This window comes from Aquila chrysaetos, chromosome 8 (genome assembly GCF_900496995.4).
Source record: "Aquila chrysaetos chrysaetos chromosome 8, bAquChr1.4, whole genome shotgun sequence".
In the NCBI taxonomy this organism is placed as follows: domain Eukaryota; kingdom Metazoa; phylum Chordata; class Aves; order Accipitriformes; family Accipitridae; genus Aquila; species Aquila chrysaetos.
The window spans coordinates 7230406-7302494 of record NC_044011.1 but is presented as its reverse complement, the minus strand read 5'-3'; the positions used below and the strand labels follow the sequence as shown (position 1 = coordinate 7302494).

The 72089-nt window shown below is 41.4% G+C and overlaps 3 protein-coding genes and 1 pseudogene across 3 annotated transcripts; 3 read left to right on the top strand and 1 right to left on the bottom strand.

Moving 5' to 3' along the window:
* The first annotated feature begins 15792 nt into the window (after positions 1-15792).
* Positions 15793-16776, top strand: LOC115344809 (olfactory receptor 1052-like). Its single transcript, XM_030022739.1, has one exon. It carries the CDS (start codon positions 15793-15795, stop codon positions 16774-16776), a length of 984 nt encoding a protein of 327 aa, XP_029878599.1.
* Positions 16777-24698: 7922 nt separating this feature from the next.
* LOC115344808 (olfactory receptor 5V1-like) lies at positions 24699-25807 on the bottom strand. The gene has a single exon (XM_030022738.2). The coding sequence runs from the start codon at positions 25712-25714 to the stop codon at positions 24782-24784; it is 933 nt and encodes a 310-aa protein (XP_029878598.1). The 5' UTR covers positions 25715-25807; the 3' UTR covers positions 24699-24781.
* Positions 25808-37771: 11964 nt separating this feature from the next.
* LOC115344807 lies at positions 37772-38739 on the top strand (annotated as a pseudogene).
* Positions 38740-50132: 11393 nt separating this feature from the next.
* Positions 50133-51071, top strand: LOC115344806 (olfactory receptor 10C1-like). The gene has a single exon (XM_030022737.1). The coding sequence runs from the start codon at positions 50133-50135 to the stop codon at positions 51069-51071; it is 939 nt and encodes a 312-aa protein (XP_029878597.1).
* The last annotated feature ends 21018 nt before the right edge of the window (positions 51072-72089 follow it).

The following is a 72089-nucleotide window of genomic DNA, read 5'->3' as shown; positions in this document are numbered from 1 at the left end:
TAAAATAATCATGCTCAGATTATGCTAAACTGACTTTCTATCATCTCTTAAATCTATATAGATTTAAGGCCCAAAGACATGCTTTTAATCACTTAGTTTAACCTTATAATATAATAATATGATTGTATATTATAACTATATAATAAATAATATATGTCCATTATAAGTTTTACCTTGTTGCTTTCCTCAAACCTAAGGTTTGTGGCTGAACTGAAATTGTGCGAGATTGTTGCCTATTCTCTCCACCAGAACACCCCTTCCTAGAGGGTTTTTGCTGCTTCTTGTCAGTGTAGGAGGAAGAAAGTGAAGAACCTCATTTTCTCTGAAAATAGTTTTCCTCCTTTCAATCTTTAAGTGTTTTTATCTGATCTTAATAGGTTCAGTAATGGTAAGCTTTTACTTTACCACAAAACATTCACTGGCAACTGGGATTGCAATGTCTGGAGGGGCAATAGCTACTCTTGCGCAGAATCAGGTGCAGCTATGCCTCATTGAGGTCTTAGTAATTATGAAGGGCTAGGCTGTGTGCTTCTTGTGCAATTCCAACAACAAGTATTTTTGCTGGTTTTGCTTACAAAACACTCAGAAATATGTTGCTCTTCTGGATTCTTTTAAAATATGGGATTTCATTTTATCACTTCTGGTTTTTTTCCATTACAAAGGCATCAAGTTATTTAACCATTGCTACTTTCTCTAAGGGCATTTATGGACAAATATTTCCTGGTAGAGCAACTTATAAGAAACTTCTTGCCCTGAATATCTTCTTACAAGTCTCACATTCTTAGGTGAGACTTTGTACCTGACTCTGAGTTCTGCTAACATCTATTAGTAGTGTTGTATTCACATGCGTGAGCTGGGCTCTCAGGTTATTGAAAGGTATCATGACTCAGCTGAGGGGCACCAGTGACCTCCCGAAGGGAGGTAACTTTTTAAACCTTAGCAAATATCAAGCTATGCCCCAAAATAATCCCAGAAAATGGTGCAAAATGTAGGAAAGAAGAATGTAAACAACTGGAATAAATCCTGAAGTTTCTTCTCAGTTCTGTACCCCATCTTTAAGTTCTGTAGAAAGCTAGTTGAATCCATTTTGTTGGATTTTCAGAACTTGGGGGTGGCAGTGCACTATTATTTTGCATCAAGAAGTGCTGGTTTGTTACGATCCCAGTTAGAAAGGCACTCAGACTCTGTAAGGTATCATTTAAAATGCTATATTTTATTAGAGCTAACACAGTAAGGAGAGAAGAACATAGAAATAAAACAAGAAATCCCCAGTTGCACATGCAAACAGATCTTTGAAAAATAGCACTGCATTATTTATTATAAAGGTATCTATTTGATACGTTTACAGATGAAAACTGTATATGACTTAGATATTTCAGTAGTTAATGCAAAATATATTACGGCACACATTTACCCTTCTTTGAGGAAGGCGCTGGATTAGACAATCTCCAGAGGTCTCAATGATCAAACTTAACCATCTATTTTATGTCTCTACTGACAGAAATAAGCACGTTGCTTAGCTATCTTCTATTTAGAAAACTATGTAATATGGAGAACACCAACTGTCTTTACATTAACCGGGCACCAGATTTCTCTTAGTAAGTCAGATCCTTTTTAAGATAGTGTTTATTTCTAATGGCTGGTGATGTTTTAGGATCTGAACGTCTGTTGGTTTTACTTTGTGAAAGTACATATTTAGACGATTCTTCTCTGTATTATACTAGTTTTATACTGTTGCAATTCTAAAAATCTGTATCTTCAGTTTGTCACAGGTACTGATTTGCACTTTGTCACTATCTCACTTAGAAGGTTACTGAAATCAAAGGGTCTTTGTCCACTAAATTCAGTCCCTGCTCAGTCTATAAAAGTTAATTTCTGGTCTATATCTGTATATTTTGAATTCACAAAGATATATGATTTAATGATACAGTATAGTTCCACAAGGAGGGAAAATAAGCATGTATAGTGCCACACAAACTGCATTTGTCTTTTCTGAAACACCCTTCTCTGGCTTCCCAGTTGATTGCATTATAGGAGAATATTGAAGGACAATTTCTTATGCATTTCAGAGTCTGGCAGCTAGAAAAATTTGTAATATTCACTAACAATGAAAATGCTCAAAAGACTTAAGTGAAGACCAAGTTTTGATACAGCACAGGTAGAATGAAATTATTGGCAAAGAATATGAAAAAGTTCTGTATTTTGCTGCTCTATTTTATAGTGTGTGATCTCTGATAAGGTAATGGTTATTTGGTTGGGAATGCAGTGAATTAAGGTGAGGGGTTTTTTTATTTGTTTGGCCTTAAAGTAAAAATATGTTTTTGTGTAAAAATTACTCTGAAATACTGCTTCATTGCAGAAATGTTCACAGCAGTTTTATGTAAATTTTAGGCATTCATAACAAAAGCTAAAGTAACTGGTTTTAAGGAAAAAGGGAAGAAAAGGTATAATAAAGGCAAACAAAGGACCCAATCTTGACTGAAGTACAAAATCCAAGTTACAGACATTCTTAGAGCTTTGTAAAGACCTCACGGCAGACTGCAAACTCCACAGCTCTATGAAGGATTCTGCCTGGACACTGTGGTTGTAAAGAGTCTGTGAGCTTTCTGCCACTGCCTTTGATCGTCTGAGGAAAAAATAGGATTTAATGTTAAGGCTATAAAACCAGCTCTTTAGGAAACCTTCTTGACTCCAGTTTCTCTGCTGACTTCTAGCCCACAAGAGAGCTTTTGGGAATGCAGTTACCAGAAATGATTATTCTTCAAAATCTGTTCTCTCCTACGAAGGCAGCTAACATGCCTAGGACACAGGCAAACTGTTGGATGCTCCGGAGTGCCTGATAAAGTCTTGTGTATCTCCAGCAGATAACTGGAGCATACAGGAATCTTGATAGACATGGAGTAGTTCATATCTTTCTTGCCTCAGGATACGAATCAAAGCATCTGAGTGGACTGAAAGGATAGACAAAAGCTACCACATGACAGTGCAGGATATGGGATCTGACAGCTACAAACATACTGGGTAATGTTTTTAGCACATGTTTGTATATGACTCTTCCCATGGACCTTGATATCCCCTAGAACCAAACATCAGAAAAATCTCATGGCGAAAACGCTAAAAGGAAACACCAGCTGGTATAGGATCTGACATAACTGAGACACACTCATATTTACAGGGTTCTGGTTGCAGAGAGGTTTATGCTCCCAGATGTCCACATATTGACTGCCAATATCAAATGCATCTTGTTTGGGTGGGGAAGCTTATCCAGAAGAATTGTGCATGAAAGGAATTTACAGTGAGTCTTTAATATATCTTTACTTAATTAAGAGCCAAAGGCCCAGCTGTCAAGACAATACTGCTCATGGAAATCTGTCTTGCAAGGAAAGTAGGGTTAGTGATAACTGGCAGAAAGTCAGTTTTGTTTGTGTAAGCTGTATCCACATTATTGCTGTTCTAGTCTGTTGTAGTCAGTGTAGCTCCATCAGTGAAGTGCCCTTCTTGTGGACTTTGCTCAAGGTGGGCTGGTAATTCCAGGTGGAAGAGTGGATGTCATGGTATAAACAGACCGAGTCAATTATGTGGTATCACCTAGTGCAGAAATAGAGCAGTGCTCCAATTTAAAAACTATCTGCAAATCATTGTTACTGTCTTGACACGAGTGTGGAGGCTTGGGTGTATTTGGAAACTGTTTGGGCTCTTAATCAGTTTGAGTTTAGTAGCTAGTAGGGTATAAAAAATGCCACTGCTCATTGATTATGAATTTTTGAAATTTCACATTCAATATCATAAAGTGTTGTGAGACACTGATACTACCCTAAGAACCTTTAAGATTACTTCAGAGAGTACATGTTTCTTTTAGGCATAAAACTATTTTCATTGTTACATTTTTAAAAATCATGTGTGCTTGGATTTCAGTCTGTTTGCTCGTTCAGAATAGTGCAAGATTTCCCTCTAGTGGTTAAAACCCGTACAAATTTTCTGAAAGGATTATGTAGTGTCTCTACTACCTAGTTTTTTGTAATTTTACATCGCAAAGGATGGACAGGGACGTCAGACCTTAAATAGATGTTATTACGTTGTAGATGTAATCAAAGCTTCTTTACAGCCTGAATGAACAGAGACATATTACAGAGCACAATGCAGCAACACAGTTTACTTTTTTCCCAAAGTCGGGTCTTTTTTCACTATTGTGGGCTTGAGTTGTCTTTGTGTAGTGGAGAATATCTACCTATTTACATCAGTACACATTAGCAATTACTTCAGCTTACTCTCGCGGGTGGAGGGTATTCTCCGCTTAATAGAAATCTTTTTTTGCTTCATAACAGATACCAGCATCTGCAGAGAATTAAGCTCTGGCCCTTTTTTACTCTACCTGCCAACTTCTCTTCCTCTAAGACACAGCAACAGATAATACAAGGGACAACACATCACATGCCGATTTCAGAATTTCAGGCGTGCTTGCTGGGTGCTTGTATTGGGTTTGTGTGTTGGGGTTTTGGTAGCGGGGCAGGAACACAGGGCCAGCTCCTGTGAGAAGCTGCTAAAAGCTTCCCCGGCTCCAAGTCGGACCCACCTCTGGCCCCAGCCGAGCCCATCAGCAACGGTGGTAGCGCGTCTGGGAGAACAGGTTTAAGAAGGGGAGAGAGAACTGGGAATGGAGTTGAGCAGGGTGATACCAAAAAGCCAGTCAAAGAAATTCTCTAAGACTCGTTTTGGAGTTTTAGAAAGCAGGCATTCTTTATTGCAGCACTGGCTGCACGGGGGATAGTTCCACCTAGTGTGTGTACCACAGCTTTAGCACAAACAGGTTATATAGAATAACTAATTGCATATTAATCAGATTAGTATACATATACATAAAAATGATTGTAACCGATTATCGTAGTACTGCCTACATCTGATCATGTGCAATGAAGGATCCATTTGAGTCGAAGGGCTGCTTTTGCCACCACCGACCCATTTGAAGTTCTTGCTGGCTGTCCTTGAAGTCTTTATTCTTGCCCTTGTTCTTTGATCTTTAAGCTTAATGCAGTTTCAATCAATCACATGTGGTCAGTTTCTACATTGTTCTCATCTAGCGTACAGGAACATCTAGTCATAAGAGCAAAGAACTGCAAAATTTATGAGTAATTACTAGTTAATCACTTGACTACACTTTTGTAATTATCTCCCCGGTTACCCTTGGTCTATTGTTTCAACCATAATGTTAATATATGATCATTTATCAATATGGATGAAGTGGGTATACTCTGTAGGCAGGTGTTGTAACTGGCCAGGCAGTTTATCTAAAGAAATCAAAATTTACCTTTGAATGGAGTTGAACGCCTTTAGATGCAGGGGGATGTCTTTCTTGAGCATGGTTAGCAACTTCAGGTTGTTCCCTGATCGCTCATTTTCCTGTTTGCATTGGGCATTCAACTGGGAAAGCTTCTCCCTGGCGATGTGACCCAAGTTGAATTTCAGCTATTTCAGGAAATAATGTTTTCCCACTGTGGAATACAACCCTCTTGCAGTAATAAAATACGTCAAACCAGGGGTGAGATCACAGTGATTTTGCTATCTACATAGGTTCTGTATTTTCTCTGTCAGCTGAAATTTGTAATCTTCAGTGGCAATGTCTCCCAGCTTTCTCATCCAGCACAGCTCTTTCTCCACTCTGGCCAAGTTCTTCCAGAGCTCACCCTGCAACTGCAGTGTCTCCTGTTTGTCCTTTCCCATATGTGCTATTCCAGAAGTGATCTCTGTGGTCAATTTGCTTCCAGTCTTGACATTTTTCACAATCATTGCCCACCAAGCTCTTCAGATCATCTGCCACCTCGGCCATGCTCTCAATGGTCCCTGTCCTTTGAAAGTGCTGAGTGTGCTCTGATATCAGTTACTAAGTATCTACAACATGTTCCTTCTGGGAGGGATGGCAGCCTTCTTGTCACTAGAGTTCCTCCTCCATCTCCCCAGGTCTTGGAAAGGTAACTGTGTTAAGATTTGTCCAAGTCTTTCTGCCCCTCAAGGGCAGCTCCTGTAGCTCTCCTATGTGCCCTCAAGAAATTTACAGAGTCCTACCCCCACACAGCATACAAGCCATCCCTTGGCAATACTCCCAGATGCGTACAGTGACTTTGCAGATGTCTTTGAAAAGAAGGGAGCAGAAACCCTACCACCCTGTCCCCCATATGACTGCCCTGTTGACCTGATGCCAAGGAAGGAGGTGCCCCTTGGGTGCATGTATGCTGTGTCATTCCCTGAGTTAGCAGCTCTCAAGGTGTACAGCAAGAACAACCTGGTGCGTGGGGGTCATCTGCCCTCCTCCCCCACTGTTGGGTGGCCCTGCATTTTCTTCTGTGAAAAAGAAGGACAGGTGTCTCCAGCACGGTGGAGATAACAGGGTGAACAAGATCACAGTGCAGAATTGACACCCTCTGCCTCTTGTCCCTGGGCTCTTTGAGCATCGACAAGCATCTTGCTGATTTAAGAAGTTGGACCTGCCCAGGCAGCATAATTTGCTCTAAATGCGGAAGGGGAATGAATGGAAAACAGCCTTCCACACCAGAGATGGCCCCTATGAATACGTGGTGATGCCTTTTGGTCTCTGCAATGAACCAGCCACCCTCCAGCATGTCATAAATGACTTTCTGAAAGAATTGCTTGAAAACTGTGTTGTGGCCTATCTGGATGACATTTTAATACTCTTCACCAATGAAGAGGTGTGTCTAGACCACATCTGGGAGGTCTTGAGTTGTTTACATAGCCCCAGCTCTACCCCAAGCTCAAGGGTTGCTCTTTATACCAGCATATGATGGGGTACATGTGATATCTGCTTGGCCTCAATGGTTTGCATATCAATCCCTCAAGGACTGAAGCCATCATGAAGTGGCATGAAAGCTCTCATTGTGGAAGTGTATGCCTCAGACTGAGCCATGGGGGCTATCCACTCTCATGGGCTTGGCCTGACAAGAAGATCCAGTCTGTGCTTTTTCCATTCCCACAGAAAGGAGTAAAGATACAGGAGACAAGCAGCTCTTGGTGATCAAAGCTCCTTAGAGGGGCAGTGTGCCCTCAGAGAGCAAAACTGACAGTGGTGGTCACCTATCACCACAACCTGCATTAATATCAAGGGAGGAAGCATCTCTCTCCCCAGCTTGCCTGCTGGACCACTTGCTTTTCATGCTTCCCCTTCTGGTTGAAGCACAATCTGGGAGTAGCAGAGTGGCTCTGTCACGAAAAGAAGAGACAGATTCGGATGCGCACTTTGTGTGACCACAGTCAAGTGGACTGGTGGGGCTTGGGGACCTTCACACACAGCACCGTACCCAGCACCGGCATACTGTCTAGGCCTGAGGACCGTCGTCCACAGCACCATGCCCAGCACTGGTCTATCGGCAGCTCAGGGACCCTAGCACACAGCAGTTTGCCCATTACCAGGAAACTGGATGGGCTCAAGTGACATTGCATGTATCATAAAGTGTTCAGTCCCAGGGACACCAGCAGGGCTTGTAGACCACCACACACAGGTGCGTGCCCATGCAATGGGACACTGTTGGTGCTTGGTGAACAACACTAACAGCACTGCACCCAGGAGCAGTGTACTGTTGAGGCTTCTGGGCCATTGCCTACAGCACCGAGTCCATTCTCCATGTACCCTTGGGGCTCCGAGACTCTTGCACACGTCAAAGTGCTCAGTCCAAGACATAATGGCAGAGCTTGTAGAACATCACACACACCAGAGTGCTCGGTCCCAGGGTCCTGGCAGGGCTTGGAGATCAAGGAACTGAGCAGCACAAGAGCTGAGTCAAGCACCCCTCTCTCTGGTGCTCCCTCCAGGAGGCCCTTCTTAATTCCAGTGCAAGAGCTGGTGAGAGCAGTATCAGCTTGTCCTTCTCTGACTGTCTTCTCTCCCCCTCCCTCCTCTTACAACTCTTCTTTCCTTCCCTTTAGAATGAGTACTGAAAGCACAACTCCAACTAGGAACATAATACACAGTGTTATGGTACAGTTAATAACTATTTCCATAAAATGGATGGTATTGTCCATTTTTCAGGGCAAAGGGGAAAAGGAGGCACTGTGGAGCAGGTTTCACCATGCTTGTGAGTAGCCAGACAGTTAGAAAGGCAGGTTCAACCCCAGCTTTAGTGGAAGTCATAAAACGGTTTGCTTGTATGTTGTGGTAGGGTGGGGTCTGCAAAAGGTTTTCTGAAAATAAACTCTCCCTGCCTTATTGCTCAGCAACATCCTGCTACTGTGGGGAGCTCTGAAACACCACCCCAGGCAACAGACAGCTACAGCTGGGAATCTAATGAAATAAAGCTCATCACTAAGAGCTGCTGGTAAGGGAAACTGTCCCATGAGGGCCTCCTGCATCATGAGTCCCATTGTTCCAGGCAACCACGCAACAGAACTGCTTCTCTCAACCAAGTTCCACACTGCCACCAGCTGATTTCATGCCACTTTACATGAAAAATTTGCTCCAAACTCAACCAAGCGTTGGGTAGGAACCTTCTAACTTGGCAACAGACGTATCTTCATTCTTTGCACCTGCACACTCTTGGGTCCCCACTTACCAGTTCCTTTCGCTGCGCCTCTTCCATTCTCAGTTATCCCTAGTGGTCTATGGTCCACAATCCAGCATTCATTTCACTAAACTAAACATTCCAACTAATGAGATGACCTTCTCTTCATTAATTGGATCACTGTTCCCCATAACAGCTTAACAGCTCTTCTCCTCATTTATCCTTATTCGACTTGCAAAGAGGTTACGAAGATTCGTACACTGTATTCAAGATGAGATTCTCAGAGATCTTAATACAATTGTGCTAATTCTTTCCATTTTATGGTAAGAGCATCGCCTAGATTCAGTGAGGAACTTGTTCTCAGTTGAGTTCATTGTACTGACTGCATAGACTCCTCCACTTCAGGAGCAAAGATGCTCAAATCCAGCTCGACTCTTTCCCTAAGTTCCTACATTTTCACTGGAAAATTGCATGATGAGAGATGTTCCCACCCCAGTAATTAGTCGGATCACTTGCTTCATTTAGCAGAATTATCTACATTTATGCCTGCAGATCTCCTGCTCAAATAAAGATCTTTCCCATCTCTCTCAGTATATAGCCATATGTAGTGACAGTATCCCTGGCTCAACTAAGTTGCTTTCTTTAAGAGCACAGCTGTCCCAGGCTCCCTACATAGCCAGTGGGCACATTCAGTGGGCAGTATGATGACACCATTTTGTGCTGTGGGACAGGAGGATGTACTGGCTGACATGGTACAGCATGCAAACTGCTTTGTGTTGGATACAGTGGGAGGAAAATAAACAGCCTTCTTTTGTAAGCAGGCAGTACCAGATAATTATTCACGATGGAGGTGATAATGGGCTAGTGGCATGGCACTGATTTCTGCCCATAGTCAAGTTTCCCTGTCCTGAAAATAGTTATCATGGCTCTCCAGCCACAGGGAAAATGCTTATTTAACTCATCTCAGATCAGTAACTTGCCACAATCAATCAGCTTTTTCCACAAGTGACGGAGATTAATGGGACTCCAGGCCTACAGCAGGTTCCACTGTTCTTAGAATTTTTTTTGCATGTTTCAACTCAGTTTCACAGAAAAAAATGTATTGCCAGACCTTCTTTCTATCCCTTGTAGCTATGCCACTTGAAAGATTTCACCTAAGCATCCAGACATTCCTGTGCACTGTATATGCAAGGAATCTCCCTCTGGTCATTTCCCACAGAGGCACAGGTGTCTTGCAATACATTGGTCCAATAACTTCTATTCCTGGCTCTCCGTATCAGAAATAGACCACTACAGAGACTGTTGTCTACTTGGGATGTGCAATGGCATTTTAACAACTATTGGTGAAAAAGCTACTGTTAGGAGGCCTGATGACAGTGCGCTTTGAACTCCTGTGTTGGCAAACCTGGGGAAAAGCAAACAGTAAAATGGCATGCATGCTTATTTTAAGATTTTAACAAGTTGAGGAGGAGAAGGCAGCACACAAACCGGAGCATTAGCATTTGGAATACAATTTCCCAAAGAAACTTGCAATTTTTGCTAACTCATATAAGCAGATACTACAGTATCCACCCAGGTTGATAGTAAAAATGTTATGAAAAGGAAGGGAAAAGGACGGGAAAGGAATAGCCTCGGGGATGTTAACTAATACACTGAACCCTGCTACTCTGCTGCCTTTAACTGGGGAAGGAACTTCACATCATGATGGTGTAGTAACGACACATGAAGCCGAAAAGGCTTGGGAGGATTTAACAGATGTGCTGTTTCTAGACCCTAATCTGGAACTATTTGTAGACGGGTCCTTGTATTACCTGAACGGCAACCGGATTACAGGTTATTCAATAACTCCTGCGAATGAAGTAGTGGAGACTTCACCACTCAGTCTGAAGCTGGGTGCACAAGCAGCAGAATGAATTGTATTAACAATACATAAATTATGAAAATACAATCAGGCGTGGGCACAGCTAATACAACCAGTACCTCTAGGGGGGGCTCTGCACCCTTTCAATCTAGGGAACTGCATTTGGGTAAAAGTAGACAAGAGAAAGGATAACTTATCTCCTTGGTGGGAGGAACCATTTTTGGTATTGCTAACCTTTCTCAACAGTAAAGGTGGAAGAAAAAAATCGACTTTGAGCCATCACTCCCACCTGAAAGCTGTGACTGGTCTAGAATTGGAACCAGGAAACCCTCCTGCCACCGAGGGAACATCCACCACTGCAGAGCCTGATACACCCGCAGCCAGGAGCCTATACAGAGCTAGTGGATCAGCTGTGGACTCGCTAACCTTGCGTAACATTTCAACAACAGGAAAGCACAAAGGAATGTGATGCTTATGACTTGCACATGGACTGAACTATATCCTTACTTAAAACTGAAGTGTCATCAAGAGATAATTGTCTTTGTTACAATATGCCATTCATTTTTTCTTACTAGTAATAGTTTAAAATCCAAGATAACCTCTTGGCTCCCAGACTTAGGTATAGGACTGTGAATTAAAAGAATTTTGATTGTTGTAGTTGCTATCTTATTTTGCTCTGTAATTTTATATGTGTGTTCGCAGTGTTGTATCAGCTTATGCACTCGACTTAGTACTAGAATAATATAATGTGACCCTGGCGGACAAAAGAAAAGGAGGGACTGTTATGAAAATTCCCTTCCCTACCTATTATAACAGACAGTCTTTATAGTATGAAAGTGTATTAACTTTGTTAATAATATATTAGTTCACATGATACACTGCGATGTGATGAGATAGTGAAATTTTCCTGGAGACTTAGGTATTGTTCATGCTGAATATACAAAGAAGAGGCATATACAAAGAAGAGATCTTAAGAGAGAAAGTAGCACATGTGGCATACTACCTATTCATCCATCAGCCTTCTGTTTAAATGAGAAGTCTGTGGCAGTTTAATATTTTGCCAACTCTTGCTATGATTTGTCCACCACAGTGAACAGCTCCAACATACTTCTGTTACAAGAGATCCTGATTTTATACAAGAAGTTAAACTCATTTGTTCCAAGTTTTGTCACTCGTTTATAGCTTCACAAAGCTGCAAGCCATTTCTCCTGCATACTCCGAGAGACAACAGATAAGTTTACACTATTACAGTTCAGGGAGTTGCCTTCAGCCATCAGGGCGGTGCATGAGCCTTCACTGTGAATGCATCTCTCCCACTCATGAGGTCGGCTTGCCTCCAGCCGGGTAGAAATGTATCACTCCAGCCTTCTCCACCCTCACCACTTGGGAGGAGGAATGACTGGAAATCAGCTCCTGAACCCCCAAAATTGATAGCACAAAACAAACCAAACCAAACCAAAAAAAAACCCCAAACCACAAACCAACCAAATCCAACCAACCAAGAAAACCCCCAAACCCCACGACCTTCACTGAAGTAAAACCACCTACACCTTCCATTCCTACCGCACAAACTCATGCTAAAAAAAGCCTGCAGACACCTGCTGGCAAGTTTAAAGCACCTTGTTCCTGACGACAGCATTCAGAGAAAGCCACTTTTTTTTCGTCCTTCAAGCTGGGCTGGTAGCCCGAGAGCAGTGCCCAGCTGCAGCCGGCAGCAGCCTGCAGCCAGCCAAGCCATTACGAGCGTATGGCAACAACACAATGCCGAGATAGGCATCGAGAACCTTGTGCACAACTACATCAAGTTGAGTCTGTTTTGCCCGTGACGGTAATTGGTGAGTGATCTCTCCTGTCCTTATCTCGACCCACGAGCCCTTTGTTATATTTTATCTCCCCTATCCAGCTGAGGAGGGGGGAGTGATAGAATGGCTTTGGTGGGCACCTGGTGTCCAGCCAGGGTCAACCCACCACATTCATGAAGTTCAACAAAGCAAAGTGCTAGGTCTTGCACCTGGGTTGGGGCAGTCCCTGCTTTCAGTACAGACTGGGGGGGTGAATGGATTGAGACCAGCCCTGTGGAGAAAGATGTGGGGATACTTGTGAGTGGCAAATTGGATATGAGCCGGCAATGTGCACTTGCAGCCCAGAAAGCCAACCATAAACTGAGCTGCATCAAAAGAAGCATGGCCAGCAGGTGAAGAGAGGTGGTTCTTCTGCTCTACCCTGCTCTCATGAGACACCCCCCCCGGAGTACTGAGTCCATTTCTGGGGTCCCCAGGACAAGAAAGACATGGACCAAAGAAAGAGCAGGTCCAGAGGAGGGCCACAAAAATGATCTGAGGGCTGGAACATTTATCATATGAAGAAAGACTTGAGAGAGTTCAGCCTGGAGAAGAGTAGGCTCTGGGGAGATCTTATTGCAGCCTTTCAATACTTTAAGGGGGCTTATAAGAAAGATGGAGAGAGACTTTTTACCAAGGGCTGTAGTGACAGGACAAGGGGCAACAGGTTTAAACCGAAAGAGGGTAGATCTAGATTGGATATCAGGAAGAAATTTTTTTACAATGAGGGTGGTGAGACACTGGAAGATGTTGCCCAGAGAAGCTGTGGATGCCCCGTGATTGGAAGTGTTCAAGACTGAGTTAGACGGGGCTTTGAGCAACCTGCTCTAGTGAAAGATGTCCCTGCCCAAGGCAGGGAGGTTGGACTAGATGCTCTTTAAAGGTCTCTTCCAACCCAAACCATTCTATACTTCTGTGATTTTATGAAGAAATGACAGAAGTGCTTTATTTCAGTGTAGTTGTTCTGAGAACTTGAAAACATTGCAGCTTTGATACAACTGGCTAAAAAGCAACATTAATCACTTGGTGTAGTTCTGTAGAACTAGCAAAAACATTTTATTTGGTTACACATAATGATATCCCTTGGTGCATAAGAAAAAGCCTTGACAAACAGGTAATCAGCTTAGCTGAAGTACCTTAGAAGAATATTAATTTCTGGCTTGAATTAAATGAATTTACTGAAGTATTCCACACTCTGAGGGCCCCAGTGCAGAGATTAGAAGTGTTTGAAGTAGCAATTCAAACCTGTGCTTCTTATGTCTTTAGCATGTTTCAGAATAGGTTGAAGGACATGCCTGATGTCAACAACCACCTGAGAAATGGGCTCCTCAGAATTTGAAACTAGACCTAAGCAGCACTTCCCAAGTGATTTAATTTACCCATCCTGGAGCATCAGACCATGACAAGTTGGTGGGGCTGAAATTACTAGTCAGTTTCAGAGAAGTTTGGGGAGAAAAGCCTTCATTCTTGCAGAACAGAAATGACTTCTCATTGCTTGTGGTTCCCTTCCCAACATGGAAAGTGTTTTTATAGTCCATGTTTTTATAGTTCTATAATCCTAGGTTACTAAGTAGCAGAATAAAACAAGAAAAATAATACAAAGGATCACATGGCAAAAAAAAAAAAAAGAAAAAAAGAAAAATGTTCTCTTTAAAACTGAGAGGAATAAAGTCCATTTGTTTAGTTGCAGAAAAAGAGAGGATAGGCTATCTCCACTGGGAGTATAAAGGACATTTTAATTGTCCCGCTGTGCCTTGTCTTGGGTTCAGACTCTGTGGCCCATCAGGAATTCTACACCCAAAAGTATATGAATGTGCATGCTAGCTGCTAAAATACCTACTTGCTGACAAGGTGCGAGAGATTGTCCTCTCTCTGACTCTGCTAGAGATACAGTACCTCCTCCTTTCTGGTTTTAGAAAACAGGAATCACTTCTTATTTGGAGCTAATAGAGAATGTACACCTTGCAGTCAAATCTGCATCAACAGAACGTTTTCCTCTTTCCTATTACTTTTACATTGACAAGAGAAGAAACACTATTGCACCCAGCATGCTAAGATGTGAGTGGTAAGGTAAGAACAGAACTGGAAGTTCTGTGATGATTACGAATGCATATATTGGACATATTTTATACCTTTGCTTTACTGGGGAGGGAGGGAGAATTCCGTCCCCCCACGCCCCCACCCCAGCTTACAGTGTAACAATACAGGTATTCTTGAAAATCTCTGATTTTTTTTTTTTTTTCCCTCAAATTTTGGTACCTGGGTTCACTAGCTTTCTAAGCAGTACTTTCTTATCTTGCTAAGGTTCTGCTTGACATGTTTGCCATTAGAAGAAACTATTTGATTCAAGATAACAATTTACAAAATGAACTAACACCCTACAGGAGATAGTCTAGGGAAAAAAACATTAAAACTGATAGTGGAAAAATGCATATACTCAAAGAGCATCTGGACAACGCTCTTAGTTGTATGGTTTAGTTTTAGGTAGTCCTGTGAGGAGCATGGAGTTGGACTTGATCATCCTTGTGGATCCCTTCCAACTTGAGATATTCTATAATTTTATGATTCTATGTAATGGTGGAAGGGGAAAAGTGGTTTCTTTTGCCCACAATGGGAGGGGAAGACATAAAAAGTTTTTCAGTTAAATTACAATGGGAAAATTTGGGTTAATCTTTAGGAGAAAACTGAATAACATTAACTTTTTAAGAAGAAACAGAAGTGAATGGGGACCATGGGAAATCTATGGTACTGGAGATTTTAAAGAACAAATTAGACCAATGTTTCAAGAAGTTACATAAGTAGAGTTCATTCTTCCTTGGAAATGGGCAAAACCAGTCCTTCCAAGGTCTCTCTTTAATTTTTTAGTCCTGGGAATAGAAAGCTTATTTTTAGACTTCATAAGCAGACTATGCCTGAGAATTCAACTAATTATAATTCTCATTTTATTCTCTGATTTATGGAAGCAACAGCAAAGCAGAAGCTCTGCTCCCTTTCAGCCTGAAATGCCATAAGTATTTATAGCTGAGCTTTTCCAAACCCCTAGCTTTGGCCTTCTGCTTACAATAATTGCCCCAAAATATAATTTTGTCATAGTGATAGGGTACAACTTTGGAGATTTTCCTAGTTTAGTGTGTGTTTACCTTTATATTCCAACAATTTACAAAGTTAATTGTCCAGATGATGTCTATATAAAATGGGAAAAACAAGCATTTCAAGTCATGTTTGAGTACATGATAGCTAAAATAGGTGAAGTGAAACATACTATAGGGTTAGTGCCTGCTGTGCAGATTACCACCTCAGGAGTTAAACTAAGTGGGGAGGGGGAGATAGTGAGACTTGCAGGCAAAAGTGTGATTTGTTAACCTGTGCTCCTTCAGAGTACACAGAAAGAATACAAGCCTTTGAAAAGCAGGAAATGCCTACGAGATAATTTGAGTTCAGAGCTTGAAAAACATGAATAGGAAGATACACAAATTATAGCTTCATCATAGATCAGCCTGATGAGAGCCAGTTTGACCCACTAACAGATAGTCTGTGTTTGCCTTGTTTTCTGCAGTGTAATCTTGGCTTTCCCACCTACAATAAGATGGCAGATGGGAATCACACTGTGGTGACTGAGTTCATCTTGTTGGGATTCACAGACAACCTGAAGTTGCAGGTCCTTCTCTTCATGATGTTTCTACTGATCTATCTGTTGACCCTAGTGGGAAATCTGGGGATGATTGTGCTCATCCAGATTGACTTCAAGCTCCACACCCCCATGTACTTCTTCATCAGCAGCCTTTCCTTCTTAGATGTCAGCTACTCCACCATCATTATACCTACCACACTCATGACCTTTGTGGCTGAGACAAAAGTCATATCCTACACAGCATGCACAGCTCAGCTTTTCCTATTCTGCATCGCAGTGACAGGAGAGTGCTACCTTCTGGCCGTGATGGCATATGACCGGTTTATAGCCATCTGCAACCCCTTGCTTTACCCTGTCATTATGTCCAAGAGGTTCTGTGTGCTCCTTGTGTGTGGCTCCTACTTCATGAGCTGCATGAATGCAACTATTCAGACACTATTTATATTCCACCTGTCCTTCTGCAATTCCAACACCATCAATCATTTCTTCTGCGATGTGCCTCCCATCCTGAAGCTCTCCTGCTCTGACACTTACATCACCGACGTGGTCCATTTCACCTGTGCTACTGTGCTCGTCATCTCAACCATGGTCCTCATTCTCATCTCTTACATCTGCATTGGGGTTACCATCCACAAGATTAAATCCGCCAAAGGCAGACGCAAAGCCTTCTCCACCTGTGCTTCCCACCTCACTGCTGTTACCATGTTCTATGGGACAGGCTCCTTCATGTACTTACGACCCAGTTCAAAATACTCTGTGAAGCATGAGAAGATCATCTCTGTGTTTTATACTCTGGCAATTCCCATGCTCAACCCTATGATTTATAGCCTGAGGAACAAGGAAGTCAAGGAAGCCCTTCGAAGGACAGTAGCAAAGCTATGTTACTCCCCATGTGTACCACAGAGGTTCAGGAGTCCAAGCAGGACTGAGAGAACCTGAGAACTGTTGAAAAAGAATATGCAAGTAGGTTGGCTCCCCCTGACAAAGAGAAAGTAAAAGAGAGCAATATCTCAGACTGCATGTTGGCACATCTGTCTGTTGTGAAAAAGAGTAGGCAGCCCCCTTCCTGTTGCAGGGCTCCCTATTTTACCTCACCCTCTAAAACAGGCATGTGTCACTGAGCAGTCCTTAGGAACTAACTTTTCAGATGCTGACAGTCACTATTTCAGTGGCAACATGCTTTTGTCCTGGTTTTGGCTTGGATAGAGTTAATTTTCTTTCTAGTAGCTGGTATAGGGTTATGGCTTTGTTGTAGTAGGAGAATAATGTTGATAACACACTGATGTTTTCAGTTGTTGCTAAAGTAGTGTTTAGACTAAGTCAAGGATTTTTCAGCTTCTCCTGCCCAGCCAGCAAGAAGGCAGGAGGGACACAAGAAGTTGGGAGGGGACACAGCCAGGACAGCTGACCCAAACTGGCCAAAGGAATATTCCATACCATGTGACGTTATGCTTAGTTTATAAACTGGTGGGAGTTGGCCAGGGGCGGGGGTGGATTGCTGCTTGGGAACTAACTGGGCATCAGTCGGCAAGCGGTGAGCAGTTGCATTGTGCATCACTTGTTATGTATATTCCAATTCTTTTATTATTATTGTTATTGACTTATTATTGACATTATTATTATTATTAACATCATTATCATTATGATAATCATTATTATTTTCTTCCTTTCTGTCCTATTAAACTGTCTTTATCTCAACCCATGAGTTTTACTTTTTTTCTGATTCTCTCCCCCATCCCACTGGGTGGGGCGGAGTGAGTGAGCAGCTGCGTGGTGCTTAGTTGCTGTCTGGGGTTAAACCACGACATCTTTTTAACATACTAGTGCCCACATCTAATCTCATGTTGTGACCTCTGCAACTGTAGATAGTGTCAGACAAGTCCTTTGAGAATACTTACAGGCATTTTTGTTCAGGGATTTTTCTATCTAGAAGATGAAGGTAGTAGAATATATCTCTTAATTTTAGGTATTTGCTGTGTAAAAGTCTAAAACTGAATTAGTTTTCGGGGGTTCCTTTATGCCAGTTGAGCTTAAGTTCTAGCAGGCAGCTCCACTAGGCTTGCATTAGATACCACAACTTCAAGCAGGTTTGCCTACATGGTAGTTATGTGCTGCTGGTTTCTAGATATACTCCAGCAACTCCTATATTTCAGCTACCCAGGTACCACTCAAAACAGTGGTGAAAGGAAGGATGGGCTGCAGGAAAGAACATCACCTCAGATCACTTAATCTCTCTTTCCATTAGGATTTCATAAAGTGAAATCCTGGTACTAAGTTAAATGCCAGAGACCAACAAGACCAGCACATATGTATGCCCTGGGTTATTGAGCCTTCCCCCAAATACAATGGGAAGGTCCCTCCTGGTAGTGGATAAAACCGAGCCAGTTGGTCTGTGCTGTGAAAGATGGCGAGACCACTTGGTGGGCACATCTCTCAAATAACCTTGCCCAAAGAAATCAGTTGAATGCTTAATTCTTATTTACTGCAGGAGATGTGGCAAAGAAGGTGCTTGCTGTACTGGTGATGGGGATCTTTCTGATTAATTACATGATATAGAGGGGTCTGGAATGACAAACCTTAAGAAGAAGAAAAGTACTGCCAGGCAACAGACCTAACACACATAACCAAAGAAGGCAAGAACAGACCTTGGTAAAAACAGAGATGGCTACCTTGGTGGCGAGGAGGAACCTACAGGTTAGCTTATGGGTGAGAATGAGCCTTTTGGGCAACTTTACCCAAAGGACTTGTGGGGACTGGATCAAGGCACACACCTTTGTCCAGGGCTCCTGAACAACCCATCCAGGAATGGCCATTCTTCTGCACCCAACCCCTACCAAGCTCCCCATGCACTCCATTGGGATAGTCCAACTCTAAGACGAAAGGGTATGTAATATGAGGAACACACCTCAGTATATTGTGTGATGAAACACTAGAAAATGAAATATGAGTATAGACACTAATGTGGTTTAAAATGGGAGCATTACAGCAAGGTGGGGAAAGTACATAGCAGCTAGCAGCAGAAGACCAAAAAAAACAAGGGCTGGTTATGTAGATGATTGGCCTTTACTGAACATTAGTGCCTCAGCAATGCCTAGAGTCTGCATACTTCTTAATGATAACCATAAAAGGGGTCCTACAAACACAAGAGTGACTAGGATACAAGGACATAGATCAAGGTCAACTAATTTTTAATTGTGATGATCTGGACATCAGCAGGGGAAATAATTTATCTTGACTATAGGTACCACTGAAGAATGTTATCATGTAGCAAACAGAATAAAAATGGGGGAAAAAAAAGCAAAAATGAAGTGGCAAACAGTCAGAAGCTCCAGTGCTGCTGAATACCACCTCAACAGCTTTTAGAATCATGCTTCGACCCACCCAGTGACTGGGGCTGCCTGTTGATCAGCCCTGAGGCTGATCAGCATGGCCTGGAGCAGGACAATAAACTTGTATTTCTGACCATATCACATGTGTCAAAGTTTCTTCTGCAGTCAAAGAAACCATCCATGTTTTCCCTAAAATCAATGAGGGGTCACTCTAATGGGGATGTAAGACTCTGGCAGCATCCCAAACAATATATATCTAACATGCATGGAGAGGAGAGACATTTGATGATGAACCCCTAAACCACAATTTAGTATCTTTGTTTTTCCATTTAAAAAGAAAGTGTAAGATTTATGTCCCATTTCCACTTCTCAATCAAGGGGGAGACCACTCAGTTTCTGCCATCTGATACAGGGAAGCATATGTGCTCCCTCCGTAGGATCTTGCAGGATAGAGACACCTTGCTACTGTTAAGAAGTAGCACAAGGTTTTTACTCAGAGACCATGAAGTCACTAGAAGAGTTCACGTATGGGTGTGTTATAGGTAGTGTTGAAATTGACCCATGAAATTCCGGAGCTAGGTGGAGGGATGTTTGTGTTGAAAAGGAATTATTCGCACTGCTTAGCTTAAGGATAAAGTTGTAGAGTACTAATGTTGAAGCCAGACTCCAGAAAAAAGGATGAGATGAGAGATGCTGTTTTATGATGTCCCAGGAGCAAATATAACCTACTACAGACACCAGAAGGGTGCCCAGGCTCCAGTGTCTGCAGCTAGTTCTCAGTTCCAGGATCAGAGAGAAGTCTGACAAACCAATATACAATCAATTGCCAAAACAAACCAGCCCACTTCCAGAAATTATGCAGAATTGCATGCCCTACAAATACCAGGTGTGCTTAGCATAAAGGGTTTAGAGCAAAATGAACACTGTGGTATGCTCTTTATGGCTTAGTTTTCACAGTGCTAGTACAGGAAAATACTATGAACCGAATGATATGGTTAAAACATGAAATGAACTGAAAGCAGCTTTCAGATATTAAGCAGATATTAACATTATTGGTGATCTGATTACATTGGCTATCTCGGTTTCAGTATCCAAAATTACGATATCCCCAACAGGTGCATATATCTCAAATTAACATGCTAACTTCCAAACTGACCCATGTTTCAGTGGGGTTGCCAGCACCTGTGGTACAGTTTATATAATGTGGGTACAGTTTAACAAATGGGCATCATTGGGGTTGGGTGTGCCCACAAATTCTTTCTTTAATAAGTGAAGAGGTTGTTTTTTTAACATGTGTTTCACTGGCCATCCCCAAGCAGCATAGGCATTATTCATTAAAAGATATCGTTCCTTCATGTCAGGTATGTGAACACACCAAGCCAAATCCCATCTTACATTATATTGTAATTCCAAAGGGGTAATTTCCGGGTAAGCAGGCCAAAAGGGCACTAGATTACAAGATATATTGTGATAGGAAGGGCAGCCTATTATTCTCCACCAGGGTGGAGAAGGTGGGAATCATCTGGAATAGGCTTCCTTGAATCCTGAAGGACACAGCGGTATTATGACTAATACCGATTTTGCGACTGACCTCCAATCTCCATCACTTACAAGTTTTGTTTATTAAGTCAGGCCACCCCGTATCCTGAGGGATGTCATAGAAGGCTGCTTCGTCTCGCCACCATCTGCCAGAAGAGGTATAATCACTTTGATATTGGTACTCAAATGGAACATCTACTAACCCTATAATGCCATTGCTCATATTATATTTTCCAATATTGAGCCTCATGGGTATCAAACCGCATCTAATCCCCTGCTCGGCAGAAGTAGGAATCTGAATACAGATCCTCTGATCCATTCTATTCCAGACATGTATGAATCCTTGTATCACTTCCTAAGCTAAATTGGAGGTCCTTTCTCCTTGTCCAGATGCACCAAAGGTAAGAAAGGCAAGGAAGAAGGAGTTCCAAACCATCTTTCCCTGTTGTACCATGAAAATATCACAAGATCAAACAAACAATACAGATAATGGCCCACTCATCAACCAAAACCATAAGTCCTGCCGTGCATCCTGTTCTGGGGTCCCCAGTACAAGAAAGACATTGACCTGAAAGAGCAGGTCCAGAGGAGGCCATGGAAATGATCCAAGGGCTGGAACATGTGTCCTGTGAGGACAGGCTTGAGAGAGTGGGGGTTGTTCAGCCTAGAGAAGAGAAGGCTCTGAGGAGACCATACTGCAGCCTTTCAATACTTTAAAGGGGCTTATAAGAAAGATGGAGAGAGACTTTTTACCAAGGTCTGTAGTGACAGGACAAGGGGCAACAGGTTTAAACTGAAAGAGGGTAGATCTAGATTGGATATCAGGAAGAAATTTTTTTACAATGAGGGTGGTGAGACACTGGAAGATGTTGCCCAGAGAAGCTGTGGATGCCCCGTGATTGGAAGTGTTCAAGACTGAGTTAGACGGGGCTTTGAGCAACCTGCTCTAGTGAAAGATGTCCCTGCCCAAGGCAGGGAGGTTGGACTAGATGCTCTTTAAAGGTCTCTTCCAGCCCAAACCGTTCTATACTTCTGTGATTCTATGAATTCAGGTGACACTCTAACCCAGCAGATCCATTCCAGACAGCTGCAAATCAGTCACTGAAATTCTGAGGAACCCACAAAAAGTTGAGAAATTCCTAGGTGGTATCTTTGCCATTGCACTCTGTCTAATGCTTTTTGCCATGCTTTTTGAGACATGGTGAGAAGAAGGGAGGAGGGAAAAAATGCCAAAAAAGGAAAACAGATCAAACATTTTCCCCTCCTGCTGGTTAGAAATTGGCCATACGCACACAACTGCCTTGATCATTGTCAAGCTAGGGAGAGCTTCATTCTAGGGATCCTTTGCTCTAAGTGCACCTCTGTAGTATAAAATGCCATTATTCAGGGACCTACCATTAGCAGTTTTGGTCTTAGACTGTTGCTTAAGAATATCCATGACAACAAAACAGTACAACTGTGTGTATAACTAAGATGAGTTTGTGGTGTCAGACTCATTCAGACCGACAGCTGCACAAGAACTACATGGTACTCAGCATGTATACCACAGGAAGGCTGTTTAATCTCAAGGGTGAGAAATACCAGCTAGACTCAGTCTGCTGCTGTTTCATGCAAGCTCTCATTAATTAGTTTCATTAAGGAAGTAGACTCAGGTCTTGAATGCAAGCCATTCTTTTGGAGACAAGAGGTCAATTTCCATGGTTTATGGAAGATGGAGAATGGTTTCTTCACTTCCATTATAGTGGAATGCAAAATTATTGATGATTGGTCATCTATCCACAGGATACACCTACCTAAGACACCTATCTCAGGATAAAATACATTATCCTTGGAGGTACTCGTAAACCTCCATTACTTTGGATGGCAGCTTTAAAGGGTATGTTAAAGATGTTTGAAGATGTTTGCCTTTTTAATGGGGAAAACTAGGGCCAACAGTCTCACCTGGATTCCCAACCAAGCATTGCTGGTGTATGTGTCTGCCACAGACTACTGTGGCAAGATTGTCTCCACTGCCCCAGGCCATCACCTGGGCAAGGAGATTACCTGCCTTGTGAGTTTATCGTGCATCTATCCATGTAACACTGAGCACAGTGCGTCTGGCAGGCTGTCATGAAACAATAATGATTCAATTTGTCACATTTCACTGGTTTAGTTGGTTTGCCTCCATGTAAGCTCTATCATTTTCCAAGGGTGGAATATGGAAATTCATGCCATTTAGACTGTTCAATGATTCATATCTTCCTAGTTCTCCCCATTTTTTTACTTGTTCCTCTCCTCTTTTTAACTGTCTCCTGCTTTCTTTCAAGGTGCTTCTCCATCTTGCCATTTTGAAATTAATAGCTGGTGCGGAGAGAGGAAAAGAGTCACACTGTTCGACCTCATCAGACAAAAAATGGTGTGAATTCCATTTTTGGACCTTTTTTTCTTTTTTCTTCACAACCCCAGTATCATGGAGGAAGGAGCAGGGTGAACTGCCTCAAGGAATGAGGTGAAAGAATTACTTAAGCCATAATTCCCATGTCCTGTGAGGGTCAGACATTTTGTCCAACATATGGCTCTTGCAATTTCTCTCTAAGAAAGTAATTATTAAGGGATGACTCAAACTGAATTGTTTATTGTCTGTATATAGGACTCAACAGAACAAGCCAACCCCATTGAACTACATTTATTGAAAGAGAAATCAATCATCAACATAAAAATCTACCAGCTATTGTGAATACTCTGCTATGTTTTCTAGGTGTATGTATAGGGCAAAACTCAGTTTTAATGCTGTTTAAATTTGTATGCCAATTGCCTACAACTTTTATACACTCTTGACAAGATTTGTCTCACCTAACCGTAGCTATATGAAGCAAACCCAATTATACCAGTTGTTAACATTGGGTTCTCTTTTTACTCACACAAGAAGAAAAGGTACTTTTGGGGCGTGATTAATCTGAGCTGTTATTGCTTTTTTTAAGATACTTGTTTCCCACTACTGACTGTAGCACTGCCCTCCAGAAATGAATTTAAAAAGGGACAAATACATCGGAGTCTAACTTTTCCTACATGTTGTATAGAATTTGGCCTCAGATATGGTGCTCAATTGCAGCCCCCCCATTCACTCCAGGTGCTAGCACTATAAACACATGGGTCTGACCCCTGGTCCCACTCCAGTTGCTGGCATCCAGACCACCACTCGCTGCGGTTGCTGGCACCGTGGGCACAAAGGCCTCTGGCCTGTGTCCCACTCCAGTGGCTGGCACTTGATTTCACTAATTTCTTTCTGGCCATTTGCTGGCACCCAGACATATGGGCCCTCTGACCTGTGGTCTAACTCCATTTGCTGGCACTCAGACCACAATACGCACACTTACACAGAGAATAGACTCCCCCAACCAGGAAAGGAGTTAGAAATGGAATTTAGTAAAGATAGAACAGACTTGCACTGATCAGCTGCAGGGCACGACCACATCAGCATGCTGACCAGTCCTTGTTTACATACAACTGTCCCTTTTTATCCCCTTATGACTCTATTTTCACATATATGTTCCTCCCCAAATCACCTATGTCCACCATTTTCTCTGTCTTTGGTTCCTCCCCTACAGAACCCAGAATAAGTCCTGTGCATTCCCAAAATGCTGGTCCCCTGCATCCCATAAGGTGTCCCATACCCTTAGGCAGTAACTCCCATCGGTCCAAAACGTGCTGCAGCCTTGACTCCCCTTCACTCATTTTGATGGGTTTCACACCTGGAAGGGGTCTGTTAAGTCTCCTGTGACAGCCCTAGAAGGAGCCTGGGTAGGGTGTTCCCTCTTCTGAGCCTGTAATTTGGGTTCCCCTGCCTTCCACTTCACCTCTGTGCTCCTCTATCCTTGTGGAGATGCACCAGCGATGGGCTGATAGCTCTCCCTCTGATAGGCCTGGGAGCTGCTGGGGCAGAGTATTATTTGGCGTCCCCCTCCTGCCATTGTGCTCCTTTGTGGATATGTGGATGTGGTTTTTATCACATAACCTAGAAAACGCAACCAGCAAAACCCATTTGCTCATAAGTCCGTGTTGTAAAGAACATGTATTTGAAATATACAGCTCAGAGGTTACACAAATTGCAGTTTCTTTAGAATTCTGCCTAAGGCTGCTTTCACATCTTTATTTTTCAGGCTATAGATGATAGGATTCAGCATGGGGGTTAAGATGCTGTATTGGGTGGACAGCACTTGGTCTAGAATGATTGATGAGACTGATTTGGGTTTTGTGTACTGGAACAGAGCAGTTATGTAGAGTAACCCCACTACAATGAAGTGGGAGCTGCAAGTGGAGAAAGCTTTGTGCCTCCCTTCTGCAGACTGTATCTTCAAGACAGTGGTGATGATATAGATGTAGGAGATGAGTGTGAGCAAAAAGGAGCTGGACCCAAAGATCACAGCAGAAGAAAGAAGAATGAGTTTACTGAGATAGGTCCCACTGCAAGCAGCAGACAGGAGAGGGGGCAGCTCACAGCTGAAATGTTTGATTTCTGCATGCCCGCAGAATTGAATATTTAACACAGGAATTGTGTTTAGAGCTGAATATAAGAGACCCATTGCCCATGAACTTCCTACCAGCTGATAACAGAAATGTTTGCTCATAGCCTCTTGATACTTCAGTGGATTACAGATGGCCACATATCGGTCATATGCCATTACTGAAAGCATAAAAACTTCACACCCAGCTGAGAGGAAGATGAAGAACATTTGAGTCATACAAGCATTGACAGCAATGGTTATGCTTCCTTTCACAAGGAAATTCACCAGCATCTTTGGAACAACAGTGGTGGCATAACAGATGTCAACAAGGGCTAAATGAAAGAGGAAGAAGTACATAGGAGAGTGAAGGTGGCAATCAATCCTTATGACCATCATGATTACCATATTTCCTAATAAAATAATTAGGTAAATAATTAAAACCACAGTGAATAGGAGGCTTTGAAGGAATGGATCTCTTGTAAGTCCCAAGAGAACAAATTCAGTTCCACTTGTTTGGTTTTCCATTTACTCTATGTGACCTAAAGGGGAGAGAAATGCTAGCACTGGAATCAGAACACACAAAATCCCATGAATTGACTCCCAGGTAGCAGGTCAATGTGGGGTTAAGAAAGGAGATTTCAGTGCATGTTAGGAAGCAGGGGTTTTGGAATAGGTATGCAGAAAGTGTTTGAAATAGGCCTTTTCCCCATTGAGCCCAACTGGCGCTTCCTGTTCCTATTAATTTTATCCTCTTACTAGGACCTTTCAGATTCCACACAGGAGTGAAGTCTTGAAAGCTGAGCCTGAGACTGACGGTGTCCTTCTCTGATTTGTGGTTTGTCTTCCTCCTGACAATGCAGAATTACAAATTAGGCCACCTCTCACTAATTGTGATGAGACCCTAGGAATTCCAGTAAGTCTGTGCACCTGGTCCTAGACTTTGCTTCCTCGCTTATGACCTCAGTCCTGAACAACCTATGAGTTAAAGGTTGCTCCAGTTCTCAGGAATTCTACTATTTAGCCTTTTTCTTATTCTGCTGAAGGCCTCAAATTCCCACAGCATATGGCTTCAGTATAACCCCTGTGGACACAAAGGTCTGTGAGATCTATATTAAAGTGTTTGGATCCTGCATGTCGAACTATAGCAAGTGGAAGTTTGGGGCTGAAATGTTTGGGATTGGGGTGGGGGTGTTAGGGTTTTTTTTTTACTTTGTGTTCTTTTTATGATGATTCTGCTCAAATATCAGATAGTTATATTTTAAAGCAGAGAACACTCATGGGATATTTTCTGTACAAACGTGCTCTTCTGAACTAGGTCCCTTATTAAATTTTTCAGTAAAATGAAGAAACTTATGTAGGGAAAAAGCAGTAAGAATCCCAGCTGTAATATTCTCCCAGCCTGCGTGATTATTGTCACTTAACCTGGGTGGTGTCTAACACAGATGTGATGCATCTTAAAAACATAGGCGTTCGTAGTTCTGAATGCAGAACTAAGTTATCTCAGTTATGAAATGACATAGAGTATCATCGCAATGTGTCTCCATGCACTTATAAAGTATAGCGTCTCAGGATGCAGAACTGCAGTTTGAGTCAGTTCCCCATTTTTACCAGTTCCACATTTGGCATGAGTTTCCCACTCTGAAAAGCTAGCTAACTCCATAGTTCAGGCAGAATCAGATCCAGCATGTCACATGTATGGGCATGCAAGGCAAGTAGGAGTAAGTGTGGACTTGATCTGAAGGGAATCAGGGGACTACAAAAAGTGAAGGCTACCACAGGCTGAGATATGATATCCTACAACAGAACACAGATTTTTAAAAATTTTATTCATTATCTAGTTATTGGGTTCTTCTGCTTCCAGCACAGTAGTCTGCAAATGGGAAAATCATTGGTTTTCAGGAAGTCTTGTTACCTACATGTTCTTAGTTATAAGCGGTTTTTCCTATTTTGACTTTTTAAAAAGTTAGTCATAGAAATCTAGATTTAAGGAAAAAATGGTCACCTCCAGAAGATGATTCATGTCAGTTACCATTTAAGATACTGGAAAGGAATAAGCTTCTGGAAGTGTTTTTCTATCTCAATTTACAATATAGTTACATTTAAACTTAGCTGAAGTTTAATCCATCCATCTTTTAATTTCTGGGTAAAGTTGTTTTGGTTTTTTTTCCATTAAATTGTGTTCTTAAGGGCTTTTTTCTGTTTTTTTTTTTTTTTTTAAACTAGATGAAGTTATTCCATTAAATTTAAAGAAAATATGAAGGATGCCATCCACAAAGAAAAGTAGTCTGGCAAAAAGATAATATATTTGGTTTAACTCTTTTAAACCAAAAAAGAGCTGTGGAAATACCCTAGTCTTAGCTATGGAAATATGCTGGTGTGTATTTTTAAAGTACTGCAGAGTTAAATGGAAAGGGATTTGGCTACATATACAATGCCAGAGCCTGCTCATTTGCTTTTTTCTATTTATGTACAAGCATGATTCTGCACTGTTTTGTCCTGCCCCCCCAGAAATCCACACTAACTTATAGTTCTTGCAAAATGTACATTCACTGAGTTAGTTATTTTGTTTAGAAGTTGTATACTCACCAAGGAAAGAATAGTTTCTTCTTTTTCTTAAGTAAGTTGTCATTAAGTATTTGCTATTCATCCCTTTCTCTACAAATGCATATTGGAAAGTGTTAAGTGAGTTTATTAATAGAAAACATAGCATAATGAGATAACAAATGTGCATGCATATATATATACTCCAAAATTACCTATAAGTAAGAATAAAATAACAGTTGAATTCATCTACCTCCAACATGCATATCTAGAACAGGTTATAATTGAATTGCAGATAGGCTGATTAAATATAGCAACAGATATATTGATAGATAAATAAGGAAATTAATTCATGATAGATATCCAAGTTTGAACCCTGCAATACCTCCTGTCTTCTTGTCTTAATTATTTTGTTTAGACAAAAAAATTAGTAAATGTCTCCAAAGTTATAACACTATAATATTTAAAGCTCTCTCCAGCTTTCTCCTTCTCCAAGCTATGTCACTATTCTTTTCTATCCTTCCTCTCAGTTCATCTTTAAGCCAAGAATTGTACACAAAAATGTGCAGTTTACCAGGAAAAAAAGCTTCTCCATGTTGCTGGTGGTTTTCTGGGGAGGAGGTCAACACACACCTCTCTCCTTATTGCTCATCTCGTTTCATATTCCTAACTCAAACTTAATTCTAGAACCTAAATATATTCTTACTATCTCTGTAGAATGTGAAAGAAACTAAGGATATTATGGAACATTGAAATGTTCCAACAGGAAATAATGAGCATTTTGCAAAAGATAAGATAACAGGTTGCTATGTTGTTTCTTCTGTCCCCAGAGAATTGTGGCTTAACTGAGGGTGCCTTTCACACACTCTGACCTTGAAGAATGCTGCATCCCCCGAACTTTCATGTGATGCCCAAGGAATAACTTCAGGGATGCTGAAAAAAGGAAATTTTTATTAACTCATGCTGAAAGTATCCACTGATACTTCAGCTGAAATTAAAGTAAGATGTTGATTTAAAGTTACTAAAATTGAAACTAAATTATTTTATTTGCTAAAACTTCTGAGATGAACACAAAATTGAGAATTCATTTATGACTGTTCTCTGATCTACGAGATGGTTTTTGTTCTCCTACTGTTAAGTAGCTACCATGTCAATAACAGCAGCTGAGCTAGATGGCTAATGTCCTTACATTAAGAATAGAATAGAAGAAGAATAGAAGAAGAATAGAAAAAAGGCATGTGTAGAGAGTGATTTTCTGCCCTGTCAGGGAACCATATATTTGTACATTTTTTTTTCTTCATACTGAGTATAAAAACAATTGGAATAACTACCTGAACTGTTGTTATCCAAAGCCCAGCTATCCAAATAGGAACAAGCAAATCCTACAAGAAAGAATTGCTGTGAAATGAGGTGACATAGCTTTCTCAGTTTCTGTTCATCCTCTCGTCTTTTATTAGAAGACTATTCCATTGAACCCTCTGGAGTGATGTGTTTTCTGCCTTGTGAGACCAAGGAAGCAACTACTAATCATTCATCCTGTTGCAGAGGCTTTGTAACTACAGTCTGACAGATGACTGTGGGTTGAGGAAAGTTTAACGGGGTGAGCAAATCGCTTACTTAGATGGAGTTACTTTCAGGAGAAATAGTATTAATTGTTGAGCACCTTTTATCTGCAGGTTCAGCAACCATTCCACAAGAATTCATCTCACGATTTTAGGCATCTAACAATGAGCTGAATAAGAGTAGATTTGTTATCTGTTCTCTCTTGTTAATCAGAAGAGAGAATTAAGCACCTTAAAAGGTTAAATACAGTGTATTAATATACTTGTATCACTACAGGTTTGTCCCATACCATGCCTTTCCCTAGGAAATAATTTTGACCGCTTTTCAGAGACAGGGACCTGTGTTAGTCCTTTGCCCTGAGTAGATATTATAGCTTACACTCTTATGGTACATCAGGAAATGAATTTCCATGTAATGCCTTTAATTCCTCAAAGAGTTAGGTTCAATTCCATCAGATTTTATTCATGTGATGAGCTGTTACTCTTGCAGATCATAACACCATTATGAATATTTGTGACATTGTAACTACTTAGGTATATTGGAGAAGTGGTAGAAGTCGTACCTATTTTACCCTTAGCTTGTTTATAACACTTTTCTCACAAGAAAGTATGGAAAGATTGTGTAGATGAACCTACTAGTAAAGGTTGAAACCATACATACAATAGGAGAAGTTACCAAGAGTAACCAGGCAAAATATTGTATGGAAAGCCATACAATAGGAGAAGTTACCAAGAGTAACCAGGCAAAATTTACAGGAGTGAAGCAGATACCTAAACATAGGTGGACAGCTGAATTTGAGATAACTTAGGGTATCCTTTCTCATCTCAAAGTGCATTCCAGAAGTATGGGATTCTGTCTGTCCTGTGTTATGCATCTAGCTCTTTGCAGTTATTTTGGATACCTTTGGACATCTGGACATTAAGACCAGTGTCATTAGATACCTATGCTGAGGTATCTGAATTTGTCCCTCAAAATTAGTAACCCTTCCTAAATATTTAATCTCCATATAGAAGTCTATAAAGAGTAAGCATATACAGCACATTTCCTGGGAGTACTAGTATTCAAGATTTTCATTAATGACCTAAATGATGAATAAATACAGTGTATGTTTTCATATACCAACGACATTCTACAGTAGAACAGCAGAAAGCACCTGGGGTGAAACTTAGCATTCTAACTAGTTATAACAACATGGGGTGAAAAAAAGTTCTGTATACACCCACAAGCAATTCAAATAAGCGAAGGCATAGACAAGACCAATTCAATGCAGAAATACAGAAAAGGAAACAACAGCTTAAGTGAAACTTCTGAAGAAAATCTGAAGCTTGCCAAAATCCCTGGACATCATGCTTTTGTGGCAAACGTCATCATGGGTGAATAAATCAGAGTATAGTTTGTAAATTGTTCTTTTCTACTCACAAGTCAATTAGGAAGAGAATCCAGCAAAAAGCAACATAGTTATTGGAGGATTTGAAAACATAACCTAAAAGAAAAATTAAATGGACTGGTCATGTTTACTTTAGGAATATGAAGAGCAAACCAACAGTTTCTTATGTACATAAAAGGCAGTTGCAGAGATGAAAGTAATCCTCTGTTTCATGTCCCACAGGAAAGGAAATATAAGATAATGGATTTATTTCAATAATAGAATTTGAAGTTAGATATTAGACGAACTTACTGAATAATAAAGTTCATTAAGCAACAGAGTATACTGCATAATTAGGCTGAAAAATAAATTTCAGTACCTTTTTTTTAATATTAGTTAGTCATATATCTAGCAAGAATTACAGGAATATACTTCTACTGTACATTAGGGAGTCTAGAGCAGATTTCTCAAAGTTCTCTTCCAGCCTTAATTTCTGTGATTATGTAACTCTATTGTTGATAGAAAAGTGCTGTGAGACTCCTCCTTCTCTTTCAAAAGTTATTAACTAAACATAAATCCTAAGAGGAAGCCAAGAAAAGTATTATGAAACAAAACACAGATTCCTAGTGGATTACATATGTTTTTTAAAGCAAGATTAGCTGTGCCCCAAAGTGCTTTGAAAGCAGTGCTGCTCAACTGTAAAACTAAGGTGGAAGGCACATTTTCAGCTGATATGATTGTATTTCTTCTGCTGACTTCTGCTGCAGTAAATTTGTAGCTTGAGCTACGTCACCAGTAAGCAGTTGAGGCAGTATTCAGATCCTCATCTGGTATCAGATTCATTTGGTGCATCTGAACTAGCTTTCAATGCCCACATTACCTGGGTAGCAGGCTGGCCAACTTGGTGACATGGGCTTTAAACTGAAGGACTTGGGGGGACAATTTGAATGACTGGAGGATGATGATCGATGGCTGTAGGCTGGTTTGTAAAGACAGGCAGGGAGGAAGAGGAGGAGGACTCACACTCTATGTTAAGGAGAACCTTGAATGTATAAGTCAACTACAGTGATTGTGGAAGCCCTATCAAATGCCTCTGGGTCAAGATCAGAGGGGTTTTCTCTAAGGGGCATCTTAGAGTAGGCATCTGCTACCAACCTCCAAACCAAGACGATAAGGCCAACGAAGCAATATTTGGGTCACTTAATCAATTTTGGGTCACAACAGAACCTGGGTGATTACGGGTGACTTCAACTACTTAGATGTTTGTGGAAGAACAATACAGCATCTCACATATCATCCATCAAGTTCCTGGAATGCGTAGAGGACTGCTTCCTCATACAAATGTTAGATGTGCCAACCAGGAATGAGGCACTGCTGGACTTGCTACTCACAAACCAAGAAAACCTGCTTTGTAGTATCTCAGTTAGTGATAGACTCAGCTGCAGTGATCACAACATTGTGGAGTTTGGGATCCTGCTGAGCACGCTGAAGGTTAGTACTAAGACAAAAATTTTAGGTTTTAAAAGAGCAAACATCAGCTCAGTCAGAGCTCAGTTGGGTGGGATTCCGCAGGAAGCTTCCACGGAGGATAAAGGAGCTAGAGATTGCTGGGAGTTTTTCAAGAATGCTCTCCTGGAAGCACAAAAACAGTTCATCGTCTTTAAAGGTAAGGGAGGTAGGTGGAGCAAGAGACCCCCCTTGGCATAACTGCAAGCTTCTGATTCTCCTCAAAACCAAAGAGAAGCATAAGAGAGATGGAAAAGTGGACAAATACCTGCTGAGAACTACAAGGGCATTGCCAGGGCGTGCAGAGATGCAGTTAGAAAAGCAAAAGCTCAGCTCGAATTGAAATTGGCCAGAGATGTCAAAAACTACAAGAAAGGTTCTTCAGGTATGTAAACAACAAGCAGAAACAGAAGGAAAATATTGGCCCGCTGTTAAATAGGAGAGGTGAATTAGTCACCAACAACGCAACCTTTCAACCTGCAGCCTCTAGGGTTTGGGTTTTTTTCCTCTCCTCCCTGCTCAGGGAAGTTTCATCTCCTGTCGGGGCAGGTGTACCTGCCACAATGACATAGGATACAGGATGTGTATTGCTAGCACAGAAAACAGACATCAACAGTTGGAACCAGGCTCTGACTCAGGCAGCAGAATGGAAATCGTCTGTCCTCCATTCGGCTGGATACTGCATTTCTAGCAGCTAGAGGCTGTGCAGAGCTATGAGGAGTTATGCAGTGTAGCAGAAATGTTTCCCGAACAAGCAGGTGTGTGCCCTAGAGCAAGGATTGCCAGAGGTAGTGTGCTACATGTTAGTAGCTACAAGAATAAAGCCCAAGCAGTACAAGGGAAGTTTCAGAGAGACTGGAAAAGTCTGCATTCGTGTATGGAAGGAGAGAAATTAAAATTTTCTCTTTAAAACTATTTAAGATACAGTTAAAAACTCTTAATGTTTTTCCTTCTGCAGTGTTTAGGTTTATAATGAAACCTGTCCTGCATCAGGAAAGGCATAAATGTCTTCACATGCTCCTCTAAGCTGTCCTGGAGATGTTGTGCACAGCGTTTTCTGTGTCTGCGTTCAAAGTAAAGCTCCCCATCACACAGTCAGCCAGCCACACTGATACCTGTGGGACTGCATGGCCTGGTGAAGTAAATCTGTAGCTTGTAATCATTGCCAAGTGGCTACATGACTCAGGATTATAGGGTTATCCCTGCTTGGTCACCATATGCACTTTTATTTTCAACAGTAGGAAAAAGATGTTCCCTTGCTTCATTTGGAGAGGAGACGTATTTTGTATTTTTGGGTAGTAGTACTCACAATAGCATGCATGAATCTTTGCCAGTGGCCAACAGAATTTCATGAAGACCTCTTTTTTTTGATAAACCAATCAAACTCTCAGAGAGGACAAAACCCGGAGATATGATTCCCTTTGGGTTCAACTGTGCTGCTCAGGGTGCTGCATAAACACAGTCCTCATTTCCAGTGTGAGCCGCTTATGTCACCCCACAAAGATCTTCATGGTCTAAGAAGATGGCCTTAGGATTGCCATGCAAAAATATTTCTCCATGATATAGAGTGCATGGAGAGTGCAAACTGTCAGTCCCAAATTTCCAAGAGCTCACAGTCAGAGCTGGGGGTTGAAATGGCAGTTTGCCACCCTCTCTCTTAGTAGCATCTCTGCATCTGGTGTATGACATCTTTAATGTGAAATTTCCTGTAAGTTAAGGCTCTGGACTCCTTGTCCTAAAATGGCACAGTGATAGTACTGGCTGAGAGACAAGGAAGGCAGTCACACATAAATCTGAGCAGAAAGAGCAGGATCAGCAAAGCCTTCAAAAAACCGGCAGGGTGTTATCAATTAATATGTATAATATGATTGAAATAACCAGGGAACTGCTAAAGTCCTGTATACAGCCCCCATCAGTTAATACTTAAAATAGGGAAGCAATAACTAGACATGATTTAGGGTTTAGGAACTAACTACTAGACAATAGGGCTTTATGTTTATGTCAGAAAAGGTAATGGATTGTGGTCTGATCAACAAACCTTGAAGAACCGCCTGGAACTGCCAAGACAGAGTAAGAAGTAGGTAAAAGGTAGTTCCTACAGGGGGAGGTTGTGAACACCAACAGATTGATCACCTACTCAGATGATACCACCTACTCAAAAGAAGACAATGAAGGAAGAAGGCAGAGTCTGAGCACTAATTTACATCAGAAGCGAAGAAGAAAGAACCAATCATTAAGGGAAATAACAATGAATATGTATTAGTTAAGTGTATAATTATGAGGGGTTTTGAGGCAAGGGTGTGCTGTCTTGAGACAGGCACCCATTCATGCGCATCAATGAAATTGATTTGAAAGTACCTTGACTCTGTGTGTTATCGGCTTGCACACCGGGTAAATGAACCCCGTTTGTGGGAGAACAAGGGGAATGGTAGCAGCAGAGTGCAGTGTGTTGTGCCACCAAGTGCTCAACTGAATTTTATCATCACAGCTCTGTCTTAACAAGATATAGGGATGTCTGAGAAGGGGAGAGGGAAATGTGAAATATGAAATATGAAGAAAGACATGTGAGCCAAATACTGTGTTAGGGCTCATTCCAAAGAAGTTACAGATAGGGCATGGCTACCTTGTTTTGCTGTCCATAAAATTTACTGGAAAAGATATGAGGCTTTCCATGCCACTTAACCTCCATATTGAGTGCATGTAACTTCAGACTACAGACTGCAAAATGCTTCTTAGTTTTTAAATTTGTGAGCCCAAGCTCTCAAATTTCTATACTATCTTAAAACCTTTATCATTATGCCATATAGATTTTAAGATAGGGAAAACTGTGAAAGAGCTCTTAGAAATATCTTTAAGTAAGTAGAAATAGCATATTTCCCTAATAACTCTTAGGAAATGTTTATGTCTCTCCTGTCTAGGGCAAGTAGATTAGACAACAGACTACTGGTGAACTAAAATTGAGTCAGGTGATACAGGGTGATTCATGCTGGGGAGGAGTTTCCTGCTTTTTATACTGCTTCTTCCATTAATCACATTACATAAAAGTCAGAGAAGGAAAGAGGTTAAGGATGCCCTAAAGAAAACCATCAATTAAGCAATTCTTTCCTAAAATATTTGCAGAATGTGAAACCTTCCAGTAGTGTAACAGACAGCTCATCCTAGACTAACAAACAGCAGAAAGATTCCTGCTCATGATTCACTTGCTTATCGGTAAGAATAGGGCATTCGAGTTAGGAGCCTTAAGTCCCTCAGGAGAGATGGCGTGAATCTGGATCTAGAAACAAAAGCAAAGGACAGCAGAAGTTGAGCCTACACCTTTAGAGACCCTGTACATTGCAGAAATGGATAAGATAATTTTATGAAAAAATATTACTTATTCCATACATGAAACAAAAATTTCTTAAACACAAGCTATGTTTTAATGGTTGTAATTTTAGTCCTTTTATATTTATCATCCTTGAGGTGAGAAGCTGCAGATAGATAAAACTTCACTTATTTTTCTGTCTGATAATAAACATTAAACTAAGTTTTCTCATGGGCAATTAGAATTTCCAGTAAAAGATATTGTAGTAAAGATACATCTGTCTTCATATATTACTTTGTATTACAGTGTTCAGTACAGATGTTCTGCAAAGCCCACTTAGTAATGAAGTTTAGAATTATTTTTTTTTTCTGCTTGCTTTTTTAGGATTTTCTTTTTGTGGTGAGGTATATAGAGAAGATAAGCTGCACAACCTGGGTAATGTTCCTGTGGATGTGAATGAAGATGACCGCCTAAATTTTCAAGACGATTCCTCTAACAGGTAACATACTTGCTAACATTCCTTTTTTTATAGATTAAATTGGGATTCCACTCAGTTTCAGAGATCTAAAATTTCTGTGTTTCCTGCATTAATTGTCAGAGAAAAATAGGCACTTAGACATGTATTTTACGTTGTCCTTCTACGACAACAATGTTAACAATGCAGTGAATAATTTTCTTTTTTCTCTTCCATGGACTATACAGTGAATTAATATTTTTATATTCTTCTCAGTGTTAGGTCTCTAAGTAAGGGAGTCTCAGTAAAAAAATCTGAAGGAAAGAAAATCATGCCAATGCACATTTTCCATTTTTTCTCATTTTTGAACAAAATAAGGACATTTGTGAAGGATTTTTTTACATGATTATGTCCCTAGAACACTAAAAAAACCTTCAGTCTCATTCTGAGTCTGTGTATTACTCCTTAGTGGTTGTTTGGTTTCTGTTTGGAGCTTCCATGTAATACTAAAATTACAATATTAAATAACCTTGTTACAGTAAGTGAAAGAAAAGAAGAAAGGAATTGCAAAATTATATCATAATGCTGTTAAAATATTTGGTTTTTCAATGGCTGCTAGACAAGGGTTGATCAAGAAAGGAAAATTTGTTTTCTTGATTGCTTGCAAATTCCCCAAACTGTTGTTATTGTACTATATGAACTGAAGATCTTTCTTTTTTTGTCCTCTTTTCAAAATTCTGTTCACAACGTGAAATTTTGATTTGTGCTTAGTAAGGGAAGCAGCTAAGGACATTTTTTTCAGATAAATCTGTCTATTTATTTACTTGCTTATTTGTTTGATGAAACAAAGAATTTCAGGATGGGATTAATACTGTAGATTATGATACTTTTATTTAGATGCATTAATTTTAGCCCCCAGCAGCTGCTCCAGGAAGCAGAAAATCTTCCATAGGTTCTGTGTCATATTTTTCAGATCTGTACAGATGTCTTATATATCTTTGTGTGTCTAAAATGTCACTGGACATACATATTTAGAAACTGTATTTCACCCTATTCACAGGTAATTTAATTAAATAATCACAAAACTTTCTTAGAAATTTATGGTGTTTTTTTGTGACATTTTAGTCTAGGATGTTTTCTGAATATTATAGGGAATTCGAAATATAAAATTCTACTAAGACTATAAAAACTTAACCCTTATAGCCTAGCTTGCAAATCACAGCAAATAATTTGTACCTTAGTGCTAATTTGTATTGATTCTGAGGTTGGGTTTAAATAATCTGTAAGGAAATGTGTACATATGTTGGTCATTTACACTCTCCCTACACTAGGTGGTGTGAAACAACAGTGTGTAGAACACAAGTAACCTGATCTATTTTAGCGCCTACTTTAGGGTTAGAATGAACCGTTGTTTAGAAATGTCTCTTTGTTCTAATTGAACATTGAAGCAACAAGCTTATATTTAGCTGTTTACTTCTTTTACCTTTAGATGCAATTTGGATACCTTAATTGGAATGTTTAGTGACATATTAGACACCCCAGTCTTCTTGACTTCCAGTTACTGGACTAGAAGAACGTGAGTCTCCAATACTTCTGTGTGAAATCTGTACTGCCCCTTGTGGAAATCTCAGCTACTCAGGGACATCTAAATTGACACCAGAATCACTCTCCAAAACTTAAGTGACCTAAATCACTTCTACTTCAAGATTACAAATCAACTTTCAGACTGAAAAAGAGAGAGCTAATATAATGTTGGAGCATTCAATGTATGTTTAATTCTACTTGTGCATTTTAACAATTTTATTACAAAGTTATTATTTTATTGGTGGGTTTATCCTCACAAACTCCATGGCAGAAGTAAAACAAGAAAATCAGACATCCCTCACAGAATTTATCATTTTGGGGTTTGGGAATCTTCCTAAACTACAGATTTTTCTCTTTCTGTTTTGTTTTATTTATTAATCTACTTTGTGACCATAATTGGGAACATGTTCATCATTCTTCTGATTGTGATAGATCAGCATCTACATACAACTATGCACTTCTTCTTGGGGAACTTGTCTTGCTTGGAGACCTGCTACACTTCAAACATCTTACCCAGGATGCTGGTCAACTTCCTGACAAGGGAAAACAGAATCTCATTTAACAGTTGTCTCTTGCAATTTTATTTCTTTGCTTCCTTGGCATGTGCTGAGTGTTACCTTTTATCTGCAATGTCTTATGATCAATATTTAGCAATATGCAAACCCTTGCATTACACAACACTTATGAGTGTCAGATCCTGCATCATTCTAGCAGCTGGATCCTGGTTTTGTGGATTTCTGGCTAGCATCTGTACTACACTATATGCATCATGGCTGACTTTCTGTGGGCCCAAAGAAATTGACCATTTCTTTTGTCATTATACACCACTATTAGTGCTCTCCTGCAGTGAAACCCACAAAACAGAATTGGTCATGTCCATTTTAGCCTCTGCATGCACCATGCTTCCATTTCTTTTAACGCTGGCATCCTATATTTGTGTCATCACTGCTATCCTGAAAATCCCTTCCAGCATAGGGAGGCAAAAGGCTTTCTTTACTTGCTCCTCCCACCTCGCTGTAGTTTCTATGGTTTTCTATGGAACCCTAACTGCTGTCTACACATTGCCCAAAACTAAAACCCTTAGAAATTTAAACAGAGTCTTACCTGTTTTTTACACTATCCTGACTCCTATGCTCAATCACCTCATCTACAGCTTGAGAAGCTTTGAGAAAAGATATTGGCAAATATATTCATTAAAATTATTTAATTTTAAAATTTATGTGACAATATAGACAAGTCATTGGCTATTGAAATGAAACTGATTCTACTTATGTTGATATACTCCATTAAGATGTATATGTCTGGACTTCATTTATCCAAGTCTCCATGGACAGCTATATTTTAGAGTGATTAATTTTACCTAATTTCAGATAGATGCAGTGTCAACATACAAATCAGAAGTAATAAATACAGGTGACCTTTATACAGGTGACCTTTATATGTGTTGGAGAGACATAAACATTTTTAAGGCTTGACTAATCAAGCCAGATGATTTAAAATGTTATGATCACTATGCTCTGTGATTATCTTGGTGATAAATCCATTGACAATAAAGTAAACCTAGTGTGAACAGTGTTATTTTAGAAGTTTACACTACAGATACTCACATTTAATCAGATGAATCCTAATATTTGCTTAGGACTGGATGATTTTCAGACTTTCACCTGAAGGTATTTTTGTATTTCACCATGTGCTATAGAGGAAACCTACCATGACTATCTTACCTACTTAGTAACTTTTGTGAGTTCCCTAAAATTAGATGGGATTAATCCAATTACAGATGTACCAATCTGGCTAATTTGGAGAGAGTATGTGTTTTGCCAGCAGACTGTATGGATTCAATGAGATGAAGGCGAAACTAAAGTGCATTGATGTTGTTGCAACATGGGATAAAAGAATTATGGCCTGTAAATTCAGTCTCTGAAACTACTGATAATGTCATTCTCTAATACCATTTATCTAGTTTCTCTAGATTGCTCCATAGGACAAATAAAAAAAATTATATGAATGACACAGTGCAAAATGGAGTACTTCCAAAACACACTTTAAATTGCAAATTTAGATGGGTCAGCTTTTAACTAGTATTTCTGTCAATGTTCTTTAGAAGGGAATCCCACTTAGATGCTCTTGGATGTGAATCACAGAATCACAGCACGGTCAGGGTTGGAAGGGACCTTTGGAGGTCATAGTGTCTGACCCTCCTTGCTCAAGCAGGGCCACTTAGAGCCTGTTGCTGAAGACCATGTCCAGACAGCTTTTGAATATCTCCAAGGAGGGAGACACCACAACCCCTCTGGGCAACCTGTTCCAGTGCTCAGTCACTCTCACAATAAAAAAGTGTTTCCTGTTGTTCAGACAGAACCTCCTGTATTTTGGTTTGTGCCCTTTGCGTCTTTTCCTGTCACTGGGCACCACTGAAAAGAGCCTGGCTCCATCCTCTTTTCACCCTCCCTTCAGGTATTTTTACACATTGATAAGATCCCCTCTGAGCTGTCTCTCCTCCAGGCTGAACAGTCCCAGCTCTCTCACCCTTACCTCAAAGGAGAGATGCTCTGGTCCCTTTATCATTCTTGTCATCTTTTGTTGGACTCTTTCCAGTATGTCCATCTCTCTTTTCTACTGAGGAGCCTAGCACTGGACAGAATATGCCAGTGTGGAATCACCAGTGTGGTCTCACCAGTGCTAGGTAGAGGGGATGGTCAACTCCGTCAATGTGCTGGCAATACTTTGCCTAATGAAGCCAAGGATACTGTTAGCCGCCTTTGCAGCAAGGGCACATTGTTGGTTCATATTCAACTAAGTGCCCACCAGGACCCCCAGGTCCCTTTCTGCCAAGCTGCCTTCCAACTGAGTGATCCCCAGCATATACTGGTGCATGGGACACTCCTCCCCAGGTGCAGGACTTTGCACTTCCCCTTGTTGAATTTAAATAATTCACTGAAGTGGAAGCTGAGGTAGAATTTGCCTTATCAGAGCACCAGAAATTACAGTTCCAAAACTTTATATCACTGATGAAATTACTTTAGAGAGTTGTTTGTCACCTTGGAAATGTTTTATGGCTTTACATAGGTTCATCTGAGCTTGCCTCCTATTTCAAACCCCATTTTTTCAGTTGTAGCAACAGTGTGATACAGCAGGATGCTACACGATTGTCCCTCATTTAACAACCCCAGATACCTGAGAAAGGTATTCCTACAGCTTAGCTTAAGTAATAAAAGTTTAGTAAATGAAGAGAGTTCCTATATAAATCACCATTTAAAAGTGTTTATCACGGCTATCTTCAAAGGATATAAAATAATTCTTCTTCCAATATAGACACTTTATTTTTTTGATTAAAAAAGAAGACAATGGTGGGAATTCAACCCTTCTTAATTCCAAAGGAGTGGTTCAGCTGATGATTACACAATTTCAAGATCTTTTACTGAGAAAAAATCCAGACAATGCTCTAAACAAGGTTTTTTTGGCCCAGGTTCCTGGGTTTGATGACTGGGATTCATCCCACTCAATTTTGTCAGATGGGGTTTTCCAGCTAGGAAGTCCTTGCTTTCATTATAAACAAAAGGAATGAATAATGCTTCTTTACATTACTTTTATCAGATGCATTTTAGACCTTTTCTGTATTATGAGAATTCAGCTCTATAGAATTAACTACATCTTCTTACTGTTGTCCTAAAAGCAGATTCGTTACCCCGTGTGGAATAGACGAATCTCACACACTCAGGAGAGAGATTGCTTTATTCTGCGCAGGGTGCTTGGTGGACCTTCCACAAATCACGCACACCAGATTCATCAGGTCTGTCCCATTTATACAGTAACAATTGCATCTAATTTATTAAACTACTCCTACCTGGTACATATTCAAACTATCTATGCATATGCATAGGATTATGTAACCATGACACAACAGATGCCTTCTCCGCATGCGCGGGGGTCTCGGGTGGTCTTCGGTGGTCATTTGAGGAGGTATTCCCTCCTCACTTTGACCCCTAAGTTGCTCTGTATTGGGTCAGTGGTTCATTTTCCTGCCAAGAGGGTTGCACCATCAATCCAGAAGAATAGAAAGGATCAGAATTGGTGCTCCAGGTGAGTGACCATTAAACAGGAAGAACAGAAAAGCTCAGAATGATCTTGGCTAACTAACTTAATTTAAAACAGGACTTTCTAATCTAGCGCAAGATTTTCTGTATCTGACATCATTACTAACATCTCAGAGAAATGACAGGCATAGGCATAGCCATCCAGGGTGAGGTTCAATTACTTATAAAGGTATTTAGTTCCCTTTTACAAGTGCCTGGCTTGCCTGGCCTGCATTTCAGATTGTTGTTGGTCATCTGTAGGTCTTCTTTTTTACCTTTCCACTAATTGTAGTTGTCTCAAACTCCCTACAAAATTGGAGATGATGCCTATTTATGTAACCGAGTCCAGTCCCTGTGAGTCCAGTCCCTATAGTGCGGGCATCTAAACACAGGTAGGATGACCTGGCCTATTCTATTGCCTCTTTTCTCAATGGCAAACACAGACCATGGAAAATGTCAGGCACATTGGAACACAAGATCACAGGAGGGATATGTTCTCTGGGTCACCAAGTATGTCAGAGACATCTGGAAGACACAATTCCTTCCACTCCAAGAATAGAGAAATGTCTGTGTAAGGTTCTTAACTACCCCTGCTTTCTTAGTAGAGGTGGATTCTGCTTCTGCAAAGGCTGCACTGCCACACTTTGCTTTTATAGCTATACCAGAAAAATCAAACATTTCTACTATGCTAGGACTGTGTAACTCAGCTCCTCTTGGCACACCCTCACTCATGTATGTAAAATACATGTTTCCTAGCACAGTTTCCTCCATACTGAGCTCTTTTTACCTTACAAGGTAACTGTACATAGAATCATAGAATCATTTAGGTTGGAAAATACCTTTAAGATCATTGAGTCCAACCATAAACCCAACACTGCCAAGTCCACTACTAAACCATGTCCCTAGGCATGTTTAAACATCTTTTAAATACCTCCAGGTATGGTGACTCAACCACTTCCTTGACCAGCTTCTTCCAGTACCTCACAATCCTTTCAGTGAAGAAATTTTTCCTAATATCCAATCTAAACCTCCCCTAGCACAACTTGAGGCTGTTTCCTCTCATCCTATCACTTGTTAATTGGTAGAAGAGACAACACCCATCTTACTACAACCTCCTTTCAGATAGTTGTAGAAAGTGATAAAGCCTCCCCTTCACCAGCTTCCTTGCCCTTCTCTGGACACACTCCATCAACTCAGTGTCTTTCTTGCAGTGAGGGGCTGTGAGAGACTGAAGGAGTTAATGTCTCAAACATTGTGGTGGGGCATGTTCTGCTTAAAGACAAACCCTGCACAGCAAGGAACCAAGGTGAAAAGCCCATCAGCTCAGACATCAGCAACAGGAGGGGCAGGGCGTGCTGGAGGGTGGCAGCTCCCTGTTCTGATAAGCTGTTCTGATACAAAGATCAAACAATGGCCGTGTCTGCAGGGAAGGAGAAGTTACTCCACAAACAACCCCCAAGCCCAAAGGCTCACAAACTGCTCATTAGCCTGACGAGTTCGGGTGCCCTCCCGAAGGAGGGGCAAGGATGATAAAAGGACACAAACTGAAGCCCCAGGTGCACAAGCCCACCGGGACTGGACCCCTTGGCTGATTGAACCAACGCTGGACCCAGGACTGATGAAATCTTTCTCTCTTCCTTTTTCTCTCTCTGTCTTCTTCTCTCTTTCCTTTTCCTTTTCCACAATCCCTACACCTCATCCGTTTCTAGATATAAACTGTTGACCAAGTCTGAGACTAAGAATAGATCCAACTGCCCCTAGACCCTTCTCTGAGGAGGAGTCTGGAAAGCAAGGGGGTCTGCTCTGAACCTCGTGACTCAATGGGAGGGATCTCATTATTCCCTGAATTGAGGTATATGGTTACACAGTTTACAGAAGTAGTCTTATGGGGATTGCTGTTGTGAGAAACCCTGCCACCTACTACCACGCCTCCCCAGTTCAGTTTGCTTTTGTCATGAATAAAATCTTTAACTGATCGTTTGGTGTCCTTTCACCTTAATTTAGCCCGAGGGAACTTCTTCAAATTAAACACAGCTCCCTGGTCTGTCCAGTCTGGGTTGTGACAGGGGCCCAAAAGAAACATAGCATTTGAGGTGTGGCCTCACCAGTGCCAAGTACAGGGAGACGATCACTTCCATAGTCCCGCTGGCCACACTATTTCTGATACAAGCCAGAACGCTATTGGCCTTCTTGGCCACCTGGGCACACTGCCAGCTCATATTCAGCTGGCTGTTGACCAACACCCCCAGGTCCTTTTCTGCCGGGCAACTTTCCAGCCACTCTTCCCCAAGCCTGTAGCATCGCATGGGGTTGTTGTGACCCAAGTGCAGGACCCAGCACTCAGCCTCGTTGAACCTCATACAGTTGGCCTCAGCCCATCGATCCAGCCTGTCCAGATGCCTCTGTAGAACCTTTCTGCCCTCAAGCAGATCAACACTCTCGCCCAACTTGGTGTTGTCTGCAAACTTACTGAGGGTGCACTCAATCCCCTCCTCCAGATCATTGATAAAGATATTAAACAGAACTGGCCCCAATAGCGAGCCCTGGGGAACATCACTTGTGACTGGCCACCATCTGGATTTAACTCCATTCACCACGACTCTTTGGGCCTGGCCGTCCAGACAGTTTTTTACCCAGCGAAGAGTTCATCTGTCCATGCCATGAAAAGCCAGTTTCTCCAGGAGAATGCTGTGTGAAAAAGCATCAAAGACTTTACTAAAGTCCAGGTAGTCCACAGCCTTTCCCTCATCCATCAAGTGGGTCATCTTGTCATAGAAGGATATGAGGTTTGTCAAGCAGGACCTGCCTTTCATAAACCCATGCTGACTGGGTCTGATCACCTGGTTGTCCTGTACGTGCCATGTGATGGCACTCAAGATGATCTGCTCTGTAACCTTTCCCAGCGAGGTCAGACTGACAGGCCTGTAGTTCCCCAGATCCTCCTTCTGGCCCTTCTTTTAGATGGGCATCACTGATTGGTTGTTTGGGAAGAGTTCCGGTGAAAAAAGGTGTTGTGGTTTAACCCCAGCCAGCAACTAAGCACCACGCAGCCACTCACTCACTCCCCCCCACCCAGTGGGATGGGGGAGAAAATCAGGAAAAGAAGTAAAACTCATGGGTTGAGATAAGAAAGGTTTAATAGAACAGAAAAGAAGAAACTAATAATGATAATAACACTAATAAAATGACAATAGTAATAATAAAAGGATTGGAATATACAAATGATGAACAGTGCAATTGCTCACCACCTGCCGATCAACACCCAGTTAGTCCCTGAGTGGCGATCCCCCCACCCCACTCCCCCCAGTTTCTATACTAGATGTGACATCACATGGTATGGCATATCCCATTGGCCACTTTGGGTCAGGTGCCCTGGCTGTGTCCTGTGCCAACTTCTTGTGCCCCTCCAGCTTTCTCGCTGGCTGGGCATCAGAAGCTGAAAAATCCTTGGCTTTAGACTAAACACTACTTAGCAACAACTGAAAACATCAGTGTTATCAACATTCTTCTCATACTGAACTCAAAACATAGCACTGTACCAGCTACTAGGAAGGCAATTAACTCTATCCCAGCTGAAACTAGGACAAAAGGGAAGGGCAAGGGTAATGAAAACTGGGTTGAGAAACAGTGAATGAGATTTAAAATCAGGTAAAGCCCAAAGGAGGCAAGGACCTTTCAAAGGTTGGAGTGCCAACACCTATGGAGAGTAGTGAAGCTGATCTGTGGCTCAAAGCCCTGATGCCAGAAGGAACACCCTTGGATAACCTGCTGGAGTTTCCACCATGTCAACATACAAAAGGCTTTTTGGGGAACGATGGGGAAAGGAAGTATGAGCTTGAACCCTAATATTAAGTTGTTTGGGGAAGGAACTGTAATTCAATAGCAATCATGCATGATTCATAACCTCTAAGAGTGACAATTAGTATCTTTATAGTAGTGTATAGTAGTGTGCAAAAGTATTTAATTTTAAATTAAAATTATTATTATTAAGGATATTATTAATATGATTTATTAATTTCTTAGCAATAACTTGCTTAAACAGTTGTGTTGTAATTTCTTAAATCAGTTATGTCTCGAGTGTGCAGTCTGCAAGGGGAGAGTCAAACTGAAATAGCACGGGCTTAGTCTAGACACTTACATATCAGTTACTTCAATATAGATAAGATCATACACGAAGTTTATATATTTTTGCATGTACTGCATTGATTTGTAGGCAAGATTAATGTGTTCTGATTACAGGGTGAATTCAGGCTCTCTTTCAAACAAATTTCTTATTAAAAATGTTCTATCATCTCTCTGATAAATATATTAATATAGACATACATACATGGTTATGTCAAAAATGTCTTAGTGATGTTTAATGTTTAACTGCTGGGTCAGAGTGAAAATGCTGAACAGACTAAATAACCATATTCTCTGCATTTCTTGGTTTGGTTTGGTTCGGTTTTGTGTGTTGGTTGTGTTGGGTTTTTTCTATGTAGATAAAATGAATCTTGAAAATTATGAGAGAAATCACAACGCTTTTCCCAGATTCATTCAACAGGGTCCTTCAGGCATGTCAGATGCAAAGGATTTTTTCTTTGGTTTCTTCATGGAAAGAATAATTTATGTTGAAAGGAACCTGTTAAGGTACCAACTGTGTGTATTGCCTCTTGTCCTATCTCTGTGCACCCCACAGAAGAGGCTGGTTCTGTCTTCTCTACGCCCTCCTAGTAGGTAGCAGAAGATTCCAATAAGACCTTCCCTGAGCTGCCTTACCTTAAAACAATGAACAAACATAGGTTTTCCAGCATCTTGGCATACATTTTGTGCTTTGTCCTACTATCGTGGTGGCCCTTGTAGTACTCACTCCTGTATGTCTGTGTCTGGCTTGTCCTGGAAAGCACTGGACACAGTACTGTAGATGGGGTCTTACAAGTGTCAAATGGAAGGGAAGAGTCACTTCCTTCACCCTCCTGGCTACACTCCTTCTAATAACCAGGTTGCAGTTGGCCACCTTTGCTCCAAAGGCACCCTGCTGACTCAAGTTCAATTTGCTGTGTACCAGGACTCAGACCAATTTCTGCAGGATTAGGGAAGCTGTATGCCATCCTTCATGACCATAAATAATAGTAAAGGAACAAAAAAATTGCTTTAAGCAACCTAAAGAAGTTTGTTTTGTTTTTTTTTTTTTCTCCTTCTCTCCCCGCCCCCAGACAGAATGTTCTTCACAAATGTTGAAAGGAATCACACTGAAGATTTTGTTTCTTCTGTTGGGATTTAGTGATAATCCAAACCTGCCAAGGTTTGCTGTTTGTGGTTCTCTTCATCATGATCATTGTGGGGAATGGTCTCATTCCCTCATGACAATGAAAGAGTCTTCCCTGTTGTACTGTTACGTATTTCTTTTTTCAGGAACTTTTCCTTATATTGGAGATCTGTTACCCTGCCAAAGGTGTTGGTCAGCTTGCTAATGGAAGACAGAAGTACCTCTTTCACTGGTTGTCAAGCCCATGGTTTTGCTTGGTACTGCAGGATGTCTCCTTCTGGCTGCCCTGACTTATGATCTTCATGTGGCCATCTCTGGCCCGCTGCAGTACAAACTGGTCATGAACAGAGAGCTCTGCATTAAACTGGTAGCCAGACCATAGGTGATTATCATCCCAGTCCAAGTAAGATAGATATGTTTTCTTTGCTTTTCTGTGGATTTAATTAAATTAATCATAATTAAACATGGTTCAGCAATAGCTAAAATGTCAGTGTGTTTTCAACACTGTTTTAGTCACAAATCCCAAACACAGCACCACAGCAGATGTTATGAAGAAAATTAACACCATCCCAGCCAGAGCCAGTACAATCATCATCCTCACAATTCCAATCACCTCTTTTTATTGATCATTACCCTAGAATCATTGGTGTAGTTTGGAAGATGTTGTCTTCCACAAGGAAAATCTAGGTGTTCCTCCCACCTGAGTGTAGTGACTTTAGTCTATGGCTCTGCCACTGTTGCATAGTTAAAACCCAGGCATAAAGAGGATTTTGATCTGAAACGTAGGGCAGCTACATCTAGAGGACTAGTCAAAATTGAGGGTCCACAAACTACATTTGCAGGGTGGATCTACCCAAACAAAACTATGCAATTGTCACTGATTTGCTTTCCAAAGAGCCCCTCACTTCTTGATAAGAAAACAGAAATAATAATTTTGATATTCTGCTACCTTCCCCCAGCTCCTCTGGTTCCCAAAATACAGTTGTAACAATAAAGTGGAAAACATTGTGACCAAATCAACTGTGCCACAAAATAGAATGAGAATAATCAGGCGTTAACTTAGCTATCTATAATAAAAAGGTATGTATCTGGGCCAATTGCTTTAGCATTTAAAGCATGATTAGTCTCATCTACCTGAGGATGATCTTTAACACCCTGTAGAAGACCTTGCCATCCAGCCTAAAAAGAATCTAGAGAAATACCTCAAAAACAGGTGTCTACATTTTAGATATCTAAAGGCAGGTGAATTAATCTAGTCTTCAAAAGAAGTCTTAAAAGCATCATTTCTTAGTTCTGAGAATATTAAGAAACCTTTAGAAAAGATCATAGATAGTGGTGGTATTCATCTTACGTATCTTTAGCAGTTAAAAAGTAGGTTACTTCCCTCAGCAATAATAAGTGCATTTCAAGGAAGCTCAGAGGAATGAATTTGCTACAGTTATTCTTTTGGTTATCTTTAATCTGGAGTTCAAAAGCTAGAGCATTAGGAAACTTATACTGTGATATGGCTGTAGCCCTGGAAATATGTGATGAAATGAAATTATTAATCTCATGAAAGTCATGATTTAAACATATGCTACAATTTTTCCATGGAGCAACTAAGGACAGTCGGTGGTAGGTTTTTATGTCACGGATGTATGAAGTTATACATCTGCTTATTAGGTCAGTCACATTCCTGGAAATAAATTCCAACTCAGTTATGTAATTTTGGCCCTGAAGTCATGCTTCTGAGGATTGTCAAAAGCATAAGACTTACAGCAGATTATATCTGTATCTACAGTACAGATTTCTTGTTGCTAAGAGATGTTAAGAGCATAGCTATTTGGTAGTCACATACTAAAGTCCTGCAAGATAAGGTACTTAAATCAGCCTTTTCCTTCTTCACTGATCTTTGAGAGCTACTGAACTACAAAATACATTTTTTTACTCTTGCCCATGGGAATTGATTGTTCACTGTGTGATGGGTTTGAGATTAGCTCTAAATTTTAACATGGGAAAAGCACCAGTAGCAACTGTGTCCTGAGTTCTGCTGGTCTACAACATGTGTATTAGATTGCTTCTGGGATCGTTTTTTCTGACACTGAAGCTGGAACAATTTAGTGGTTATATTAGTCCAATAACTTCTTTTTGGCAGTATGAATGGGACCTCACTAGTTTTCACTCTGTTTTTGGCCCAGCCTTCTAGCCCTATCTCAGCAGAATTTGTATCCCCAAATGAATGTGGACTGTACCCCTCCCTCTAGAGCTTCTCCTTCAAATTTTGTTGAAAAAGCATAAATATGATGAGCCTATGTGACAACTCTCTCATCAGTTTAGGTACATTATGAAGTAATAGTAATTACTTCAAAGCCAAAGACAGCTCTCACTATTCCAGTAGGACATCTGGGTTTATATAGAGGTGTACTGGAAGTTATCTAAAACTAGAGAGACCAGAAGGGGTGTCTGTGAGTCCAACTAATATACGTACACCATGCTTAGCAACCAACCTGTGAGTAACAACTATCCCTTATTGCTCCAATTAGCACTAGTGAGCCTCAGTGGACAGTATATAGTTCTGTGGAAAATCATCTCTCCTGTTTCACTGGAAAGGGTGCTCAGAACAGAATGCTTTTCTGGAAATCCCATCATTTAGTTTCTCTTTCTTCCTCTTGTTCCACCACCCTTCCCACAAGGTAACTTCATAATACATGACTGCCATCAGCTGTGGATCCTACAAGTAAATCCTTGTGCATGCAAAACTGTCTTTAATGGCCCTTTAACCCTTCTCATGCTGTGTAGCCTAGCCATGAATATAGTTACAAGATACTTCGGACCAATTAACCTTGGGAGCAGCAATCATCCGTTGGAGCAGAACAGTTAAATAACAGAGAAATTATCTTTGTTATATTCAAATGCTGCTACTGATGTACTGATGCTGTTGGAACTTGAAGTGCTTAGTCCATAAAAAGATATCTGCTATAAACATTTTTTTTTTCTTGTTCTACAGGGTGAAAACTGTAGCTGAGAGTTTGAAGACAGTAGTAAATGTGCAAACTTATAAGGCAATGCTATGAAAGAAGAAAAATCAGCCAAAAAAAAGAGGCAAAATTATATGCCTAAAGCTGCTTGATATTCTTTAGAAACTTTTATAATCTGTTCAGAAGTTCTTTTCAAAATCTGGATGATTTCTAAATTCTACTCATCCATTTGTCTTTTCAATTGGTCAGTTGTATTTTGATTGACAATTTGCCTGGCTGTTTACAACCTCATCAACTACTAAGTCCTAAATGAAAAGAATAGTTTTACTAGGTACTAAAGAGGGATGATTCCTGTGAACCTCAGTGAAGTGAGTGAATTCAGACTCCTGGGTTTTTCTGAAGTGTCTCACTTGAGTCCTTTGCTCTTTGTAGTCTTATTTTCTCTTTATATCCTCACCTTGATGGCTAACACAGTGATTGCTCTGATAATAAATAGTGATAACACCCTTCACACCCCCATGTATTTCTTCCTCACTCAGCTGTCCTGTTTGGATATCTGCTATTTGTCAGTCATTGTCCCAAAGGTTCTTGAGAATTTAATGGTGGGAACAATAAGTATTTCCAAGACAGGATGTGCAATGCAAATGTTTTTCTTCCTTTTCTTTGGAGTTGCAGAATGTTTTCTCTTGTCTGCCATGTCATTTGACCGTTACGTGGCAATATGCTACCCCTTGCATTACACTATCATTATGAACAGTAGAGTCTGCAAAAGCCTGGTTGCTGGAACTTACATTTGCGGGACTACTGTAGGCTTAGTACATACCAGCATAACATTCAGCTTACCATTCTGTGGTCTTGCCATCAACCACTTCTTTTGTGAGATTCAACCCCTCTTGGAGCTGCTTTGTGGTAACACTTCCCCAAGTGAAATTCAAGTCATTGTGGTGGCTGTCTTTGCTATTGTGGGTCCCTTCTTACTGATCATTTATTCATATATTCGCATCATTTCCACAATTCTTAAGATGTCATCAGCTGAAAGCCAGCAAAAAGCATTTTCCACATGTTCTTCACACCTTTTAGTTGTGACTCTTTTCTATGGTACAGCAAGCTCCATGTATTTGCGGCCCAAATCCAGCTACTCTGCATCTGTTGATAAGTTGCTCTCACTTTCTTATACTGTAGTGACTCCTTTATTGAATCCTATTATCTACAGTTTGAGGAATGAGGAGGTGAAAGGAGCCCTGAGAAAAAGATGGAGGAAAATTAATTTTGTGTGGAAATGAAATAGAATATTTCCATTGTTTCAGGTGGTGCAATTAAAGTTTATACCCCTTCTGCAGTGAACAATCAGAAGACAGTAAGGGAATTCTAAAACATCTAAAATGTACCTAAGCAGTGTTTTTTTAAGCTGTGTATACTTACAATAAATTGAACCTGGAGTCCTGTTCAGATATGCCCAGTGAAAGCAGATGAATTCCACCCCAAATACAGAAGTCCACAAATGAATTAGAGAAGCTATTAGTAATAGCAAGAAAAAAAGGAGCTGTCTTCCATATATTTAAAGAGAATGTGAGTTAGTTAGCTAATGGTAGATATCTAGATTCAGCTGGGATGCTTCTGTGTATCTTCTATGGACTCAAACTGTTCCTATGGAAGAGCAAAGGTTTGCAGTAGGTTTTGTGTCATATTTCACAGACCTCACAGATTTGAAAAAAAAGGAATTGTTTTCTTAGAAGAGTATTTTTAAATAGACTTTCTGTCAACTCCAAGATGTTTTGCTCACACACGTGACGTAGCTTTTTAATTTGAAAGTGTCAGTAATACCTGAAGAAGTCTGAAAATCAGGTTCTTATGAATATGCTTTTGCTTTTTTATTCTTGTCATTCATATAAATATGTATTTGTATATATAAAATAGATATTATAGATAGACAGCACACAGCACACACTTGTAACAATTAATAGAGTAGGTGAGAAGAATGAATATAAACAAAAATCTTAAATCTATTTAATCTATTAATCTATTAGTAAAAAAAAAACAAGTAAAATGCGCTTGTATTTAATAAAACAAAAATTCCACACAGCATTTAGAAGACTAAAATATGTTAAGAAACAATATAGGGCTAGATTTAAAGAAAAATAAAAAGCATATAGCATATAACTATTGAGATCTTACTCCATGAATTGGGTATCAATAGTTTTTATCTGGCATAATAAACTCCATCTGTATTTTTTTGTACAAAATCTATAATTTTAAACCTGGTAGTCCCCACCAATGACGAGATTAAGCTCAAGATTACAGTTGATAAATTTAGATAATTAAATATAAGAGTTTCCATGTCTGCTAAACTTGTGTACTTCCATTATAATCCAATGGAGATCTTAATATGGTCTATGGAGTCTAGAGAACTACTTAGCTATCCCGCCAGTAGGTTTTTGCTTTAGAGTAACTGAGTTGCTTCACTGAGGGCAGGATTGAAATGCCCCTAAGCAGGGTTCTAGTTCCATATAAGTACTCTGCCTAGCTGTCTTTCCCCCCCAAAAATAACACAGGTCTTCCATACATTCTGCGCTGTGTTTGCCACATATGTGTGGAAGTTTTGGGATATTCTGAGATATCTCAAAATGGATGACTGTGAATTAAGTCCAGACTGCATTGACTGAATCTACACTTCAGACACTGTTCAGGGTTTAGAAATCTAGCTCATATATTGATTCCTATATTCAGATGCATACATTAACTGCCTTAACTTTAAATGGAATGCATTCCAAATCTTTCCTGAAAAACTGTAAATCTTAGTGTTAGAACTCACTTTTAAGAACAGTCTATCTTAACAAATTGTTCTTACTATTATAAAGTTCTCATGCTTTTAATAATCTTCACAGTGGATAAACTAAACCTAAATATTTTTTTCCATCTTCATGGTATTATATCAGCTACCTATCTGTATTTCCTACCTAATCACCAAAGATAAATAAATGCTCTATAAGGTGTAGTAGTAAGGCATTGTACATCTCATCCTAATATATAAGTTCAAGTGAGTGATTCTATAGCTTTTAAAGCAAGGACTATAAACCATTGTTCGTGTTTCTTCCTCCATAACTGTATAGCAGTCCCACATAGACATGATTTTATTGTTCTATTGTTCTATTTTTTTTGTGAAGAAAACATTAACTGTGATACAAATATTAAATGAGTGACATAAATGAAAACAAAGCCAAAATCATCTAAAATGCAAAGTGGTTTTAGATTTGTGAGAATACAATCTTTGTTCCAGAATTGTACCTTTATCTATTGCCTCAAGACATTTTTGGCATTCATGTATTCTCTATGAATTCCATCTATTCCTTGACACATTCCCCCTTCATTATATTATGTTTGGTCATTCTTCATAATTTCTACTAAAGTAAAATGATTTTTTTCAGTATAATATGAAGCATGATTTTGAAATGAATTTTTGAAGTTTTTTTAAGCTTAGTTTGAAAATAGCTCAGTTTATATACAAAGAAATTATATATGCTTGGAAATATTTGCAGGCACTTAGACCCAGTGGATGGTAATGAATGCATATGCAATAATAAACTCTTGTTACTTCCAAAACTGAGTAGTTCTATCTAAAATGAATGTTGCTCACCTCTATTTTTGGTTTTGAAATAATTTGATAGAGTACTCGTTGGCACAGACAGAAAAACAGGGAGTTGGGAATTATATTAATTTCCTCTACCTTTAGCCTGTTGGTCCATGAAAGATCTAGAGCCATTTTAGCATTCTTAGGTTCCTAGGATGACTATCCAGGGATGCCTTTATGGCATAGGAAAGACATGTACACTCTGAAGCATCAGCTGAGGTCAAGATGAATTAATGTTGGGCACCTGTGCTGGTGCAGCCCCCCCGGGCCACATTGCGATGTCAGGACCAGCCAACATTGTGTTCTTGCACAATGAGTTAGGACAGTCTGGTATTTTCTTATCCTGGCTATGGTACAGTGAGTCAGGACAACTAGGCACCCCCTAACTGCACGTGAAACTCCTGTTGCCTGGATTCGTACCTGAGACTACTGCTTCTTGGATCATGACTCACTGTTGTGGTTACCTGACAAGAATTATAGCTGGAATTAAATCACAATGACCAAAGTCAATCATCTCATGAACATATAAACAGTGAGGCCCTTTGAGCTCTCCTGGACTGCAGTGGGCTGCAACCAGCATCTCGCTCTGAGTGGGACGCCTCTCAGACCTCGCAAACTCTCTAGTTTGTGAAAATTGGAGGACTGTCGACGAAAGCTGACAACAGGACCTGGGCTGATACCCTTTACTCCTTGAGGCTCAACCCTTCAGGTTTGTTGAGAAATGCTGAGACATTTGATGTGAATATTTCACTGAACTCAAGGGGAATTTTTAACAGATATACCTCTCTCTATATATATCCTCTTATCTGTGTGCGTGCATGTGTGAATTGACTTAGGTATGTTCTATTGAATCACTTTGTAAATGTTAAATTAATCAGTGATTGTTACTAAATCTTGTCATTTACCTCAAACTGTAAATGAACCCCAGACCACTGCTACACACATAATCCCTTAGACATAAACCATTGACCAAGTCTGGGACTAGGAGTGCATCTAGCCACACCTAAGCTCCAATGGGAGTTTAGAAAGCAAGGGAGTCTTCTCTGAACCTCGTGACTCAACAGGAGGGTCTCCCCTACCTTTTGGTACCACTGATCTTTGTACAAATCATGAAAAATCAGTTCTAAGTCAACTTTCTTTTGTATGTTTCTCCTTTACCCTTTTATGCTTTTGGTCTGTATATGTTCCAGTTTGATTCTAACTTGATTTCTCTTTGTACACTTCATCCATGTATTAAGTAATAGAGTGAACCTTGTCATTGAACTTTGTGAAGTCACACTTTTATAAATTCCTATTAAATCACTTTTGCTAATACCTTTGACAGTGATTCTTTAAGCTGTCCAAACCACTCATTCGCGACAGCACCTTAAGCAGCACTGCATAGTTACATTTAGGTACTTAAATCAATCCCTGATTTTCTACACTACACCCACTAAAATAATCATGGTGTCCTCTGTATCCCCCATCATCGCTGTTGCTCAAGTTCCATGGCAAAACTGTGACCTGTGCTCCTCATATCTTAGTTATACTCTGGTGCCACTTTCCTACTACTCTCAATATCATCCCATGTTCCTTTATCCCTTGGCTTGAAAGAAAGTGACATTTTTAATGGAATATCAGCATGGCTTGTTTAGCTGGTTAACCATATCAGCTGACTACTGTTATGTAACATGAAAACATGTGAGCTTTAATTCCCCCTTCTTCAGACTGAAGAACAGACACTGATTTTTTTATGAAACATAGGCAATCAATACCATTAAGAACTCTGGTTCACAATAAAATTCACCTGAAATGGGAAAAATTACTAAAAAATTACTAATAAGGTGAGTAAAAATTAAAAAAAAAAGGAGGAATCACATCAGGCAACTTCTTAGAAATCCAACCAAAAAAATAAACCTGTAAATTATGGACAGCATCCTCTACAGGATCAGGGTCTTTTGTTTCTGTTTACTACCTATTTTATATGACTAGGTCATTTCTTTTGAACTAATACTATCTATTCTACACAAAACAGAAACATTAAAAATAATAAAAGATTAAAACTCTATAGTTTGCAGGACTAGTCTATAACATTTAACTTCTATAAAACTCAAATAGCTAGAGTACAGATAAATAGAAGCATATAGACTCTTCATATCACTTAGTCTAACGATCCTAGATTTTAATGAGAATTTTGGGGTGCAATGCAACTAACCTAACCCTAAAGCAAGCAGGGAGCATAATGCAAGCCTTTGCATAATGTCACACATTGCATCCAAATGTAGACATCAGAAGAGAATATTAAATGGCCTCTTTTGGATAAGAATGTTAAACTGTACAGTGAAGATTACATATGAGCAGAAGTCAGTCTGTAATTCTTTTGGATCACTCTTACTCTACCAAACAAAACCAATATAATCATAGAGTGTCATTTCCAGAAAACTGGAGCTAGTCAAAATTGGTTTTCACTCACTGATAGATTTCCAAGCAAAAGTGAAAAATAAAACTGATATGAAATGTATTTTTACAGTTAAAACCCCAATTTTCTGTTCAAAGTTACAGAAAAAAAAAAAAGTTAAAGATGCTGTTGCAGTGAAAGAAACATTATGAATGGTCAGCATCCAGATTTTTGCTTTAAAAAAATGTAGTAATTTGGATGACATCTACAGGGAGGTGGAAGGTAGCAAAATAATATATGATTGTCTTATTGAACAGTTAACTCTCCTAAGATTCATTGCCGATTTGTGTTTTCCTAGACTGAAAAAAGCAAAGTTGAACTTCAGGTCCCATAAATGAAGAATCTTATATGTAACTCAAGATGTTATTGACTTGGGAATCAAAACTGCCTCATGCTTTCTACATGTTCAACAGAACGCTCTTACTAAAGGTGGCTGATTAACACCAAGAAACAGAAGTTCCTTTTTTTCCTGTGATTACAGGAAAAATAATATAGCATTTTATCCTTTGATTCAGCACATTCATTAAGTGCCTAAACTTAAGTGGAACATGTCCTGGGTTGCCTTTTTTTATTTCTCAGCTAGAAATACGAATACAAAGGGGTTTAGCTTATGTACACCCGTAATTCCATTTACGAAGTTTTCAGCTAAGAACGTGCTTTCTTGACTATACGAATGACATTTTTTGTTATTTAGTAGAAAAGTCAAATTTCACTTGTATAATTTATAAGAGAAATTCTACAAATGCTTGAATTTTTCATAAGCTAAATTTGTCATTATTTTCCATTCACCTGGAGACTCAAAAATTACTCACAGAGGTGTTGCTATTTCTTATATGGAAGAAAGAGAAAATATTTATCATGATCTTAGCTAATATCTACAGAAAGATAGAAATTATGGGACAGAATTTATTTGGAGATTACTAATTTTTATCCACTGACCACAGAAAGCAATACAGAATTAGAAAAGTAATTTGGGACAGCCTATGTCAGGAATATGGCATCCCAATTCATACTACAAAGATTGCATTCTTGATCTCCAGAAAAGCTACTACTCCTGGAAGCCTGATTTTAACCACTTGGGTAATTCTTCTCTAAAGAGTTTCAAGTATTTCTTATATGTCCAGATTTAAAACATATAGATACAGATTAGCTTGTGTAGATATATATTACCATGTGTAGACACATACTAAGATGACATTATTTAATTAAATTAAATAAAAATATCAGGAAACTATAACATACTGTTATGGTTATAAGCAAGAAATTTTTTACGATGAGGGTGGTGAGACAGTGGAAGACATTTCCCAGAGAAGTTGTGGATGATCTTTAAAGACCCTTTGCAACCCAAACCATTCTATGATTCTATGAAAATTATGGACTTTGTGCAGCACAGGCTGGGATCTACCAGGCTGGGAAGCAGCTCTGTGGAAAGGGACCTGGGGATCCTGGCCAACAAGAAGCTCGATACAAGTGAACAGCGTGCTGCTGCAGCAAAGCAAGCCAACAGGATGCTGGGTTGCATCAACAGGGGCATCACCAGCAGAGATAAAGAAGTCATTATCCCACTCTACTCAGCGCTTGTCAGGCCACACCTGGAATACTGTGTTCAGTTTTGGTCCCCATTATACAAAAGAGTTGTGAACAGGCTGGAGAGAGTCCAGAGAAGGACCACAGAGGTGATCAAAGGACTGGGAAGCCTGCTGTATGAGGAAAGGCTGAGAGAACTGGATGTGTTCAGCCTTGAGAAAAGAAGGCTTAGGGGACACCTTACCACCATGCTCCAGTATTTAAAGGGTGGCTACAAAGAAGATGGAGACTCCCTTTTTACAAGGAGTCACATGGAAAAGACGAGGGGGAGTGGGTACAAGTTACCCCTGAGGAGATTCTGATTGGACAGAAGAGGTAAATTTTTCACAATGGGAACAATTAGCCATTGGAATAATCTCCCCAGGGAAGTGGTTGATTCCCCAGCACTGGACACTTAAAGGTTCGTCTGGAAAGGGTGCTGAGCCATCTTGTCTAGAGTGTGCTTTTGCCAAGAAGGTTGGACCAGATGATCCTTGAGGTCCCTTCCAACCTGGTATTCTATGATTCTATGATTCAATCTAAATCTAACTTCTTTCAGCTTAAAACTGTTGCCCCTTGTCCTGTCACTACACGCCTTGGTAAAAACGCTCTCAGTCTTTCTTAGATGCCCCCTGTATATATTGAAAGGGATGCCTTCTGGATGGCATCCCTTCCCTCTAGCAAAAAAAGTTCCCCCAGAGCCTTGTCTTCTCCACATTGAGGAACCCCAACTCTCTCAGTTTTTCTTTGTATGAGAGGTGTTCCAGACCTCTGATAATTTTTGTGGCCCTCCTCTGGACATGCTCTAACACATAGATGTCTTTCCTGTGCTGAAGACTCCAGAGCTGGATACAGTACTCCAGGTGGGGTCCCATGAGAGCAGAAGGGGACAATCAACTCCCTTGACCTGCTGCCACACTTCTTTTGATGCAGCCCAGGATACAGTTGGCACTGAAACAGGTTGCCCAGAGAAGTTGTGGATGCCTCCCCTGGAAGTGTTCAAGGCCAGGTTGGATGGGGCTTTGAGCAACCAGGTCTAGTGAAAGGTGTTCTGTCTATGGCAGGGAGGTTGGAACTAGATGATCTTTAAGGTCCCTTCCAACCCAGACCATTCTTTAATTCTATGATTCTATGATAAAAGCTCTGGACCCCCTGTGGATATAGATGGCACTAAGGTTCTATGATTAAACAGCTGCATGCTGGGCAACCTGTTCCAGTGCCTCACTACCCTCACAGTAAAGAACTTTTTCCTTACATCTAATCTAAATCTACGCTCTTTCAGTTTAAAGCCACCACCCCTTGTCTATCACTACATGCCCTTGTAAAAAGTCTCTCACTGGCTTTCTTGTAGGCATCCTTTGGGTACTGGAAGGCTGCTATAAGGTCTCCCCGGAGCCTTCTCTTCTCCAGGCTGAACAACCCCAACTCTCTCAGCCTGTCTTCATAGGAGAGGTGCTCCATCCTTCTGATCATCTTCGGGGCCCTCCTCTGGACTTGCTCCAACAGGTCCATGTCTTTCTTATGTTGGGGGTCCCAGAGCTGAACACAGTGCTCCAGGTGGGGTCTCACGAGAGTGGAGTAGAGGGGGAGAATCACCTCCTTTGACCTGCTGCTCATGCTTCTTTTGATGCAGCCCAGGATAAGGTTGGCTTTCTGGCCTGCGAGCACACATTGCTGGCTCATATTCAGTTTTTCATCCACTAATACCCCCAAGTCCTTCTCTGCAGTACAGCTCTCAATCCACTCATCACCCAGTGTGTATTTGTGCTTGGGATTGCCCTGACGCAGGTGCGGGACCTTGCACTTGGCCTTGTTCTTCATGAGATTTGCACGGGTCCACCTCTCAAGCCTGTCAAGGTCCCTCTGGATGCCATCCCTTCCCTCCAGTGTATTGACTGCACCACACAGCTTGGTGTTGTCAGCAAACTTGCAGAGGGTGCACTCAATCCAACTGTCCATGTTGCCAACAAAGATGTTAAACAGTGCTGGTTCCAATACCAGCTCCTGAGGAATGCCACTTGTCACTGGTCTCCACTCAGACATCAAGACATTAACTGCAACTCCTTGAGTGCGACCATCCAGCCAATTCCTTACCCACCAAGTGGTCCATCCGTCAAATCCATGTCTCTCCAATTTAGAGACAAGGATGTCATGTGGGACAGTGTCAAATGCTTTGCACAAGTCCAGGTTGATGATGTCAATTGCTCTTCCCTTATCCATCATTGCTGTAACCCCAGCATAGAAGGCCACCAAATTTGCCAGGCACGATTTGCCCTTAGTAAACCCATGTTGGCTGTCACCAATGACCTCCTTATTTTCCATGTACACTAGCATATTTTCCAGGAGGATCTGCTCCATGATCTTGCCGGGCACAGAGGTGAGACTGACTGGCCTGTAGTTCCCCAGGTCTTCTTTTTTTCCCTTTTTAAAAATGGGGGTTATGTTCCCCCTTTTCCAGTCACTGGGAACTTCCCCGGACTGCCACAACTTCTCAAATATGATGGATAGTGGCTTAGGCACTTCATCTCCTAGTTCCCTCAGGACCCATGGATGGATGCATCTCCTCAGGTCCCATGGACTTGTGCACCTTCAGGTTCCTTAGGTGGTCTCAAACATGATCTTCTCCTACGGTGGGTGGTTCTGCATTCTCCCAGTTCCTGCCTTTGCATTCTGCAACTTGGGCAGTGTGGCTGGAGCACTTGCTGGTGAAGACTGAGACAAAAAAGTCTTTGAGTACTTCAGCCTTCTCCATGTCCTGGGTAACCAGGTCTCCCGCTTCCTTCTGGAAAGGGCTCACATTTTCCCTGGTCTTCCTTTAATCACCGACGTACCTATAGAAGCTTTTCTTGTTGCCCTTAAGGTCCCTGGCCAGATTTAATTCTATCAGGGCTTTAGCTTTCCTAACCTGATCCCAGGCTACCTGTTTCTTGCTTCCACCCTCTGTAGGCTTTCTTTTTGTGTTTGAGTTTGTCCAGGAGCTCCTTGTTCATCCATGTAGGCCTACTTGTGTTTTTGCCTGACTTCCTCTTTGTTGGGATGCATCGCTCCTGAGCTTAGAGGAGGTGATCCTTGAATATTAACCAGCTCTCTTGGGCCCCTCTTCCCTCCCAGGCTGTATCCTGTGGTACTCCACCAAGCAGATCCCTGAAGAGGCCAAAGTCTGCTCTCCTGAAGTCCAGGGTAGTGAACCTGCTGTGCACCCTCCTCACTGCCATAAGGATCTTGAACAACTCCACCATTTCATGGTTACTGCAGACAAGGCTGCCCTTGGGCTTCACATTCCCCACCAGCTCCTCCTTGTTGGTGAGAACAAGGTCCAGCATAGCACCTCTCCTCATTGGCTCCTCTATCATTTGGAGAAGGAAGTTGTCATCAATGCAATCCAGGAACCTCCTGGATTTCTTATGCCCTGCCATGTTGTGTCTCCAAGAGATATTGGGGTGGTTGAAGTCCCCCATGAGGACCAGGGCTTGTGAATGTGAGGCTGCTCCTATCTGTCTATAGAGGACCTCCTCCTCATGGTCCTCCTGGTCAGATGGACTGTAGCAGACCTCCACTGTAATGTCACCTGTCCCTGCCCTCCCTCTAATCTGGACCCATAAGCTCTCAGTCAGCTCCTTATCCATCTCCAGGCAGAGCTCCATGCACCTCAGCTGCTCATTGACATAGAGGGCGAAACCTCCTCCTTGTCTCCCTTGCCTCTCCTTCCTAAAGAGCCTGTATCCTTCCATTCCAACACTCCAGTCGTAGGAGCCATCCCACCATGTCTCCATGATGCCAATAAGATCGTAGCCCTGCAGGCATGCGCACATCTCTAACTCCTCTTGTTTATTCCCCATGCTACCTCTGTTTGCATAGAGGTATTTAATTTGGGCCCCCCATGAAGCTGATTTACTGGCTGGAATTCCTTTGTGCTGCTGCTCTTCACGTGCTCACCTGCTGACCTGTGATCCCTCTCCAGGGTCTGGGCATCTATTTCTGGTGCTGGTATCAAACTGGCAGAAGTGGAATGGATTGAGGTTCCTCTTCCCCGGCAACTTTAGTTTAAAGCCCTCTTTACCAGCTTTGCAAGCCTATGAATGAAGATTCTCTTCCCCTTCTCTGACAGATGGAGGCCATCAGCCCCCAGTAGACCAGGTTTCTTAAAGTGAGTTCCATGGTCTAAGTAGCCAAACCCCTGGCTGTGGCACCAGTCCCATAATCATTTGTTGATTTGCCAGATTCGACTGGCCCTTTCAAACCCCTTCCCTTTGACTGGGAAGATTGATGAAAAAACTACCTATACTCCAGAGTCCCTTACCGCCTCTCCCAGGGCTCTGTAATCCTTCTTGAAACTCCTCAGATTGCTCCCGGCTGTATCACTGGTGCCCACATGAAACAACAGCAGCGGATAATAGTCGGTAGACTGTGCGTGGCTTGGTAGTCTCTCGGTGACATCCCTGGCACTAGCCCAGGGCAAGCACCTCTCTAGAGAGTGCGTCAGGTCAGCAAATGGGTGCCTCCGTGCTTCTCAGAAAAGAGTTGCTTACTACTATCACCCATTGCCTTTTCTTAGCTGTGCTGGTTGTTATATGGGGAGTGGATCGGGTGGCCTTACTCAGCTCCAGCGCCTCTCCTGATGTGACGGGTCTTTCCTCTTCAGTCTGCAGAGCAAAGTGGTTCTGCAAGGGCACCTAAGGCTTTGGGGGAAGTCTCCTCCTCCTGCTGCAGGTCCTTGCCATTGCAAGCTTCCTTTCTTCTGCATTATTGCCCCCCCTGCCTTCTGTGTGTACTGGTGGGGGAGTTTTTGGTTGTTTGGCTGTGGGTCCACTGCAGACCGTGCTTGGAACCAGCTTTCTAACTTCTTCTCAGCCTCCCTGATACTATGCAGCCTTCTCACTGCCTCCTGCAGCTCAGCCATCTGCTGCAGGAGGTCCTCCACCTGGGCACAATTTTTGTGGGCAGGTCTGCTGCCCATTCCTACCCCAGGAGAAAGGTCCAGGCACTTCCTGCAGCCTGAGGTCTGCACTGCACCTTCTCCCTTCAGTAGCTCCACCTGGGTGAAGGCACTGGCCGCCACTGGGGTGGATGGTGCGGACGCCCCAGGTGGAGCTGCAGCCTTTGCTTTCAGGTGAGTGCCCACCGTTCCGCCTTGAGGGTCAGGTAGGATGAGTGCCCTTGGCCTGTGCCCGGTTGCTTAGTTATGTGGACTCCGAGCCTCTCCACTCCCCCAGTGGAATGCCCGTCCTTCGAAGAGGTGCCCTCCCCGCGTGCCTTCCCACACAAACTGGCACGCAAAATGCCGTGCCATGCCTATGCCTATGCCATGCCTATGCCGTGCCAATGCCTAGCTGGCATGTTCTGGCATGTAACAGCTGCCTGTTCTGTTCACAGTGTTCCCGACCGCCAGCGTTCCCTCTGGCTGCCTTTTGTGGGAGTGGGGGGTGGCCGCCATTTCTTCTGTCCCTGCTCACACCTCATCAGCCGCTCTCCCTTGTGAAAGCTACCACCTCCTGGCAGGTCTCTGCAGCCTCCTGCTAACTAGGAGAAAGAGATGACCCACACTGCGCGTGACCAAATGGTGGACACTATGTAAACGACAATATGAATACGTATGACTGGAATAATATAAATTTTGCTTGCTGCAGGTAACGGTGTGCACCATAGGTGGAGCGATCCCCCGTGCACCAGCGCTGCAATAAAGAATGCCTGCTTTCTAAAACTCCAAAATCGAGTCTTAGAGAGTTTCTTTGACCAGCTTTTTTGGTAACAACATGACAATAAATGCCTATATTGAAGCAAGTGAGTCTTGCTCTGTAGAGAGACTATGGTTAAAAATACCTTAATTTTGATATTGAAATATAGTTATAAATAATAGGTATAGGTATAAATATAAAATCTGCATGTAGGCAAGACATTTAAACTGCTAACATTATCAAGAGCATTCTGCCAATATAGTCATTGAAGCTTGGAGAGGAATTCAGCTGAACTCCAAGCAGGCTGATCAGCTGAATCATGCTTCCAACTTCATTCCTTCAGTCAACAGTACTTGTTTCCTTTCCCCGAGGAAAACATCAGTGTGTTATCAACATTCTTCTCATACTAAATCCGAAACATAACACTATACCAGCTACTAGAAAGAAAAATAACTCTATCCCAGCCAAAACCAGGACAATGGGTTGTTCAGCCATGCCAAATGGAGGTAAGAAAAAACACATGCCCTGTCACTGGATCCCAGGGAGAAGGGATCAGCACCTCCCTCTTCACGTCCCCTCCTCAGGAAGCTGTAAGGAGCGATGAGGTCACTCCTCAGCCTGCTTTTCTCTAAATTAGACAAACCCAGAGTCCTCAGCCATTCCTTATGGGACATTCCTTCCAGCCCATTCACCCACTTTGTTGCCCTCCTCTGGACACATTCAAGTTCCTTCACATCCTTCTTAAATTGTGGGGACCAGAACTGCACACGGTACTCAAGGTGAGGCCACACCACCACCAAATACAGCAGGATAATCACCTCATAGGAATGTTCTCTTCTCCCTGGTATCCAGTGTGGGAATGGTTCAAAGCTGTGTCAGGGAAGGTTCAGACTGCACATTAGGAAATATTTCTTTACAGAGAGAGTGGTCAAACACTGGAACAGGCTTTCTAGAGAGGTGGTCGATGCCCCAAGCCTGTCAGTGTTTAATAGGCATTTAGACAATGCCCTTAATATTATGCTTTAACTTTTGGTCAACCCTGAAGTGGTCAGACAGTTGGAATAGCTGATCATTGTAGGTCCTTCAACTGAAATATTCCAGTCTAGTCTAGTCTAATCAAATATTATAGTATGTATATTGTATGTTGGCCTTTTTTGCTGCAAGGGTGCATTGCTGGCTCATGGTCAGCTTATTGTCATCCAGGACACCCAGGTCCTTCCCTGCAGAGCTGCTTTCCAATTGGTCAGCCCTCAGTGTGTACTGTACTTAGTTGCTGTACTCAGTTGCTGTACTCAGACCTCTTCTCATGCCAACACACATGCACACACACACAGACAAATGGACAGCTGGTCCAGGACTGTGGTTTCCCTAGTAGCAGGTTCTCAGACTATGTGTCTCCAACATTTAGCCTCAAGGCCTATGGTATATCTGGTAGCTGGTCCCCAGACATGTTCTCCTATTTCCTGGCTACTTCAGCTTGAACTTCACTAATGTCAAACACCTCAAAATAGAAACCACTCTCATTCAAGAAAATAATCAGTAATAAATTTAAACAAGAAGATAGGACAGACTACTGATGAGACTCAGGACTTGGCCAGACAAGCATACTAACCAGCAATCTGTATATACTCCAATGGCCCCTTTATCCCCTATTCCTTCTCTTTTTCCATGCTCCTCCCCAATTCACCTTGGTCTCTCTCTTTCCTTGGCTTTGGTCCTTCCCTTAAACATCACAAAATCCCTTTAAAACATCCCATAATAAGTTTTCCACAATCACAAAGTGCTCTTCCCCCGATCCCATAGTCTCTTCCTCCTGATCCCTATAGCTCCTTTAGTCTGCATGGAGTTTGGGGAAAGTTTCTGCAGTTGACTCAGCTTGATGCATTTCACATCAGGGGGCAACAGGCTAAACATATCCCTTGGAAGTCTCTAGGAGTAGTCAATTCAATGTGCTCTGTGTTAATTGATTAAGTTACTAGGGTTCCTCTGTCTATCATTGTTCCCCTGATCTTTAACTGGCCTTTGTGTTTATGGTAAGTAGCCTTTTACCATATAAATCTAGCACATTACACCTGTTTTGTAACTGTGGCTCTGCAGGCAAAGGAACATTAATTCTATTGCCAAAAGTCACAAGTTTCTAGCCTCTTCCATTGTGGGAGTCTCCATTACCACTCAAACTTGTCTCTAGCTGTCCCTCCTTCACTATATGATAGGGCTCACGTTCTTGGCTCTTCAGGGTCTGAGAAAGTCCTTGTTGCTCTTGTGTTCCTCCTGCCTGACAGTGCAGTCTGTTCACCTCTTTCCACAGCTCCTTTGTCTGGTTACTCAACACATCAACTGAAACACACATCCTCCATGTGAAGCTATCATCATTCCCAGCCTCAGGGAGAGACATCAGGCACTCCTTATAGCCAGAGACCTGGATGTTTCTCCCTCAGGAATTCTGTCTGGGTAAAGGCCCCTGATGAGTCAAGGACAGTTGGTTCAGATGTTGCTAGAGATGGTGTCACTTTTTCTCTAATCTGTTCATTCATACCTTCTGAATTCTGTACTGGTTAATACTTATCCCAGAGGAATCCCAGCAGAAACAGAGATAGCTGATTGACTTCCTTTCTTGCTATACATACTCACCTTGTGGGTATGACTCCACAAGCCAGTCCAATGTCTGCTAAGTTAACACCAAAAAGAAAGCACACTGCCAAAGTCATCAGAGGGAAGTTTCTTACCTTGTGATTAGTGCCCAAGGTGTATTTTCTTTCTGATTGCAGACAAGTTTCACCACAGTATACATTTATGTAATAATGCAGCTTTGGATTAATCAAAAGAAATTCTCAAATATGAATCTTCATACAAATGTATGTATTGGACAGAAGAAAAAGGGTTCCATTCAAACCAAAATAAACCAGCCAATAATACAAACTAAAACTTGGTTTAACTGAGAATCAATTCATAAGCATTATTTTGGGAACAATCTTTAGCTGGTAAAGCTACTACAATAGTTTGTAATGTCACTGCACATAACAGAGATCTTTAATGTTCCAGGCCCCCATTGCCTCTTACTGGATCTGTCATGACATGAAACACACTACCATAAAGTAACTTAAACATTATTCAAGAGTTTTAGTATTCAAAAGCTCATAAGATATTGAAAACAATGAGATGCTTGCTCACAGTTCTCCACATGCAGATAGGCACATAGAAAGACATGTCATAAGAAAGTGAAGGAGCTCAGTGACGTGAATATTGTTGGCAGACTTGCCTGGGTGAAAAGAACGAGTCCTTCAGTGGTGTTTCTAATATGGACTAGTGGAGTCCTGCCTTTACTAATCTAAAAACTTACATGTTCTGAGGTTTTCACTGGGAAAAATGTTTGTTGTTCCACTTCAGAAGAATCCCAGGACTTACATAGACTGTGTGCAGCTTAGATATTTCAGGAACAGAATGGGAAGTGAAAGGTAGAAAGATTCAGACTAACACTGTAGTCACTTCCAGTAGCCCTTCTAAACTGTACTTCTTAAATCATGGAGACCTGTGTATTTTGGATCCCTTTGTAGTTGTTTTTTTACATTTTACAATGTCTTAACTAAAGAACCTGGATATCAGGTCAGAGTATAGTACTGTGAATTATATCAAACTGAGGAGAGTGTTGATATGCTGGAGAGCAGAGCTGCTATTTGTAAGCAACTCAACAGGCTGGAGAAATGGGCTGCCAGGAACTTCATGGATTTCATCAAGGACAAATGCAAAGTCTGGCACCCAGATAAGAGTAACTCTATGCAACAGGACAGGTTGGGGCTTTGTAGAAAGCATCTGGAGGTGCAAGCTGAACAGTAGGCAGCACATCCTTGCAGCAAAGGCAGCCAAACACATTCTCACCTCACTTAGTAAGACTGTAGCTAGCAGGGTGATGGAAGCCATTTTTACCCTCTAGTTGGCACTTGTAAGATCCCTGTTTGCAGTACCCTGTCCAGTCTGGGATTGCTCAGGACAAGAAAGATAGTGACATACAAACTACAGTTAAGACAGTGAAGGGCCATCACTGTCTTTTCTTATTACAAAAACATAGCTGGAACACAAGACATTGGAGGAAAAACTGAGAAAGGTGGGTATGTTAGGAACAGAAGTCTAAGGGGAGATGTCATTACTGTCTACACCTCCCAAATGGGAGAATGTAATGAATATGGACCTAGACAGGTGAGGAGCAAGGACCTCAGGTGGCAACAGAGGAAATTCTAGTGAGATACAAGGATTTTTTAATTTATTTTTTTATTTATCCTGAGGGTCGTTGATATTACGTTATGTGATGAAAGCTTGTCTGCACATCCACAAAGGAGTACAGAACACAAAGGACCACAAGAGCAGGTAGGGAGCACAAATAATGCTCTGCTGGGCTACTCCTGGGCTCATCACAGGAGCCATCAGCCCATGAAAGACTCATCTGCACAAGCCCAGAGGAGCACAGGAGCATATGGGAACCCAAAACAAGGACTCTGTGAAGAACAAGCACCTTGTACGGGCCCTTCCCAGGGCTGTCCCAGCAGTTTGATCAGCCCCAGTGTCCAAGTATGACACCCAATAAGAATAGTCATCAGGAGCAGCTCTTCAGATCAGCTTTCAGACTAAGAGGGGTCACAGCCTAGTGGTGTGGGACACGCTGGGTTCGGCTATGAGACCAAGGGAGCCCTGGTGGGCTCTAGGTGTGAGAATGTTAGTCTGTCTATAGGGGCAAGAGCATGGGGAGGTCGGCTGTGGGACCAGAGGAGCCCTAGCCAGCTGCATGTGTGTATTTGTGACGGTCTGTAACAGCAGCTGGAGTAGGACTGCTGTCTCAGGGGCTCTTGTGTCTAGATGCCAGCAACTGGGGAGACAAGGAGCTAGAGCCAGCTACTGGGCAGATTGAGTGTCAGAACCTGACTGCCGGGGGGATACACCTTGTACATGTGTGTATATATACACACACAAACATATTCTCACTGGTGGCCCTCCATTCTTCTCAGCCAGAGAGGGGAGCAGGATGAGGCCTTTGGTCCCATGTTTGTGTGGGTGCTCTGGGTGTCTGCAATCTGTGTGGCTAGCCATGTATATGTGTACATATATATGTATACATGTATGTATCTACGTATGTATCTACATATGTGGTGTATATGTGTGCTCTGTGTGCATGTGCCTGCTGGAAATACAACTTCAGCCCTGGGGACATGGAGTGGCAATAGCCTTGTCTCTCTCAGGCTATTAAATCCATCATGATATATTTTTCTCTAACACTCAAAATATTGGAACTTGTGCCTACAGAAGCACATATCCTTAGAGATATTAAAAACTTTACTGAACAGGTCGCTGGGCAACCTGACCAGCTATTTCTGATTTGTACAGGGATGAGCAATAGATAACGTGTCTTAGCATGATCTCTTCTCATGCACACATAGTGTGTCTAATGGTCTTACTTCTGACACATACTGCACTGAGTGGAAAGAAAATTGGTCTTTTTTATTTGTGAGAAAGTATATGGAGATCATGAGTCCAAAATGGTCCTCTATTCTTGGAGCACAGATGGTATGAATTAACATATCTGCTCTGAAACAAGACAATCATTCTTGTGCTAACAAGCAGATTATTTAGACTTTAAATTGTAACAGATCAGGAATTAACTGCAGCATGTCAGCATTCACACAGATGACTGAGTCTCAGGAAGACCTACACTAAGAAACACTGATGAGCAGGATGCATTTTAGACACAGGGCAAATAACAGCAGGGTTTGCACTGCAGATTTTCCCATCGATATTAAAAATATCTTGAATTTGCCTCTGTCTTTCAGTTTCTCCAGCTCTTTCCCTCTGCCTTTGCTCACATGCCTTGCTTCTTGTCCCCTCTTCCCAAGACAATTAAGTTTCTTTTGAAGATGTTGAGTGCATTTATCCCAAGGCACTAGAGTTTCACGAACTTTTAACTAGGCCTTTGTGTTTAGCTGAGTCCCTCCCAGGGGAGGCACTGGGCTGTAGAGAATTGCGAAGAGGGCCAATCACCATCTAGGAAAGTTTTTAACCTCAGGAGTGAGTCTAATCCCAGAAGTCCTTGTTAGCTCCAGTTAATTGCTCTTAGTTTTTTACTGAAGACAAATATTTCATTGTCTGAAGGAAAGGCAGAATCACATCAATCAAAACTACATGAGTGGGAACACTGGTGTCTCTGATGTTACACCCTTGTAACATCAGAGCTGGAGAGAGTTAGGGTTTTTCAAAAACTTCTGACCAACTCCAGGGGCTGTCAGGACATTGCGTTGGGGTCACTGGGCCAATGTGCACCTGCATGCAAATAGGGCCTTGCTTAACCCTGGCCAGAGAAAGCGTAATGTTATTTAATAACTCCCAGGAGCAAGGACCAAAGGCAGCAAAGATTGCATTTCTGCAAGGGACAGAGATCATAGGTAATATTCCTGGCTGGTGTAAATTGCTTTAACCAAAGCTAATGCACTCCTACTGAATCAGGCTCAAAAGTTCAAAGCCACATGCTCCAGTGTAAAACAAAAATATCTCCACTAGAATGAACTCTTTCTCACCATTACCAGTACCTAAGGAGGTACATTAAAAATTGCTCCTTTCCTATAAATGTGCTGGTTCCCTTTTTTACACCAGAATCTACAAGTAAATATTAGGAGAGTGCCTCAGAGAGAGAGGGGAATGGGGCCATACCATTCTGAGTTACAGACTACTTACCCTTTCCAGTCCCAAAGCACTGCACTGTCAAAGTGCATGTCACATGCATACCCAATGCATGGCATAGCAGGACCAGGTCAGGAACAGCCCATTTTCTAGGCTATAACTTTCAGTCTAGGCCCCATTGAAGTGGTTAAAGGAGACTTCCATCTGAAAGCAATTAGTGACCTTGCATGGCATATACTGGTAAACTTCAACTGTGTTCCAAGCAAACAGGAGCCCAGAGTTTTGGACTCAGCCATGCTAGTCTGACGCACCCTTGTACCCTAGTAACTCAGCTTGTTATTCAAGCCCTGAACCTTTTGCTCGCGTGCCCTATTCATCGCACTACTTGTCACAGCACATTTCATACATATTAAACTATTGTTCTGCCTTGGATTATCCATTCTATCCTTTATCCATGCTAACCATTGTCTTAACCATGTTATCCACACTCCAGCCTGATGTACCTCACTGCTGTCTCCAACTCCTCATGACATACCACTCCCTCACTTGGTCTGTTGTACCAAATACAGTTCTTAGTTATCTGACTTGTGTTATCTAACTTTGGTGTCACCTGCTCCAGCTGCTGTCTGAATTAATGTAGTACCCTTGCCTGGCCTATTCACCATGGCCCATTGCAAATGACTTAGTCTGAACTAATGCATCCCCCATTGACTCTAACCATTTCCCTAGCCCACTCTATTCATTTCATGTTATTTTATCCTACTGCCCCATCATGGCCTGACCATTATGCTCTATCCATTGCCTTTGGACATATTCCTCATCCTTCTGTCTTTGTACTGTCCACACTAACCCTGCTCTGGCCTTATCCATTTTTCATTCCTTCACGACCTCAGTTCAGCACATCTGAGTTAACCTATTGATGTGGCTTTTTTTACCCCTGTCAAAACAGCTTTTTGTCTAGCAAACACATTTGATTCCTGTGTCATACCTGACCTTTGACCCTAAATCACTATTGCAAAAGTCCCCATATGTTATTCTGCTGTCCTGACTTGGCCTATCCACTTTAAGGTATGCCTTTATCCTGCTCCAACTACATTTACCACACCAGTGACAGCTGCTACTTCATCATGGCCTTTTGAATGAGACCTGCAGCCTTCAAAGACATCTCAACCATCTGCCCTTGTGCTGTACATCCCTACTAGACTTGTCCCCCAAGCCATGTCCATTTTTGCTACCCACTACTCCAGCTGAGTCCATCATAGTTCCATGGTGGACTGAAATACCTCTTCCATGCCTTGATTCCTCCATTTACGCCTACCCCTTAGAAAATCACACTTGATTAAAACTGACTGAAATCAAGGTCCTATTCAGCAAATAGAGCTGACAGTCAGCATCAGCTGTGCTTTTCTCTATTGTTAACCACACATGCAAATCCCTTTGGAGTTCTTTTCTTCATCCACAATTTTCAGTGTGCATCTACAGTGTGATCCTCCTGATGTTTTGTTGTGCAAACTGTTACCAAACTCTGTAGACACAGATTAGGAAAATGGCCGTGAACATAATCACATGTAAGAGGTTACCAGGAAGATGAAAGAGATACTAGTTGCCTGAATTGATGGTCTGGGGCAAATGGAAGCATAAGTGCACAGCAGGAAGAAGTGAGTGTGTGGGAGAGCGTTCCTGCTGAAACCCAGCAGTGGCTGACTTGCAGAACACAGCCTATTATAGCTTTATGAACTAATCACATTTGAAAATGTCTCCAGATTTGCCTAGTAAGACAGCTGCAGCAAAGGATCTTTGATGAATTTGACTATACGAGGCTGTAAGATTTACTTTGGCATATTCAGAGTACCTACATTAAACCATTGTCCCAGGCTGGCCTTTTAGATGTAACTGACTTCCCTGATCATGTTTATCAATATCAACACACTGCTCTCTTCTGGATTACCCACTATGTACTGCTGTAACTCTCCTCCCCATGTGTTTTGTCATAAGCCTTGCCTCATTCCTCAGTTGTGTATTATGTTCTGGTCTGATCTCCTGAAGGTAAATCACAACCTTTCCTTAGTTTGCTCCATCACTGTTTCAGCCTGCACATTCCACATTACACCCCTCTGTAGATTAGCAGCATCTAACTCACTGATTCATCAAGCACCTTCCTGCCACCTGAATTCTGGTATGGTCTTTACTTGCTAAGCTACTGTTGGTCCTGATCATTACATGTTTGAACCATGTGAGCACGTAACTGGTTGCCTGACCTGGACCTCCCCTCTTCACCCAGACCCCTGGTGTGCTACATTCATGCCAAGCCCATCTCTCAGGTTCATTCAGTCAC

What these genes read in the sequence shown, in the direction of transcription:
- LOC115344809 (XM_030022739.1), top strand. Translation starts at nt 15,793, where the DNA reads ATGGCAGATGGGAATCACACTGTGGTGACTGAGTTCATCTTGTTGGGA.
- LOC115344808 (XM_030022738.2), bottom strand. Translation starts at nt 25,714, where the DNA reads ATGGAAAACCAAACAAGTGGAACTGAATTTGTTCTCTTGGGACTTACA.
- LOC115344806 (XM_030022737.1), top strand. Translation starts at nt 50,133, where the DNA reads ATGATTCCTGTGAACCTCAGTGAAGTGAGTGAATTCAGACTCCTGGGT.